The 60948-nt window shown below is 37.9% G+C and overlaps 1 protein-coding gene across 1 annotated transcript; it reads left to right on the forward strand.

The window, feature by feature from the left end:
• Positions 1-38583: 38583 nt before the first annotated feature.
• b3galt2 (UDP-Gal:betaGlcNAc beta 1,3-galactosyltransferase, polypeptide 2) lies at positions 38584-56484 on the forward strand. Its single transcript, XM_007233231.4, has 2 exons — positions 38584-39561; positions 54219-56484. Exon 2 carries the CDS (start codon positions 54478-54480, stop codon positions 55771-55773), a length of 1296 nt encoding a protein of 431 aa, XP_007233293.2. The 5' UTR covers positions 38584-39561; positions 54219-54477; the 3' UTR covers positions 55774-56484.
• Positions 56485-60948: the final 4464 nt, after the last annotated feature.

Genomic DNA, 60948 nt, shown 5'->3' on the forward strand with positions numbered 1-60948 from the left:
GTAACAAAAAAAGAAAGAATGCCCAAAGCTGCATTGCCAATACTGAGCAGTTTTACTCAGCAAGTATCACAGTTTGTATCGGCTTTTTATAGCCAGCTAAGAGGCAAAAGCTTTCTAGTTCTTCTAGGTGTCAGGCCTTCATGCAGCCATACACTCATTTTTTGAGGTACATCCACAGATGTTTAGGTCTGGGTACTGTAGGATCCTAAGCAAAAATCTCTACAGTGGATTTTGATGTGTGTTTAGGATCATTATCACTAATGCACTGGCTGCATGACCATCTACTCACTTTTACCTTCACTTTAACAGACAGTTATGCATGCCACTGTATTTGTTAATAAGTGTTGTCTGAAGGTACAGGCATAATAAAGTAAAAGAAAAAGTTAATAAAGAAGAAAAACATTTTTTATGTTGTATTTATGATGAGCACAGCAAACAACAAGAACTGACTTTCTTTGCACGGTAATAAAAGATTGTGAGCCAGCTTTAAAACCACAAAGTAAGCCGAAAAGACATGGAAGCAATATAGTGTTCAGGATTTGGGATTGAGGAATGCTTGTGAAATTGCTCTCTCAGTGAATTTTAAGTGTTGACTTTGCTGCTCCACACTCTGCTTTATGTGCATGTTCCTCGAGGGAATTAAATATGATGGAATTTGAAAGATAGCTGCATGGTGTGCATCAGACTTGCCTAACATCTGACATCCGGGAACATTGTGTTCTATTATGAGCATCTTAACAAAAAGCAGGCCTGTTAAAATGAGGCATGTCATGATAACTATTTTTTGATGATATATTCTTCCTGATACAGTTGTGATAAACAGCATTATTGTCATTTTAAGTCAATAAAAACACTGGTGAATGAAGGGACTGTATAGAAAAAAGAAATAGAAAAAAATAAACTACAGCATATTAAATAACAATAAACTTTTTAACCATTAAGATTTTGTTAGACACTGGAGTTCAAATAGGAACAAATTAAAAACTCAAAATGAATGAAACATAAATAGTCGACATACTGGTTTTAGTGGCGCAACTGTCTAACTGCCTTAGACAATAGATTAGGCCTGTAATTTTTTTTTGCAACAAATTACTATTTTATTTTACGGTAGCCTGATTTTTTTGTGTACATAAAATAGCATTTTAAAACACTGGGGAAAGTTATTGCAGGTTGCCAGGTTGAATAAATTGAACCTTAATGAACAAGCACAAAAATGTTTTAATTTGCCAGTCATATTCTAGGGTTAATTGGTTTATTTATACATTTGCAAAATTTTTACATAATGTTTATCCTTCTGCTAAGTCTGTTATCCAGAGATTTAAAAAAAAAAAAAAAAGCCCACTGCTCTGCAAATACAACAAAAATGCTGCTGTGTTTGACTGCTACAGTTTTCCATCCTTGGCAACCTGGGGTGTGAAACTAGGACTTGTGAATGGGAAGTGAGCAGGATCAGATAATAAACCACAAACAGATTTCTGCTCCAAACCAGCCGAATCAAAGCACAGCATACTGGCTGTCCAGAGCTGTCAGTGCTCCAACCAAACATTTTCCCTTAATATCTGATGACACTGATCATTTTATGAGGTAGAACAGAATAACACAATCATTAATGGCCCTTAAAAATGTGAAATTATGCATCCAACACAAAAAGAAAGCAGCTCTACGTGTTTAAATATTCTGTCTGAATCTTTGTCCGTAACAGGCTATAAATAAGTAACAGTACTGGGGCTGTTTTAAATGCAGAGTGAGGGACATTAGCAGAACTGGACAGAGGAGCAGCCAGAACATTTACTCATTATCAGACACAGCTGCTGATGACAGTAAACACAACGAGAGGCCAGCAGTGCAGGAGCAGGGCAGAGTCTCACACACACACACACACGCGCAAAACGACAAACACTGATATGCTGGTTTTTCTAGCTGGATGCACACCAAAGACCCCAACACTGCATATCTGCAGTGCAAAGTGAATACCACCAAGTAAATATAATAAATGGGATTTTAAATTAGAAAACAGTCAAATTCTTTAAAACAGCATACTAATTCATCATGTATAACATATGAAATAATTACAATGAAAATAATACATTTCTGCAGTGTTTATAGTTCCTTAGAGGTCAATTTGTATTCTGCTCAACATAATTAATTACATTGTCATATTACTGTACATTGCTATATGATTACATAAAACAACACTATGTTGCAGGTTTAGGTTAAAATATCTTAAAAACATATTTTAAATCGTTGCTACACTGCACTCTATAACTCTGGTAAAAAGGATAAGACAAGTATCCAGGTAATACTACTCTACCAGGTCATGCCCACATGATTCTGCTTTCAGCTGCTGGTTCTGTAACACTCAGAAGATCAGAAATGCATGGAAGTGTGTCTGTCCAATCTGAGATATTGTGAGATATTGCTTAAACTCCTCTTCTTAACTGTAGTGGGAGACCTGGAGCAAAAAAAAAAAAAAAAACTCACATACTGCTGCTTTAATGAAATGCATTTACATAAGGTTTATAATGTGTACAGGTTAAAGTGTGCACTATTATAGATACCGTAAATTGGAACTGTGTGTCACTGTCCAGATTAAGAACCTGCAACTAATATAAATTCTCTAACCATTGAAGAGTTCTTTGTTCTGATCCAACTCTGTTACAATCGTAGATCGGTACCACTTTTAAATAAGGGCATTTTCACACCAACACTATTTGGTCCAGTTAAAACTGATTCTGGTTGGTTTGTACCCTTGGTGTGGTTTGATTAAGCAGGTGTAAAAACAGTAATCACACTCGGGTGTAGATCGAAAAAAATGAACCCAGAGCTGCTAGAGTAGGTGGTCTCAAACGAACTCTGAAGCGGTTTGCCTGTAATAAAAAATGTGTTCCGGTCTCAACCCGACCCAGCTATCAAAAATACTCTCTTTTATTTGAGCTAAACTGCTGATAAGGCACAGTTTAATCTGATATATTAGACAGATAATGCTAATTACTACAGCTATGAACAAACTCTGTCTCTGCTGCTTCATGCTGTTAGCATGCGCTGTGTGTGCTGGATTCACTGCTCCCAGCCGCACAGCTCTGTTAACTACATGTACATCTGCACGTTCAATTGAAAACAGTGCGTTTGAAAGTGCAGATTCACATGCTGGAGCAAAGAATCTTCTCACTATATTTACTTTCTTGCTACTGCACCAGGCAGCTCTGACCAAGAGGAGGAGGAGACAATGAGCTTGTCTGGTTTATTGGTGTGTAGTTTGGTGCGTTTAGGTTTATGCCAGTGTGAAACCAAACCAAACAGAGAAAGAAAACACTCCAATAAAGAACTTATCAACTAATACAGACCTTATAAATAAACTACAGGTGAGAAAACGCCCTATGTCTCGTTGATAAAGGCTTTATAAATATAAAATGAATAAAAAGGAATGTATTAGTGTTATTAATTAGCTTGCAAATACTTTAAAATCCATTGAAAGTGTAATTTCACCATAAATCATTTAGTACTTGCTCTTTTTGAAATGCATGCTGCATGTGAAACTGTTCTTTAACCCCCATTGCCTGCATTAGCCAATAAAAGAAAACAGACAGAAAACACAAGCGAATCAGGAAAAGCCCTTGGACTGATGTCAATCTGTAAACCTGTAAACTAGGATTCATAGGATTCATTCTTGCCTACCTCGGCTTCCGACCACCCACTGCAAAACCGTGGAGGGAGTGTCACTGTGCTGTTAGCCAATCAGAGGCTGAGACATTTCGCAAAATATTCATACTAAAAATCACCAGAAAATGTATGGAAAAATATGAAATGAGATCATTAATACGCAGTTACAACACATAAATAGAAAGGCCAACATTGATCTGTTGTTTGCCAAATAGTGATTCAACATGAATTAATACTGTCAAACTATTACTACTGTAAGCATCCAAAAAGATCTGACAGTATTGACAGTATAAATGACTGAGAAATCATTATGATTTATTTATAAACTCTTTATAAAGAAGCCTTATTTTAAAGTGCCACCCATTGATCTTTACAGACTCAAAAGTAGATCTTCTATGCTTTTGCTCAAATAACTTTTTGAAGAAGCTTTATTTTTTAGAGTGCAGCTGAAAGATTCCAGTTTCATAAAAGGAAAAAGGGGAAGAAGGAAGTGTGACAATGTTTATCTCCGAAGAAACTCGCAGAGCCAGAATTGAAGCCATTCAAAAGCATCAGCTGTGTGAAAGTAAACCTTAGACTTCAGAAAGCCACAGACATCGTCGTGAGTATGGAGCTCGCGGCAAAGAAAACCCAGCATCTCAGCAATGCAGGTAAAATGCTATGCAAGACAAAATAGTGACTGAAGCTCACAGGACTCGCACATTATTGTTGTGGAAAAAGCAGGACTTCACACAGGCGTGTGGAGCTCAGTATGCAGGAAGAAAGGCTGTGGGAAGAAAGCCACATTGAGTAGGCCTTTAAAGAGGAGGCAAAACACAGTAGAAAAAAATAGCAAAGCGTCTGATGTATCAAAGTAAAAAAGACTTGTACGTGCTGTGCATTCAAATGAGATCAGAAATATTACTTAATAGTGATACTTTGAATAATAGCTCTTTTTTTATGTTCATATTGTCGCTGTCCACTGTGTCACTTTTCCAAAACAGCAACTTTACAGGAGAGAGAAAAAACCTTGTAAACTTTCAATGGAAGTCAATGTAAAAAAAGAAATTAAGAGTTTCTACTGGTCCGTTCATCAAGAAATTGTGACACAGTGTAAGGAACAGTTGGTCTGTTCAAATTATGTATTAAACTAAAAATCGACTAAAATGAAGATAAGTGTTTTTCATTGGAAAGTGACGATATGGTGTTTCTGTAACTCTTAGAATTTTCAAAAATCCCTGTTAGCAAATCTATCCAAATTGAGTAAATTGAGTCGCTTAAAGCACAAATTACACTTCAAAACTGTATTCTTACCTTTTTGTAATAGTGATACATCTACAAAGGAAACGCCCCTGCAGATTGTTGCTCCCCAGAATGATTCAGAGGAGGGCTACTGGGTTACATTTGTCCCAGAAGGACAGTCAGAATTGAGACTGACACTGGAGCTGCTGTTTCAATTGCAGCTTCCTGAAACATGTGCCCTTACAACCTGCCAACATTGTGTTCCAACATGCACAGAGGAACCTGTTGACATTAGAAGTGTCACTGAGGTAGAAGTGTAGTTAAATAGTCAATCTGCAAAGCTGCCACTCCACACGGTTGAGGGGCATTTACCTAGGATGTACCCAGGGATGTTCATCGTTAGATAAGAACATGTAGAATGGGCCCTAGTGCAAAGTGTGTCATTGGTCTCCCTGTAGTTTAACCCTTAGAACCCTATGGACGGATTTTACGTCCAAAATCGCACCTTGTGTTCCCGGCTTAATTACTCAGGAATCCCTTCACACATCAACATAAATCGTGTATGGTTAGAAAAGGCAGAACTTACTCTTTCTAATTCTTTCATGTGGTGAAGCATCTGCTAGAAATCTTTTGAGAAAAACACCTAAAATTCAGATCTCCTTCAAAGTTCCTTGTTTTATTCTTCCATTATAACTCTATTTATTTGCTCAATACACAGAATCAGCTGTATTTACATTCACTCTCAGGTCACTGAGTAAATCACATGATGTCATCATCGCCACTGATTCCTCAAAGTGTAAAAAATAAAACGTGCAATTTGCTTTTCCCCAGCCAATATTATTTACTTTTAGTGCTTTAAACATATTTATATGATATTTCAAACCAATTAATATCAGTAAATGACTCAAAAGTGTCCACAGACAAACTTCCACAGTGTGAAACTACCTGCGCTCAAACTAAAGCTAGGTATAGTTTTTATTTTACTTGCACATTTTTGCTAAGTAGTTATTTTGCACTAAACATTTTTATTTATTTAGACTAAAAAGTTTTAGTCTAATATTGTTGTATATAGTTTTCTTTGTGTGTCCTAAATAAAAGTGTTTTTTCTCGCCATTTTGTGGAATAACTCTTTATTATAATATTTGTTGTTATTAAAAGCAGCTGAAAATAAATATCTAGTATAGTAAATCAGTTTTGATATTAGTTGAAAAATAAATATCTAGTATAGTAAATCAGTTTTGATATTAGTTGAAATATTAGCCATATTGGTCCTGACCAAAATACTGAAAGGTATGGGCTGCTCTGACAGTCAGGTTTTTAATAATCTACATGTATCCTAGAGGTGTGATTATCAAGAAAAATAACTCTGGCTGACGCCTTTCATTTATTTGGTCACCTAATAAGTCATGTAATGAACTGATCAATCAATATTCTTATGCTTTCAACTCATAAACACTTGTGTCTAACCATTTTTGAAAAGATATCTTAAGTGTGAATATATTTAAAGTCTATACATTCAAAAACAAGTTTAAAAAAAAACAGGCGCTTGGTAAAATTTTGACCAAAACATGGCCAGTTCCAGGAAAATATACCAATTCTGCTTCCTTTTACATTTTAAATGATTATATTTTTGAACAGCTGTATGTCTTCTGGAGTAAAATAGCTCATGGCCCATGTGTCTGTCTGATATAATTACTGTGTTATAGGACCTGAAGGAGGAACTGACAAAAATGGAGAAAAAAACACACCAAAAAAGGCTAGGGTTCAAAGGGTTAAACCAGGTATTCTGACATGTACAAAGATGAGTTGGAGATGGACACTATGAAAGAAATTGAAACAGTGAAACTTGAAAACCAAAAACTGACCGTGGGATTCTAAAGACTTGCTCTTTACAATTGGCTATTAAAGCAGCATTAGGTAGGATTTCCTTGATTTTTGATCTTTTTAAAGGAGTAAAATTACAGCTTGAAACTCACTGCAGCGCTCCATTGAGGTGTAATAGGAGGAATAGCGGTGCTCTCGTGTCTGTGCCGGAGCTCCTCTGAGCTCAAACCAGACTGTAAGTTTTCCGAGGCGGCCGCAGCCAACGCTCGCGAGAACTGCGACCTGCTTTCCGACCTTTAGTTCTAACTACTGGTTCGTTCTTTACAAACTAACATACTGACACTCTGGCAGAAGCTGGAACGAGAACGAATATGTCTGTGAAAGCCAGAAAACGAGATAGAGAAACTAATCTGCCTAAAACATTTATTACACTCTACAACTGTAGGGGGAGCCCACGAGCACAAAATCTCAATCCTACCTAGTGGAGCTTTAAGCCAGGAGTTTATTAACACCTAGTATTAACATATGCTTTTGGAGATCAGATCACCTTCAAATTTCACTTGTCCACATTAAAACTATTTATAAACACTTGTGCAGCAGAGTTTCTTCACCTGTGGTTTTAATAGATAGGGATAGAGCTGTAATTGGAAGGTGAGAACCATCTATTGTTCCATTGCACTGCAGTCCCCTGGATCAGCGCAGTGTTGAGGAGAAATTAATTATCTACAGAAATTAAAACAGAAAAATATATTCTGTGCTTTTTACACCTGATTATGATGGGAATAAGTTTCAAAGACAAGTGTAAACAGAACCCTTTTTAAAGTATATCCACATACTATTCAGGTGTGAACAAAACCCACACTGTAAATATTAAAAAGTTAAGAAAACTCTAGATTTTTAGAGTTTTGAAGCCAACTCACTTAAATGTAAGATTTAAATAAAACCATAGCAAGTTGCTCTTGAAGCCTTATTTTATAACATGTATAAATATATATATATATATATATAATAATCCCAGCAGAAAGCAGTCTGTGGACGATGATTACACCCTTACAGTGCGTGAGAGGGAGAAAGAGAGAGAGAGAGAGGAGGAAATACACACCCAGTGTTCTGTCTGAATTCAGTAAAGGCCTGTTCACAACTGTGTTTTTTGTGACTGGATCATGTTCAGATTTCATTTGTCCACATAAAAAGCCTGGTGTAAATAACTCAAAGACACAACTCCTCTTATGACCCAAGTTTAAAAGGATTGTGCTTTTTTAGTTCTACTATTACTCTGGACTCCGGAAGAACATTTGTTAGTTGAACTATTTAATGTTTTAACATTTTTAACAAAACAATGTACATGTATATTTTAAAAAAGTTACACATAGAAACAGTCTCTTCTAGTATCTTTGAGTCTTTGGCGTAGGCCTCGTCATCGCCCAGGACTTGATACATCTGGGCTCTGCAGATCCTGTCGTACATTGAAGACAGGGCGGAGCCAACCCCCCGGCAACCAAACAAGACCAACCTGGAGGCGGTGGGGAAGGAGGAGGGTAAGAACGACCATCAGCGTCTGAAAGGCAGCAAGGAACTGAATGAGTGATTGTTATTTAAAGGCAGAAGGGAACAGCTGATTGGATAGGTAATTAGGCGACGTAGCATTGGGTTCTTTTGTAGAACTTTCATATCAGTTTTTGTCAGGCACATTAAAGTACATATGTCAAAAAACATTAATATACAGTGCCTTGCAAAGTATTCGGGCCCCTTGAACTTTTCAAACTTTAGCCACATTTCAGGCTTTAAACATAAATATATGAAATTGTAATTTTATGTGCAGAATCAACAACAAGTGGGACACAATCGTGAAGTGGAACGAAATTTATTGGATATTTTAAACCCTTTTTATAAATAAAAAACTGAAACATGGGGTGTGCAATATTATTCAGCCCCTTTACTTTCAGTGGAGCAAACTCACTCCAGAAGTTCAGAAAATCTTTGAATGATTCAATGTTGACCTAAATGACTGATGATGATGATACATATAATCAACCTGTGTTTAATCAAGTCTCCATATAAATGCACCTGCTCTGTGATAGTCTCAGAGTTCTGTTTAAAGCGCAGAGAGCATCATAAAGACCAAGGAACACACCAGGCAGGTCCAAGATACTGAGATTTCCCAAGTTTTAAACATCTCAAGGAGCACTGTGAAAGCGATCATGTTGAAATGAAAGAAGTAGCAGACCACTGCAAATCTACCAAGACCCGGACGTCCCTCTACACTTTCAGCTCAAACAAGGAGAAGACTGATCAGAGATGCAGCCAAGAGGCCCATCATCACTCTGGATGAACTGCAGAGATCTACAGCTAAGGTGGAAGACTCTGTCCATAGGACAACATGGAAGAGTGGCAAAAAGAAAGCCACTGTTGAAAGAAAGACATAGGAAGTGCTGTTAGCATGCTGAGACGTTAAGATTTCCTTTCACTGAAACTAAGTGAGCCAAGCCCAATTTCTGGAAAACAATCCCACACCATAATCCCCCCTCCACCAAACTTTACACTTGGTACAATGCAGTCAGACAAGTACTGCTCTCCTAGTGACCACCAAATCCAGACTTGTCTAGAGGATTGCCAGACGTAAAACCATGATTTGCCAGTTCAGAGAACAGTTTTTGCACCAGTGCTTACTGGTAGACAAAAGTAGCAGGGGCTCTTCCCTTTGCAGTTTAATGTTTAGATGGTCTGGCACATTTTCTCATAGAGCCATTTTTAAAAATGCGAGAGCCATCTATTGTGGCATACATTGTAGAACCTCCACCATTACTCCAAAAAGGTCCGATTTTCTTGGATCAGATACAATCCAGACACAAAGCACAGTGTAAACAGGCACTAACTAAGTGAGACTAACTAAGATCTGGAGATGTCAGAGAGTGATGTCAGTATTTGAGTCCCATCATGCCTAAAAGACAAGAGAGTTAGACAACTAATATCCTCTACCCCACACCTACAACCTCTGTGCTGGCCCAGCAGGAGGCCATGTTTTCAGCAAAATCGATCTCTCCCATGTTTATGTGCAGAGGTAAGCAGATGTTCTAACAAGCTGCTCACAATCAGGTCACAGAAGGGCCTTTTCCAATACAAGTGTTTACCTTTTGGGGTCATGTCAGTTCTGTCATTATTTCAAAGAGCGTTGGACCAGATCCTCAGTGCCCTGCCAGGTGTTCAGTGCTACTTATGCAATATCCTTGTAACTGGGGACAACCGGTGTTCTTTCTTGGTTCATTTAGGGTGCTTCACGTCCCTCCTGCCTTTCAACAACATGGATGGAAAACAGGGGCAACACCAGCCCTTTTAACCATAGAACGCTAACACCAGGTGATTTTCACCCACACAATTTTTCATGTAGTTTTTTTATTGTGTTGCTGCTGTCTGAGTTGCATGAGACTTTTGGTAGAACCAGGGCTCATTGATGTCATTAATGTTATGGTTAATTCCCTCATTCCATCTATGTTTTTTTTTTCAAAAGGCATGCGTTCGGGTGATTTTCATCCGACATTAGTGATGGAGAGTAACATATTTTATGGGTGTAATTTACCTGATGTTAGTTGTGTTTGTGTGTTTAAATCAGGTGCTCACATGTCTCAGGAATAGGTGAACCAAAGACCAAGTTCCCAGCAGCATTATTTTTTTTTGTTAAGGATTACCTGATTTTCCACTCATTTTTCTGCTTTTTTATAGGGTCATCCATGATATCTTTTTTTATATTATGTGATGTTGTATGTTGTACAATTAAAGAAGGGTTCCAAAACGTGTCACACGGTGCATACCCAAAGTTAGTGAAGAGTAACTAATTTTAACGTTAGTATTCTAGAGTTAAGGGGGCTTAAGCTACCTTAAAATGAGTCCCAGCACCCCATAATGTGAAAGCGTAAAAAGTTATGCTTTTGTTTTTCATTAAATGGAAGCGAGATGGAAACTGGAATGAGAGAGGAGATAGCTGTGAAGTTGTTGTTCAGTCTGTGTGTTTATATTAAAGCGGAGGTGCTAGACTAGTACTGTCTGTATGTGTATCAGATAATTAATATATTATTAATTGACAGAATAATAGAAGATATGATGAGACAGGTGATTTCCCGCTCCTGATATGCCTTGTTTGTGTTTATGTCAGATAGGTTCACGGGCAGGTTCACATTCAAGTTCAGGTACAGGTGAGAGAAAAAAATAATAATTATGGAATTTCATCTAGTGTCTAGTGTGAGTAGATGCCCCGAAAAAAAAAAAACTTTTGAGTAGATTGAGTTTTGAGTAGCTTTTAGCTTTTTAAATTAGAACAGAAAAGGAAAATGCAGCTGTGGGATGGATGTTTGATAAAAATATGTAAAAAATAAAAGTTTAAGTTTAAAATGAAAGTAACACACCTGTCTCTAGTGCATAATACTGTAGTTTGTGTGTCTTTTTTTAAAACAAGGCCAGTGGGACTGCAGCACCCCTAAACCTCTGAATCTAGTTTTAATCTGGCCTGATGGTAGGTGAATTTGCCATGCTCTTTTGCCCATATGTCTGAGTGTGTGTTCATGAATGATTGTATGTGTGGTGTATCCTACCTTACACCCAATAATTCCATTAAAGCTCCAAACACTTGCAGTTCTAACCAGGAGGATGCAGCAAAGAAGATGCAACATTAAAGCATCTTGAGGGCTAAGGACCAGGAGTTGCCAAAAACAGATGTGCTTCTTTCAAAAAGTGGAAAACTGTTGGAAACTTGAGGCACGTTTTCAATGCCACGGGCTTTCACAAAGCACTCTGCAAGATAATGGCCGCTGTAAAAGCCCCTGCACCACAGAACGTCAGTCAGCTCTGCTCATTCTTGCTTGGCTCATGAATTGCTAGTGGAAAACCACTACACCAGCTGCTCTGCCAGAAGCAGCAGTGGGGGTGGACGGAACAATGCAATGAGGCAATTGTAAAAGCTAAATAAGCACTCCTAGAGTGAGAGGTATTGACCCATTTTGACCAAGAGTCGTCAATACAGCTTGTCTGCTACACGTCAAGGTGTGGCAGTCGTCGTTTCCCACATAATGGGAAGTAGGTGAGGAACGGTGAAATTACATTTGCATCATGCACTTTAAATAATAGTGAATGCGCTCGGACTGAACCTTTTGAGGCATTGAGAATTTGTGCTTGGGTTCCAAAAGTTCCCGCAGTGCCGTCTGTCTGGGAGCGATTCACACTGCTGACCAATCACAGACCCTACTGGCGACTCTCTTCAGGCCTCACAGGCATAGCTTCTTAAGCCACCAGCCAAATGCAAAGACAGGCTCAGCCGTTATCAGCCCTCACATATGGTATCAAGTATCGTAAATCAGAGGTGCACAACCACACTGATTGAATTTAAAGGTCGCCTTTGCCGCCAACTTGTCCTGAGAGCAGTCAGTAAAGCATTATCTATTTCAGGCTAGGAGGATCCACTGGACTGCAGCACAGGTGTGGAAATGCTCAACGCAAAACAACTTACCTCTGCTGGAGGTGAAGAAACAGGAACCTTCTATCCAGGTGTCTTCTCTAGCTCTAAGAAACGACTCTTTGAAGTGAACAATGAGAGCAAGCTCCCGGTTGTGAGCCAGATTGGCATCTGGATTCTGCTTTTACCTTATGTTTTGCACATTTTGATTCCTACTTTGTTGAGTGATGTTTTGTTGATCTTTGCAAATAATGTAGACAAACAAAGATCGGAGCTTTTTGTCTAATTTAGATGGGTCTTCTGTTCCATGTTGAGTGCATAAATAAGGCCATATATATATATATTTGGTGAGCTGAGCCAAAAGAACCAGCTCTCTAAAAATAGAGAATTTCCGGAATTTCCATCACTAGTCTTCTCTGGGAAAAACAAGGTTTTATAACACTGTTGTCCATGTGGAATGGTTCAGATGAAAGGCAGCAAGTAGCTATCTCTGGCACCACAGTCTGGATTGGGTATGGATTGGAGAAACCCATAAAAGTCATGGTCCTTATGCCATAAAATCAGAAATCTACCTCAGTTTTCACCTTTACACTTGAAGGACTGGTCAGAAATCCTGTGGCAGTGCATAGATTCTATAAAGCAATCATTTTTCTGTCACCCCACAGCTGCACTGATTCACTAAATTTTGTCAAATCTTCTGCATATTTTGTTTACACAACCTGTTCACACCCACTTCACATCTCTGTCTCTCTCTGATTATTTATTTATATTGTGATGAAAATTGGACGCAGAGTTGTGATGAAAATTTCATGACGCGAGCCACCCCATCATTGTAAGAAAAAACAAGTTCATTGAAAAGTATAAAGGAAAAAGACACATACATAGGGCCCTATTTTAGCAATCTATAACGCACCAGTCAATCGTGCATGGTGCAGCTTGATTTAAGGCATGTGGGTGTGTCTTTGGTATGGTAAGGGCGCAAATTCTCTTAATTATTAATCATCATGGGTGTGTTTTGGGTGTAACATGCAATAAACCAGTCAATGAGTGTGCCAGTCATCATTCCATTTTAAGAGGCAGGTGCACTCTGACTTTGGCGCAGCTCATTTTAGGGAACAGCAATGATATTTTATTCTTTATACTGTTTATTGTTAAGGTAAAAGTTGGGTTTGCCCATGCAGTACGTGTGTTTAACAAACGGGGGTGTACACACACACCTTCATGGCTAAGAAAGAATTGGATGGCTGGCTGTTAACTGTTGTCAGGGTTTTAATCAGTCAGTGGCGCATCAGTCAGTGTTTGTTACCTGAAAACACCTCACTTCCAGACTTATATATATATTCCTAAACTTTGATGGTATTTTGTAATGGCGCGGAAGCAAGGCGTGAAAATAGAATGCTGACTGGTTGTAAGATATCAGTAAGCATCGCGACACGCCTTGTGCAGGGTGTAAAATAGGGCCCATAAAGTGTTATACAGAGGATGGGAGATAAAAGCGTACCTTACAAACGTCTTCATACCTCCCTCTAGGTGGGGCAGAGCATTCTAGAATAATCCAAATACAGTATCATGCACTTAATTCTTCTTATTCATAAACAACACGTGACAAAAAGATGAGGTGATCTCCTAGTCTAGGATTAACAGAGTTTAAAGACACTTAGAATACTTCAAGCTTCAGCACTTTTCATGTCTTATTCTTCCCTTGCGAAGATCGAGGAACTGAAACTTGCAGGCATAAGGAAGATGTAATAAATATATATCTGGAACAGAGAAGCACATTGTGTGATCACCCAGGATTCTGCAGTTAGAAGAAGCATCTAAAAATCCTCATGCGGTTGCCAGGCAGACACACACTGAGTTCGAACACTGTAGTCTGAAACCTTCCTAATAACTTAATTATGGATGAGGGAAGTCACATTTCGTCAGGAAATTCAGTTTTTGATCTTCTATTGGACTTTTGCAATTAGAGATTTCTTTTGGAAAGATTTGTATTTTTTAAATTATTATTGAACATGAGTCATGATTTCAGCAAAGCATTAATTATCTTGTAGGGTAATTTACCACAGCATGACTTAGATAAAACTCGGATGTGAGAAATCTCAGAACATGAAATGATGACCAATGAGTCAGAGCTTAGAATTTAAAATATATTAAAGTTTACTTGAAAAATAGCTTCAGCATTACAGATATATAAAAGGAACAAAAATTAATAGATATATATTAGAAAAGAGTAAAAGTACATCAACGAATACAATCAACACATTCGCAACCCAGAGAGAGAGAGAAAGAGAGAGAAAGAGAAAGAGAGAGAGAAAGAGAGAGAGAAAGAAAGAAAGAGAAAGAAACTAAAGCCAGTCGAGGGACAGAGAGAACTCCTCAGACTTCATCCAAGCAGTTATACATTTTGCAAATGACATGTGATTGGACAGAACTTATCATATGATTACGTCAGCAGAGTCCAGTAAACAGTTTGTTGTCCAGTTCCAATGACGTGATCCGCTCCAGCCTGTCTGAGCAACAGGTTCTTATCATGATGTTGTTCAGCACTGTGTCCTTCATGAACACAGCAGACAGTCCTTAAGTGTCCTAAAGTCTGTGAGAAGAGGAAACAGAGGAAAAGAGTGGATGCAAAGATCTTCTGGCCTGTGTACGACTTTACGCCGTGTAGAACAGGCATGCGCTGGCTAACTGAGGAGAGGTTCCCAGCACTTCACTCAGAGAGCTTGTTGTCTCCTAGTTCATATGCACTGGTCCCAGAACAGCAGAAAAGCAGTGAAGCTTCTCTGCCACTCAGGGTCACGTTCTCCTCACAGCTCTCATTGTTGATGAAAACACTCTGACCTTCCTGATTCCTGAAAAAGTAAAAACAACCTCCAAAGCCTTGTCATAGTGACAGTTAAAAAGAGAGCAGAGATCATAAGGTTATTAAGTGAATTATAATGTGAACAGTAAAAATAATAACTGTATATATAAATGTATAAAACATTTAAGAATAAGAGTGTGAAGGTGTGGTTATCTCCAATCACACCCTTCAATCTGATTAGAGCATGGGGTTTAGTTACTAAGTAGCTCATAATAGCAACATAATAACATAATAAGTCTGAACCAGGCAGTTTGTTTTTGTGAAATAGGGGCATGCTGCCTTTTCTGCGATTTCTGCATTTCTGAATTTCCGTATTGGGAAAATACTTAATTAAATTATAATTTTATAAAAAATAAATAAATAAATAAAAGTGTGGAGTGCTTTGGCTACAATAGTCTAGGTGGCATTAATAAGATAACTTGGAAATAAGTTATAATCAGGTTGTGTAAAAATAATAATAAGAAGTAGAATAGAGTGATTGACTATTGGAATCATTTTAAAGCTGATGTTAATAATTAAGGGGATTTAGGGCCCTATCTGATGAGAATGGGTAATTGCTCTGAGCATGCGAAAGAATCATTTTAAACTGGATTGGGTGTGATGCGGTCTCCATTCAGAGTGGATGAATCCGATTCCAGGTTATGTTCAGTCAGAGAAAGAGAGAGAGAGCGCACTCAGTCAGAAACTAAACTTCGTTTCTTTGTTTTTACTATGAGTGAATGAGCTTCTGAGCTCTGAGTTTCCCCTTCTGAAGTCCCCAATGCACCACCAGCCGCTCGTGTTCAGTAAAAATTAGCCAGATCCTCTTTTAGAGGTTGTACATGTGGCGTAAGTACGTAAAGACACGGCCTGAAAAACTCCAGGGAAAAACAACCGACACCCCAGTTTTTAGGATTATTATATTAGGCTTAGCAGGAATGGTGGTTCCAGCACACTGGTACCATTAACCACAATGTTTTATCCCTTCTCCACTCAAAAATGCTTCGAAACAAAATAATTAAAAATAATACAGACTGCCGCTTTATGTAAAGAGTAAAAAAAAAAGCACTGTAATTCTTAGTATTAAAAAAATATTTTTTTAAATCAGCCCAGAGTCTAGCCGAAACACTGTGTAGAATATTGACGAGTGGACTGTTCATCCAGACACTCTCCTCGTGAGGTATCTCACATGGCTATAAGGCAAAAGGGCATTCACGCGAGGGACGAGAAAGCTATAGCATTACAGTTATCTGTGAAGCCTTTTAAGCTCCTCAATTCTTAATGAAAATCAATGCTCATTTGTGTTAAAGCTGCAAATAGATGAAACATGAACCAAGAACGATATAAAACGAGGACGCTAAAACTACTCAAGAACCGTGCATTCTAGGATTACCTAGCATTATATTGACCAACATACATTCCACTGTAAAATATGACCTTGGACTCTTTCCATCCACAGCACAGCTACTTTATCACTCGAGCTCTTATTCTGCTTATTATTTCTCTGTTTTTTTATTGGTAATAGCAAGTGCAGTTGAGAACTGAATGGAATAATTAGAACAAGATATAGATTGCAATTGTCGTCCATTAAAATGACAAGAACACTAAACCTTATTTGACCATATTTCAATAAAGCCTTTGAGCAACTGTTTTTATGCGCTAAACTCATCTCAGCACTTGCTTTTAGCTTTAATGCTGGATGTTTTATCCTGTTTCCTTAATGTCTAACAGTAAGTGGTTCACATACTCATCTGCATTTTAGTCACTATTAGATATTTGAGTTTCAATTACTACAAAAAAAAAGATTTTAAAAGGAAATTAGTTGCCCGTTGGACCACTAAATCAATACGTTCTTCACTGACATGCCGAAGAATGTCTTCCGACTGATCACAGAAACCTTTTGCTGTGTGAACTTTTGATTCTCCCTGTACTTTGTTCTTATCATCAGCAGTGTGGTTCTCAACATGCTAGAGAGGAATATAACCACTGATTACTCATTTACTGTTTTATATGATGCATCTTTGCACAAAAACAGGGACAGTTTGGAGAGAAATTAGCTTGCTGAATTAGCGTCTGTGCTAACCATCTACACTAATACACAAACTTGGGGGACATGAGAGATTTGTCACCTGCCACTGTGAAGCAGGGCAAATTTCTTATAGCTGAAATCAGACAAATAAAAAAAAATACCTTTGGATATTCTTTAAATGCTGGATATCCTTTAATCTAAAATTAACTGTTGACCAAACTGAGATTTGTTTGAATGGTTGTCAGTGAATTTGGTCTAAAAGTCCAACTAGTCCGTCTTAAAAAGTGATTGTATACTGAAAATGAACCAGACTATGGTTTGGCCGAGAGCATTTATCTCTTTAGATCAGATTTTGGTCCTTTGCTCTGGATTGTGGTTTGTGTGCTAGTTTCATATCGTCGCTGTCTAACGAAAAACTTTCAAATCTCTTAAATGGCAGCTTTACAGGAGAGGGAAAAAACAAGTTTGTTTCAGGTCATTTTGTAGAATTTCTTTTGGTCCATTTATCAATAACTTTTCACACAGTATAAGGGACAGTTTGTCTGTTCAAATTATGTAGAAAACTAAAAATCCACTATTTGTCCAGATTGTTCGTATATTTGTTTTCATTGGACAGCGACGTTTTTTAGTATTCATATTTGCTCTTATGAAAATTCTGAAAGTCTGGTCTAAACAAATTAAGCAAAAAAAATGCTTTTATCTTTTATCTTAGTCTGCCTTTAATTTTTACAGTGTTGTATAAGATAAAAGAGAAGAGCTTCCCTTATCCAGCTGCAAGTCCTAGTTCCTTTCCATGACTAGCCATTTAAAATGCTGTATAACAGATTAGTTTACAATAATACGTTTTAAATTTCTATTTATTTATTTACAGTTTCTGCACACCATTTGCCATGTTGCTTCCAGTCAAGCTCCTCTCCTCAGCTTCTTTCCTTCTGTTTTCCAACACGTAATTTATTCTATTACCGTTTCTTTTGAGACGGTCTCTGAGGACAGGCTTCTATCCTTTGATAGCATTACAGTGATCACAGAATCACCACCGTCGGTTTGAAAAAGATTGGTCTTCAGCACTGGTGCAGTCAGTCCTCACTGACCTCAGCCAGAATGAAAGGGAAAGCGAGAGTGAGCCCTCACTGCTTGTAAGAGTTCCAATTAAGAGAATATGCCTTTGGTTAAAAAATAAAAAAGAGAGAGAGCGAGAGAGACAGAGAGAGAGAAAGAGAGAGAGAGAGAAAAAGAGAGAGAGATGGGTTCTTTTTTCATCTTTAATTCATTAATGTGAAGCATGTGGCAGCTTCAGAGCTTTTTCCCTTTCAAGCCCTCACCAATTATAGATCTCTTTGCTGTCTGCCATTTCAGAGGTGACTGTGAGGCGAGGAGAGTTCTTTTTTCTCCCCCGTGCTCCTCTCTCCTCGCTATGCTAACGCTTCCATAAAGTCGCCATTAACCACATGACATTACAACCCGGCAAGCCGATCACAGAGCACGCTAAAGGACTCGGAAACATTTATGGGTCTGACTCTGACCTCGCCTCGCTTCACTCGACGGACCAAGCAAAGACTCCACAAAACATCCAGAGACAAGTACTTCAGGATTCCAGCCTTTAAGAAGCCTTTAAGTGCCACTTTACGTTATAGCCTGTAAGTGCAGTACGCAAATGTGATGGTGTTCTTTTTTTTTTAATTGTCCTTGTAATTTGCATACAGTAAGGTTGTGTGCTGTTGTTTGTGCAGTAGTTGGATATATTTATAGAGACAAAACTGCATTTTAAGACATTTAAGGTTGGGCCAAAAGATCAGTTTTTGTACAGATTTTGTTTAACAAGCCTATGTACAACTTGCAGGCACATATATATTTTTACAGTGACACAATCTTCATGATTTGGACTCTGCATTAAAACACACTCGATTTAAAATAAAACAAATAAGATGACTTTTAGGTCTGAACAAAAATTTGCCATAAAGCTTTTAGGAATTACAACCATTTTTATATAAAGCTTCCTCATTTCAGGGGCTCAAAAGTAATTGGAAAATTAACTTTAAGAAAGCAAAGTCTTTAAGTGGCACTTTATGTTATAGGCTGTAAGTGCAGTACACAAATATGATATAGTGTTAAAGAGCCACTAAACCCGAAACCATATTTTTTTCAATTAATAGCTGAAATGTGTTTGTCTGAAGTAATCGAAAATACCAGTTCTGCTAAAAAGTTTATAAACCTTTCCTAATCTTAAAAAAACGCTTTTATTTTGGTAATTTCCGCCTCTGCAGCGCCCTCTCAGGTTCAACTGTGCTATAGGCGAGGATGATGTGTCCGTGTACTTTGGTACGCAGATCCATCACAATATGCAGATCAGAAAATGAATAATACTCCCCTCTGCTGAGGTCCAACCATCAGCTCAGCCAATTAGCTCTCTCTCCTGTCCAGCCTCTAAACCCATACATCACCCAGTGCCCATTCCAAACTACCCCTACCATTTATTAGCATTTTTTTTTTTATTTGAGCTGAGGGTGGAGTCAGCTAAAATCAGGAGTTTAGTTTCCCTTGAATTTTTAACTGTGCTTGTTATTTGCATACAATATTGTGTGTTGAATAATAATAAGGAGAGAAAATTGCATTTTAGGACTACTTTACATGTTAAGACTTTAACAAGCCTATATATAACTTGCAGAACATACATAAACTACATGAATTGAAATAAAACACAATTTTCCTCTCTGATATTTAGCTCCAGTTTGGTTTAGCTGCATCAGTCCAGTTGGATTTCGAGTGAGGAGATGTTAAAGAGATAATAAAAACCTACCATTAGCTTATAGCCTAGCAACATTTAGCCAAATTTACTTTATTGGATTTCGCTCTATCAAATGCCAAGTGTGAGCTTATTTTCTGTGGAAACAGAGACAGAAAAAGCTATAGTAACTATGGTAACAAGTCCTATACCCATAGCTAGTGAGGAAATTCTGGTGGTGATGTGCTGCTCATAGAAATTTCCTAAGCAAATCTTCGATAAAATTGCCTTAAAACTGCCAGGAACTACCAGGAATTTAATTGTATGTAATATCCAATCAAATACTAAGAACAAGATGATGAGAACAAGTTGTTCCCTCATTTTTCCACTTTCAGAAAAATCTTTTAAAAGGTCTTCACTAAATTACTACAGAATTCAAAAGACCTTTAGTTGCTACAAAAGTGTTTTATGAATGAATTAACTGAGAATGATGTGTTCAAAGTCTAATTATAGACAACTATACAGGCTGTGTTAAATTATTCACAATAAAAAAATAATAACGTGCAATTTTGCCAAGGGTGCAAAAACTTTTGCATAAATCTGTATAATGTGATATTAGCGCTCCGGGAGCTGCTTTATTAGCTTGCAAATTACATTTGATTCTGCGCTCCTGCGCTTTGTGTAGGTCAAATATCAGTGCTTTGACATTGTGATATCTTTGACAGGAGCATAAGTGCTTTAATAAGCAGTGTGTAATTCATCATGTCATATAACTTTATAATTACATCATTATAATTATTATTATCAGTGTGATTTCTGCAATGAAGCCACGTGTTTGCATCAGGAAATTTACACTGAATGTATTTAATTTAGCTGTCTGTGATTCTGCAGGTCATTAAGTACATAGTCTTCGTTAAGACAAATTACATGAGTAAATCAGTCATCGGTAAATCAGCTGGTGTGGATACTCAAATACTTTATTAATATTCATGAGAAAGAGAATACATTCACTGAAGATGCAAATAAAAGGCAAAGATAAACACTGAGTGTAATATAATAAAGTGTAATATTCCTTTCCTATATTCCAGTTTAGCTGTGATGCAACTCATTCAGATCCTCCTAAAAGTCAAGGTGCTACAAAGGCTTCTTTAAGAAAAAGCAGAGCCGAGAAGAATGTTGGTTCCATTTTTGTAAAGAACCTCTAAATAGGTAAAGAACATTTACATCAACTTTAAATCTCCAAAAGGGTCTTCTTTTTCGCTGTCCAATCAAAAACATGTATCTCCAAAAAGGTCTAACTTTGAATCTGAGTCAATGCAAAATAAAAGAATATCTAAGTATTTTTAGACCATTTCTATTGGCCAGTTTATCCAGAATTATGGATACACTTTAATGCAGCTTCACCAATCAGTTCTCCCGCTCTCCTGTCTTGCCTCTAAACCCATACATCACCCTATCACCCAGTGCCCCAAACAATCTGAGTCAATGCAAAATAAAAGATTATCTAAGTATTTTTAGAGCATTTCTATTGGCCAGTTCATCCAGAATTATGGACACACTCTACTGCAGCTCCGCCAATCAGTTCTCCTTCCCTCCTGTCCTGTCCTAAACCCATACATCACCCAATCGCCCAGTGCCCCAATCAATCTGAGTCAATGCAAAATAAAAGTTTATCTAAGTATTTTAGAGCATTTCTACTGGCCAGTTTATTCAGAATTATGGATACACATTAATGCAGCTCCGCCAATCAGTTCTTCCTCTCTCCTGTCCTGTCTCTAAACCCATACATCACCCAGTGCCCCAATCAATCCGAGTCAATGCAAAATAAAAGATTATCTAAGTATTTTTAGAGCATTTCTATTGGCCAGTTCATCCAGAATTATGGACACACTCTACTGCAGCTCCGCCAATCAGTTCTCCTTCCCTCCTGTCCTGTCTCTAAACCCATACATCACCCAATCACCCAGTGCCCCAATCAATCTGAGTCAATGGAAAATAAAAGTTTATCTAAGTATTTTAGAGCATTTCTACTGGCCAGTTTATTCAGAATTATGAATACACATTAATGCAGCTCCGCCAATCAGTTCTTCCTCTTTCCTGTCCTGCCTCTAAACCCATACATCACCCAGTGCCCCAATCAATCCGAGTCAATGCAAAATAAAAGATTATCTAAGTATTTTTAGAGCATTTCTATTGGCCAGTTCATCCAGAATTATGGACACACTCTACTGCAGCTCTGCCAATCAGTTCTCCTTCCCTCCTGTCCTGTCTCTAAACCCATACATCACCCAATCACCCAGTGCCCCAATCAATCTGAGTCAATGCAAAATAAAAGTTTATTCAAGTATTTTTAGAAGATTCTGTTGGCCAGTTCATCCAGAATTATGTACAGTATATAATGTACAGAGCATATATAGGGTTCAAATGATTAATAAAAACTAAAAATGGAATCACGCAGCTGGATTTAGAGCGTGTCTGTGTGTCTTTGTTATTGTGAGGGTGAAAAAAAAATGTATGATATTTAATTAATATTTTTCTATAGTAACTGCCTCAAAAAATATCACAGTTTTAAAGTATATAATATCAAAGTATACAGTATTTTGCAATTCTTCCTCTTCTTGTTTCTGTTTTATTTCTTCTTCCTCCTCGTTATTTTTATTATTATACACTGACATTTAAATACATTTTAACATTTTTTTTTTGCTTTGCTTGAGTTTAGGTTTAAAGCAATGTAATAATGGACATACATATAAAATTTCTACAGTTGAAGCATTTTTGTATAAATTGTTCTATATTTCTACATTACATTTGACCAATACCCTCATCTGACTTTCACAACAGTTTTAAAAGAAGATACAATATATAATATTGGATGACTTTCATTGATAAATAAATGATATAATCTACAAGTTTACAAGATTCTCTATTTGTACAAGTTTTTGTTACATTTTGTGTGAGATTTTGCAGACATGTACAGCTCTGGAAAAAAGAGACCACTTCAGTTTCTGAATCTGTTTCTCTGATTTTGCTATTTATAGGTATATGTTTGAGTAAAATGAACATTGTTGTTTTATTCTATAAACTACAAACAACATTTCTCCAGTCAGTGCTTCATGCATCTTGGCAAGGTCTCCTCCGCCAGTCTTACACACTGCTTTTGGATAACTTTATGCCACTCCTGGTGCAGAAATTTGATCATCCATCTTCCTCCTGATTATATTCCAGAGGTTTTCAATTTGGTAAAATCTCTTTATTTCTCTTTATGTTTAAGGGTTCTCTTATTTTTTTCTAGAGCTGTAGAAAATACTTAAGGATTTTAAATGTGTAAGTAGGAAATCATAAAGATAGAAATTATGAATTATTGTCAATATGGATTAATCTGCTGAGAAATAAATAGTTGATTGACTGGTTGGTTTTTTTTCCTTTAACTTTGAGAATATAGAATATTTAACACATTTCTCTGTTCGGAATTCTCTTTTCGGTTCCATTTTATCCAGTACTGGCATTAAGCAAATGTAGTACATCAAGTATATGATATGATCATCATTAATTTTAATATGACAGTATGCATAACAGTATATCAGTGTACGAAAGCAACCGTCCCTATTTTTGTCTTCTCTCTTGTTTCATATTTGGACTGGTTTATGGATTCCGGCTCAGTCTGGGGCATTTTATTCTCCAATAATGCATCCGTCATATTGCAGGAAAAAAGACAGAGAAGTCAATAGATGTGTATCAGCTTGCTCAGCCTTGTAGAAACTAAATGGGGTTAATCTCACCAAAGGGAATGAATGAATTCTCCTTGTCCTGTGAGACACGGAAAGGGGTGTCAGGCCGGCTGAAGCCCGGTATAAATCTGCGGGCGCCGCGTGCGCAGATAACAGATGTTTTGGTGTGCTGCTCATGAAGAAAAGAAAATAAAATCGAAATTCACCCCATAATGTCACGGCAGGACTGCAGAGAACAGGCACTGGGCCAGTGTTTGCATTGTGGCTGCAACAGTTCTCTGTGAGAGCACAGCTGGTGAATATGCTGTCTGTGCTGGTTTGAGTTTTGTCCCAGATACCTCTGCAAACAGCGGAGGCATGCACAGCGCTTTTGCTGCTGCTGCTTCTGCTGCTAAGATGAAGCCAGGCTAAAGGATAGAGACACAGGGGGACAACCCTTTCATCACATAAACACATTTGATGTTCATTATTACTGATTTATCTCCTTGGGCAATTGAGCTATCCGTGCTCTTCCCGCAAATGCATGCTTTTATAGCCACCGCTGCGAGGTTGGACAGGCTTTACAGAACACTGCTATAGATCTCATTCAGCGAAATGAGTTTATCTTTGAATTCAGATTCCCTACGTAAGGTTTAGTGTTGATTTTATGTCTCAGAACCCTGCAAAGGTTTGGATTCCTGCGCAAACAGCTTAGTCAGTAAAAGACATAATGATCTCCAGAAGATATAAAGTTAAAACATGATGAGACATTCTTTTCAAGGATATTTCATCTTGCTTCATCTTTATGTCTTTTGGAGATCATTACATCCTATACTCACTAAAATAAACACTCAGCATTATGTAGCGGTGTCAGAATGGTGCAGGCAGGACGACGTGGAGGCGGACGTAAAAGCAGGTAAATTAAAATTTGTTAAATAAATGAACAAATAAACAAACAAATAACAAAGAAACAAACCAAATGAGGGGTAACGATAACAAACAAAGGAATACACAAGAATATAAACAAGAAGATAAACACTAAACTAGGATAAGGGCTATGAAAAACGACGAAACGTAGAGAGACAAAACAAAATGGGAAAGTGCAAAGACCGACAAGCAAACACTGACACAGGAGGACTATTTAACACACACAGGAAGTGGAAACACCTAGGGCTAGGGGGCGGAGCTACAAATTAACACAGGTGGAAAAGTACTGAGACAGAACACAGGAGCACAGGTCACGTGGGGAACACACAGGCACGAGGACAGACAGGAAAAGGGCCAGGACATGACAAGCGGATCTGAATGAGATCTATATCAGTGTTCTGTAAAGCCTCTCCAGCCTTGCAGTGTTGTAAGAAATATTAGTGTATTATTTTCATTTTAGAGAGTAAAATAATAAAAGCAGCTTTGACCGAAATGCACAGTTTCAGATATCCAGGCAGGCCTCTCAAAAGAAATGCACTGCCTACTGCTTTGTCCTGCCCTTGTTTATTTGTTTTATTATAGTCATCCCCATTAACTCCCATTCATTTTCACACATGCCCAAGACATAGGGGCTCTGTTGCGACAGCCAGCAAAATATATGTATATGTACTGCATAGCCACATGTAAATAAAATAAAATATCACCTGCATAAATATGGTCTTAATGTTATTAAAAATGAAAGAGCCAATCAGAAAAAACCTTCCCTGCATCTTCACCACAAAACTTAACCTCAAAAGTTCCCAAAGGACATCTGGACAAGACTAAAAAAAGTAAATGTATGTTTGGTGGCGAGGGTGTAGAACTCTTTGCAACTATACAGTTCTGTAAAAAAAATAAGAGACTACTTAATGATTATGTTTTTCCTAGATTTTACCAAATTAAAAACCTCTGGAATATAAGCAAGAGGAAGATACATGATCACAAGCCATCAAACCAAGCTGAACTGCTGGAATTTTTGCACCATGCGTGGCATAAAGTTATCCAAAAGCAGTGTGTAAGACTGGTGGAGGAGAACAGGCCAAGATGCATGAAAACATAATTAATGTAATTAATTCTGCAAAATAAATGTGCTAAATGGCAATATTTTTTTTATTTGGAATTTGGGAGAAATGTTGTCTGTATTTTATAGGATAAAACAACAATCTTTATTTTAGTCAAACACATATACACAAACACAATAGCAAAATCAGAGAAACTGATTCAGAAACTGAAGTGGTCTCTTAATTTTTTTTTCAGGGCAGTATATTGCTTACGCTTTGGGATTGCTTTGCAGCCGTTGGCACAAGGAACATTTCACTGGTAGCCCCGGGGGGAATGACTACACACGGATGGTGAGTGTCAGAAACAGGAGGACACACCCAAAATACAAATACTTTGTTCCAACAGACTAAATTCAGTTAGTGTAAGTCGACTCAAATGTTCATATAATTTATAATAGTTGAGTAATTTTTGGAAATGTCCAACTGTACATAACGCAAGACGCAATTCGTTTGAGTTCAAACTCATTGTGAGTTTGCAGTGTAGTTAGATCCCACAAGATCAGTGCAGAACTACGGCCCAAGAATCTCACAGAACTAGAACCAGCCTTTGCTACTGATGTCCAGTTCCAGTGAAAAACACAAATCTACAAATGTACAGCCCTTCAAAGCAGTTGTCAGTTCTGATATCGCTTTTAAAAAGGCTGGACTAGCATGTCTGCGGAGTGAAAATGAAAGAATGTGATGGTGGTTTCTTCAATGACCTACAACTAATAAAAAATACATGACCCCCCTCTGCTCGCTGCTCTTCAAAGAAATACAAACACCACGCTCACACCATGTGCTCATCATGTGCAGCCTGCTCAGCTTCCTTGTGTGTTCTTCAAGCCGTGCTTGAAAATATCTGAATAATAATAAATAATAAAGACATACAGTACCAGTCAAAAGTGTTCTGCATTATATATTAATACTAAAGTCATCAAAACTATGAGGAAAAACATATTAGAATTATTTAGCCAATAAAAAAGTGTTAAACAAACCAGAATATGTTTTATATCATTTTTAGATACTTCTTTTGCTTAGTCAGTCCTCAGTCAGGTTGATTTATGAGGTAGAGTCACCTTCCAGAACGGCTTTCAGTTAACAGCTGTGCTTAACTCGTCAAGAGTTAATCACTTGAATTTCTTGCTCTCTTAATGTGTTTGAGAGCATCAGTTGTAAAGTTGTGAAGAGGTAGAGTTACAGGTTGTCATAGTGGGGACAGGACTCAGACACTTGCAGATACAGATTTGAGTATTTATTAAAGGAATGAGTGATAAAGGAGTAGTCAAAAACAGAAACAGTAAATAACTGGAAAACAGTAGCCACGTAGACAAAACCATACCATAAACATGAACAGTCCAGAGAATCATACACGGGAAGGCCAGTAGCAGAAGTAGACAAAAAGGCAAAAATTAAAAACAGTCCAGGTAAAACACGGTAAATCCAAACAAAAGGGAGCAGGCAAAATCGGCGTCGAAAAAACAAAGAAGAAGGTCAAACACGAGAAAACAGAGATAGAGAACAGTAACGCTTTGTAATGAGGATAAACCAACAATACTCGGCATACGTGGGAAGCTCTTTTATAGTGCCAGTGATTAATACTCAGGACTTCTGGGAGGAAACATGTGATGCGTCATGTGATCGTGTGTGTGTGTGTGACGTCAGCGGCTGGTGCGCTCTGGGTAGTGTAGTTGTTAGGCTGAGAACCTTCGTTAGAGCTGAGTGTTGGAGAAACTGGAGCGCTTTCAGCACCAGACGTGACACAGGTATACAGTGAATGGCTTTATTTGAGTAATGTTCTAATCCATATTGTGGCAAGAACTACTCAACTAAGTAAAGAAAAAAATAAATAAAGGTCAATCATTCCGATGGAAAAAGACCATTAAAAACATTATAACGAAACCGGGTCTCATCAGGACCGCCCCAGGAAAGGAAGACCAAGAGTTACCCCTGTTACACAGGATAAGTTCATCAAAGTTACCAGCCTCAGAAATCGCAAATTAACAGTATCCCTGATAAGTGCCACCTAATTGCTTATTCACAGAGCATTTTATTTTGTTTAACTGTTTTAAGAGTTTTTATTTTTTTTTTTACTACATCATTCCTTATGTGTTTCTTCATTCTCATAAAAATGAATGAGAAGGTGTGTTCGAACCTTTGACTGGTTCTGTAGATATAGAATAGCAGGAGAAATAAGGCATTAATATGTATTTTGAGGGTGCAGGGACCAGATCATACATTATGACATACAGTATGTGACAATATTTGAGGAGATAATATCAGATTCATATCAGAGTGGATTGTGGTTTAATTATCTCTTTGGCATCTGTTTGCTGGAGTTATTTGAACGTTTATAAACAACAACACGTACAGATTAATACACAGAAATTAATAAACCCTCTGAATTCATATTTGTGTGCTAGGGTTTCTCATTACTAGATTTTTTATTCCTAGCATTCTGTTAAGCTTGTGTCTCCTCACAGCAGCGGTTAGTGCTTTAATCCTTTATATTTATATAAAAAAAAAAAAGATAACACAGCAGCACAGTAGCGTCAGAATGAAACATAAAGAATGAGCCTTTATGGTTTAATTCAGCCTGAGAATCTGGAATAAATAGAGCCAAAGCACTGTGGACACAGATTTTTCTCTTAAAATATAAATTTCTTTTATATATTTATTTATCTTTATTCCAATAATCCCAGATGATTTGAGAGGATGCGAAGAAGCTAACGGCTGAGTCAATAAACCCAAATTCAGGGGATAGAGTTTACTCCATTTTAGCTGATTAGCATGGCGAGTTAGATTTAGTCTTTTTTTTTTCAGGGAATTAACTGGGGAGAGAGAGAAAGAGAGGGAAAAAAAAACTCTTTCCATTTGCCAGCGGAACACTTAGAGAGATGAAAAAAGGCCCGCTAACAGCCGTGTTACCTGCCTATGTTAATGTCTTTGCAGATTACACACTGCACGGGTGCAGCAGAGGTCAACACTGCAAGCGGCTGCAACAAGCAGCTTTGAGGCCGGCCTCCGCTCGGCTAACGCTCCAGACTACAGAACAACCGCCGGCTCTGGCAATTTAATAAAGCGCCGGAGACCAGACGTCTGCTTTCCCCCCCTCAACCCCCTCGAAGCCTGTGTTTACACAACCCATGCACTCGCATCTTCTACCGCAATAAGCAACGGGATTGGAGAAAACAAGAACCCTATATGGACAGGTGAACCCCGGGGTGCAGCGAGGGATTGACAAGCGAGGAGAAGAGGATGCCACCCATCGCCTGCTCTCGCCTAAGGCCTCATGTTTTCACTGCAGCTATTGAAGTGTTTCCCATTTGCGCCAAACAGGAATAACTAATTGTACATTTCAAATGCAAAGCATTCCCACTGGGGGAGTTTTGAAGGACTGCGTGAAACAGGATTTGTGTCTGTTCCCAGAGGCTGCCAATACATCAGCATGCCAAACACAGTCTCTGCTCCAACAGCAAAAACAAAACAGTAAAAAAGAATGCATTGTGCGGCTCCTTCAAAAGGCTTCCTCAATCTGATAATTGCCTGCTACCGTCTACAAAAAAGCTTCCAGTGGAGGGAAGTTGACCCTCGCCAAATAACTGAAAATTCAACTTTCGCTGTTAAGTAGAGTTAAACAGTTGTAGAGCATGTGGCTGAAATATTCATTCACCCACACGACTCATTCATAAACACAAGCGCCAGCGTCATATGCCATTCCATTCAGAGGCAGGCTTTATTGTCCATAATATTATTTCATTTGGGAAACTGAGCAACACTAATCGCATTTCTAAATGCCTTGAAGATTAACAGACTATATAAATATTCCACGCCTCTCTTTCACACAATGCTTCATAATTTCTCTATAAAAATATTGTTTCTATTTTAAAACAGTCATCAAATATTGTAGTCGCAACAGCCCAAACAAAACAGTAAAAAAAGATTGTATTGTGCAGCTCTATTAAAAGGGTTCATCAATCTGATAGTTGCCTGTTATTGTCTTCAATAAAGGGTCCAGTGGACAAAAGTTGAACCTCGCCAAAAAAAAAAAAATGAAAATTCAACTTTCTCTGTAGTTTTGGAGTTTAACAGTTATGGAGTTGAAGAGTTGTAAATCTGAACAGTTGAAGAGTTGAACAGTTGTAGGATTGAACAGTTATAGATTTGCTGAGTTTACCAGTTGTAGAGTTGAACAATTGTAGAGTTGTAGAGTTGAACAGTTGTGGAGTTAAACAGTTTAACAGTTGTAGAGTTGAACAGTTGTAGAGTTGAACAATTGTAGAGTTGAAGAGTTGTATAGTTGAACAGTTGTAGAGTTGAACAGTTGTAGAGTTGAACAATTGTAGAGTTGAAGAGTTGTATAGTTGAACAGTTGTAGAGTTGAACAGTTGTGGAGTTAAACAGTTGAACAGTTGTAGAGTTGAACAGTTGTAGAGTTGTAGATTTGTGGAGTTGTTAAACGTGCGATTGAATATTCATTCACCCACATGACTCATTCATAAACCTAAGCAGCAGCATGATATGCCATTCCATTCAGAGGATGTCTTTATCATCCGTGATATTATTTCAGTTGGGAAATTGAGCAACACTAATCGTATTTTAAAATGCCTCAAAGATTAACAGACTATATAAATATTCCACGCCTCTCTTTCACACAATGCTTCATAATTTCCGCATCTAAACATTTGTTTCTATATTAAAACAGTCATCAAATACTGTAGCAGCAACAGCCAAACAAATTAATGCTTCACAAAATTAAACTATTGAGGGAAGCTAATCAAGAAAAAAAAAACGCTCAAAAAAAGCCAAAACAAAAAGGAACCAATTTCGGGTTTGTTTATACAGCTTAGGTAGACTGATGTTAAGAAAATAGGGCCTATTCCTCAAAAGGCTGATTAATTTTCTCTTAGGGTCTTTAAATCCACTGCTAGGGAATTAACGCCACCATCCCCAACTTCAAAGCCATTAAAAACGGATGAATGTATTCTATTTGAGGACACCTATTAGAAACATTCAGGCCCAGATTTGCTTTCAGACACATGCTGGCACTGATTAGTCTTCTTTTTTTTGTTTGGAGCTGGCTGAGTAAACAGAGCAGGGGACTGTCTTGTTACATTTAATAAATCTCCTTTCCTGCATTAACAAGCAAAATAATGAGGTTTAAGATCTTTTTTTAAGACTTTTTTAAGACCTTTTCACAAATGAAAATGACTGAAATTTGGAAGGAAGAACATGTCTAAAGCTTAATATTCTCCCATCTAAAGTTCATTCTTTATAAATTATAAAGTCTGTACAGTATCTATAACTTTGTACGGTATCAGATCACCTTTGATCTTTGGTCTTACTACAGGCACTTTTATAGACTGCAACCCGTGCTCCACCTTTACTAAATGCTTTTCCACATACTGCTGCCTCATCTCATTTACTGTTGCTGGTAATATTTATCTTCCTTCCAAATAGCATTGCAATCCTACACGTACGCCAGGTTCACACTACACGATTTTAGCCCAGTTTTTCGTTGAGCGGCGGCAAAAACTCTGCTCGGAAGGAAATCTGGGATCTCTCTACGCTCGCACTGTCATGTAGTGTGAACAACTGAAAGACGCTCGCCGAGCCATCGCTGACTGATCTCCGACCAGTTGCAGACGCCTGGCAAATATTTAATTTAATAAAATGTTTAATATCTGGCTGGATGTCAGAAGCAGCCAATGGAATCACAGAAAGAGAGAAGCACGGGACCAAAACACATCTCCTGCTTTAACAGTGCTGTTTATGGATCATCGGACCACTTTATGACCTCCCATTTATGAAATGACCGTGAAACTCTATAGGGAGCTTGCAAATGAGTCCTCTATGAATTGGGTGAATGGAGGTAAAAGCTAAAAACTTTCAATTAAAAATAATTCTATAATTACTATGTGTTCTGAGTATTTTTTTATTTTATTTTATAAAATAGAATAATGTATTTTTTTAAAAAGCATTTTTTTAGATCAGTTTATCTACAGTAAACAGGCATTACACTGTAAAGCACTAGAATTACTGCTACTGTGAGCTGATTGGATGGCGAGCTGATCTATGAAAAATGATGTCTGTGGTACTGAAACATTTAATATTGTTTCGTGTTGAGGACACAAGTACATATTTCAATATAAACTGATCAGACATTTATAAACTCTGATTTTGTTCAGTTTCTTCATATGAACTCATTCATGATAAACTTACTGTAAGTGTGAATTATTCTCCTCTATAGAGATACTCTGTCATGGCATCACTAGTTCTCTTTTGTTTAGTTCTGGTGTGTTCCCGTTATTAACGTGTTTTTAAAGAGCTGCCAGATGAGTTGGCGATTTCCCAGAATTGTGTAATTTGTGACCCTGTGTTGCTGATCAGTCAAGTAGTTCGAAAGTCTCGAAAACTAAAGGACTTCCGATTACAGCACAACCAGTTGTGTAGTGTAAACAGCACTGTGGTCCTGCAACCAATGGCCCTTTCTTTTCTGAGCAAATATGCCAGTGCCCTCTTCCAACAGGACAATGCTCAAACACATACTGCTGCCTCGTCTCATTTATGAAAGCGTAGTGTAAGTTCTGCTATAGACTCCAATGCTACGTTACCGAATTACTTATCAGCTGTTCCCTTCTGCCTTTAAATAACGATCACTCATTCAGTACCTCGCTGCCTTCCAGACGTTGATGGTGATTCTTCCCCACCTCGTTCCCCACCGCCTCTAGGTTGGTCCCGTTTGGTTGCTTGCCCGGGGGTTGGCTCCGCCCTGACTTCAATGTACGACAGGATCTGCAGAGCCCAGATGTATCAAGTCCTGGGCCGATGACGAGGGCTACGCCAAAGACTCTACTAGAGGAGACTGTTTCTATGTATATTTTCTTCAAAATATACATGTACATTGTTTTAAAAAATGTGTAAACATTAAATAGTTCAACTAACCAAATTGCTTTTGGAGTCGTAATAGTAGAAATTTGTTCCTGGTAATATTTATCTTCCTTCTGAATATCATCGCAATCCTACACATACACATACTATACGTCTTCAAAGATTAGCGTAAATTCTACAGTTTTATGCAGTGTTTTTTGGTTTAAACACACATTTCTAAAGCTTATTATTCTTCCCAAAGTTTAATCTCTATAAATTCACTCTCAATACATTGTCTACAAATTCATACAGATTACCACTGGGTTTTAATTGGCTGTACATGAGACGTAAAGACGTGTGACGTGGCCAAAAGAACTCTCGCGAAAAGCGACCCGACACCCCAGTTTTTAGAATGAATATATTAGGCTTAGCAGTGCCCTATTCCAACAGGACAATGCTCGTCCACATACTGCTGCCCTGTCCACTGTTGCTGGTAACCTTTATCTTCCTTAGGCAATCTGACACTTCCTCCTGAATACAACTATTTTTGCAACCCTTTCTTTAATGGTTAGTGTAAATTATTTCTATAAACAATGCTTGTCCACATATTGCTACCATGTTCTTTGTTGTTTTTGATAAACTTCATAATCCTTCTGAATAGCATTACAATCTAAAACTTCCTTCTGCAACCATTACATTGATGATTATTGTGTAATGATACAGTCTTCTGCAGTGTTTTTAGGTTTGAACACACATAGCTAAAGCTTGATATACTTTTACTATATATAAGTTCTCCACATTGTCTACAATTTCTTTGACAGCTTAACTATATGTTAACGAGGTCTTGAAACCAGTGGTTCCACCTTTTCTGAGCAAACATGCACTATTACAACGGGACAATGTTCGTCCAAATACTGCTGCTGTTTAAGTTATTGTTCCTGGTAACCTTTACTTAAAGGAGAACTCCGGTGTAAAATTGACTTTGGGTGTATTAAAACATGATACAAAGTACCTACCTTTGTTAAATAGTCCACCACCGCTGTCCTACAGCTTTCTGAGATACAGTAATTTTGTGTTTTTTGCCCAGCACTCTGTACAATGGCCGTTTTGGGGCATATTTTGACCCAATAAATCATTTCCAGGCTCAAAGTAGCTCCACACCATCTTGGTAGAATTTGGAGAGCCATGACATTTAAAACGAGGCATTAATAACTTAAAAAGTGCACAAGAATCTTATTAAAAACCACAGTTTACATCCCGTGCCACTAGCTTTCAGCTCTGTGCATCGCCATCATTGTAGTGATAATGACAGACATATATACATAGACTACGCATGGCCAGTCTCCTGGTGTACCAGCTGGTGCCAGGAGTGCTGCACAAAAAGCACAAAATTACTGGATCTCAGAAAGCTGTTGGAGAGCAGATGAGGGTTACTCAACAAAGGTAAGTACTTTTTATCATGTTTTACTATACCAAAAGTCAATTTTACACCAGAGTTCTCCTTTAATTCTCAAGAGCAATGGAATCTGACACTTTTTTCTGTGTGACACTATCTTTCTTTTATGATTTCCGTCTTTATTGTAAACAAAAGATCCTTTTCTAATTTCTAACCACTTCTATGGTTTTAATCAGCTGTTTCTAAAAACACACAGCAGTAACCTGGGTGAATTCTTTAGGTATGAGTAGCGCTGTATTTACAAACTCCTGCTTTTGCTGTGAGCTTTTCAAGCTAAGACAATATCAAACAGCAGCGCACCAAGGGTGCATCAATGCTTGAGGGCATAACCCAAGCGGAGATTATGCACGGCTGCGCATCGGACATTTCTCAAGTAGTTTAAGGTTCGACCTGAACACACACTGAGAGCGTTGCCAGATTGTTTTGAAGACTTCACCTATAACCACCAGTGTTTAACTGTCTAACACAGCACACAGCGTATCGCAGGGGTGTGGAGATGTGTCTTTATTTCTATCTAAAAGATGTTAGATGAAAAACGAACAGCTCATGATTAAACGAACAGCTCATGCTAAATATGAACAAAGAACACTGCTCATGCTACACAGTGACCACTTTCATCAGAGACAGAATCGCTGAATCTGCAGTTCTGACACAGAAAATTCATAAAATTAAACTGAATTGAACTATAACAGAAAGATAAAAAACTCTCTTTGAATTTGCTGCTTCCCAAACTAAAACCCTGCAAAGTTTTAGAGACATCATAAATGTTTTATTAACAAAGCGCCAACACTTTCTATAGAATATAAAACATGCATGCTGACCTCAGTATGGTCCTACCTTGTTCATAATGATTTTCGTAGAAACACTGACTAAAGTACAGGATAGATACTGCAGAGAGTGTACAGCTTACTCCTGCAGAGATACAGCATGTCTTATTTAACAGTTATTTGAATTTATAAGTTAGTTAGTTAGTTGCCTTGATTCTGCCATTTGTTTGTTATCTTGATATCCAGAACATTATATTTTGGTTTATAGATAAGTATTGATATTTTGTTTTTAGTGGTGATAATTATTTAAAAAGACTAATATTTTAATACTGGATATCTAAAAATGTAAAAAAAAAATTAATAAGCGTCAGATATATTATATATTATATATGTTTCTTGGTGTCAGACATTACCACAATAACATTCTGTGATTTTTGTATTTTTTAAATGCTTGTGCTTTCCTGTAATTATAGGATGGTGACTTTTTTTACTTAATATGTAATATTTCAGGGAGGTGTTAATGCATTTAAAATTAGAACATTTTAATTGAGATACTGAGTTTGAATTGATAAAGTTTTCATTGATGAAGTGAATGCTAGTTTAGCTTCCACCTTCCAACTTGGAAAGTGTGTGTGTGTGTGTGTGTTTGCGCATGTAAGAGAGTGAGAGAGAAAGAGAGTATACCCTTCAATATACAGTAAATAATAATTAGCAATAAAATAGTAAATAAATAGTAATGATGCTGTGTTATGTCGCTAAATAAAACCAGCAAAATGTCACCAGGCTCTGCAAACTTAACATGTCAGTAATTAATTTTGCGTGTTAACACATTACTGTATCGATTTTCTTAAACACAGTATGAATTAGTCATTGATGTCAGACATTAGTAGTTAGTGCTGTATTTACTGTTTTATTTAAACCCAGACCGCTAGACAGGAGAGTTGTATTTCAGATCTTATTGTTCTGATTGGGTAAAAAAAATTAACCCTTAATTTACTGAGATTTTATGAATATAATAGTGTGTATTTCATACTATAATATTGTATAATACAATGCATTGCTATGCTAATACAGTATACTGAAATATAATAAATCATAACCCCTGTATTGTGATATATATCATATTGCCAAGTTCTTGCCAATACACAGCCCCATTCCACAAAAGCACACAGATAACTGTAGACATAATTATGCTTCTAGTGCTATATTTAGAATAAAACCACTAAATTCACATTTAGATATGGGCCTTGTCCCTTAATCAAGCCTTCGAGCAGTTAGGAAGGCTCATTTCTAATAGATGTCACATGATATTAATGTGCAAGTCCCACTTCTGAACCAGCGGCTCAAGGGAAAATCAATCATCCCCATGAATACTAACTCGCCGCTGACAAATGTGCCCGGGCCGGCCAGGTGCCTTAGCAAATGCCCCCCAAAGTATTTCTGACAATGAGAGGGCTCTTATTAATTATTCAGTCACAGCATATTCTAAAACCGCAGAGATACCTTACAATATTTACAACCAGCCACTGACACCACTGACAGAGTACAAGTCAGCTTTTAATGGCTTTGTCTCTGGAGGGGTTCATTTTTTCACTGAGGCAAATTACATGTAGGCCTGCTTATGCTACCATACATTCTGCTTTTGGTGGCAAATGAGCTTTAATTCTTAGGTGAGCTCAGTTTCTTGCACAACGTTCATGGTAAGATCATTTTAAATGAATGCATTAATGAAATGTAGAGTGATTTAGCTTCCATTACCACTTCCTGCACTTCCCACGCTTCAATACATTCTATAGCAAGGGTCACAAACTACAGGCCCAGGGGCTACATCCAGCACATGAGACTACACAAGCTTATGGTTCCTCACATGTTCTAAACGTATCCTGAAGCTCAGCCTGCAAACCCAGCTTTTAGTTTCTGCATATTGGATTTAGCATTAACGTAACGGCCTAGTTTTCTGTTTTTACTAATTGCAGGCCTGTGACTGGGCAACAAATCATCATAAATTTATCTACGGCAAATTAGCCTAAGTGCAGTACATCTACAGAACATCTGGATCTGCACGTGTGCGAGATTGCTACTGACGGCAAATGCTGACCAGTCAATAACTAAAAGCTATTTATTTAAGTTATGCCATGGTTTAACAGAAATCTCACTGATTGTTCTGCAGAACTTACTCATTATGATTTAAGCAAAAAAATATTGCAGGGAGGTTTGAGCTGAAGCTCACCATTCGTAAGCAACTTAGTGAGTCAGCATTGGTCACAGACGTCTGAACAAGAGTTTAATGCGTTAAAAGCTCCCCTATTCACGTATTTCACCATGCAAACTTTCAAGTGTTTGTTTCTTCTGTCTTTGCATTAGAATATCCTGTGATTTCATATTGTTTAAAATAATCTACAGCTGTGGACTAGCTACGCTAATGCACCATTCAAAAAGGCTATTTAACCTTATTTAGAGCTACTGAGAGAAAAGCTACTGTAACTAGCTTTCAAACATTTGGGTGGATGTTTAGTAGTTTAAATTTAGTGCCTTTAACCACAGACGCAGCTCCTCTTCTTAGGAAGGTGGTGGATACAGGTTACATGGTGCTCCACAGCACTCTGATCTTCTCCTGTTTTGTTCGTAACTATTGTACTATCATTCAAGCATTAATTTTCCTCTCCTTTCAATTACTAACACCCTCTAACTAGGCATATTACATTACTTATTTAGTATGTTTATTATCAATGTAGCTGTAATTTTAGGTATATTAGTGGAATCCTTGATTTTGTAAAAAAATATATATTTTTCTTATAGCAATCTTGTAATAGAGGTGAAAGGAATTTTTTGGTAGACTCAAAGCTTGGTTTGATTTTCACATGTAAAATTAAAAACATGCAAAATGGTTGGATTTGAAACGTACCAGCATTATTTGGTATGGAAAAAAATGGACTCTGGTTTGTTTGTACCCTTGGAGCCGTTCATTTTAGCCTGTGTGAAAACAACATTAACACTGTACCAAGACCCACGAGAGGAGGTGTTCTTGGTCTGGTTCCAAATGAGCTTCAGAGAGGTTCATTTATGATGAAAAGTTGATTCAGTCTGAATCCGACCCAACTATCAAATACACTCTTGCTGTTCAGTTGCAGCTTAACCTGATTTATCACCCAGATAATTGTGATAGCTTTGAACAAACAGTGTTTTCATACTGAAAGTAGTATGTGGAGCACTCCAAGTAAACTTAGTAACTGATTCAGACCAGAGAAAAGAACTACAGGTGTAAAAACACTCTTACTGAGTCAGAATTGGTCATAAAGATTAAGACAGAGCACAGACAAGAAAATGAAAGCACAAAACGCTTGTCCGGAGCAATTTGCCAAATTGGCAACAAATGTGCAACTTTTTGAGAGTATGCTTTTGCTTGAACCAGAAACTGACTAAACCGACTTCACAAATTACTTTTTTTTTTACATCTCAGCGACAGGATTATTGAGAATTTTGAAATAAATTCAATGTGCCCTACTTGCTAGAAGACCACCTTGCCCTGTAGGTGAAATCCATGCTTTCCTCTTGCTGTACCTCTTCCTTGATCTTTAATGAGCATGCTACCTACTTTTTTACCCAACTCCCTCCACATATAATCATGTCATTTTAAGGGTAGGAAAAAATGGTGTTAAAAGACTCAAAGCTCAGAGCTCGGGTTGATTTTCACACGTGAGATGAGCTGCAACTCTGAGGAGAGCCACACTGGGGCTGGTTTTTCATGTGCTGTGCCAAAAAAGAGACTTCACCTCCTTCACTCACTCTTTCTTTCCATTCACTGCGCACAGGGTGAGTTAACCCCCCCTCTTCCTTCCACATTCCCCCCATCTCTCTCTCTCTCCACCACCACCACCACCCACCTCTCTCTCTCCTGTTTCGAGAGGGGCTAGGGTTGGGGGGGGGGAGTGGAGTGGGGGGGGGGGCTGGGAATCTAAATGGTCACGTGGGATCCTCTGCTAAGTAGATGGTGACGTCGGAGGGGCTCAGTCAGTGAATCCGCGGCAGACTGGAGCAGCTGCTGACCCCCCCTCTCTCCCTCCCTCTCTCTCTCTCTTTTTCTCTCTCTCTCTCTCTTCAAAAACCCTCCCCAACAACCCAGCCCTATCCTGCCCAATCGTGCCTCTTCCACACACACACACACGCTTCCACACAGAGCAAGAGGAGGAGGGAGGGAGCACAGAGGAGCAGAAAGGAAAGGAGGGAAGAGGAGGACAGGAGAAGACGCTTCCCCCGTGCCTATGGATCATGTTTCGCGGCGGTGGGCTCGGGAGGAGGTAGCATAGGGAGAAGAGGAGGGCTTTATTAATCCTTTAGCGCTACTGTTATTCTCTGCCTGCCCGTTTAGCCGTAGCCTCCCTGCAGCTCCTCCGCTGCCGCCGCCGCTGATGCTGATGTTCTAACGCCGCTCTCAGATCAGTCTCAGCTTCGGCTTCAGCCTGCCTCCATCGATTTTTTTTAGCTCGATCCGAGTAAACGCTGCTCGTACAGAAGAATAAAAGGACGTTGGAAGTTTCTTCAGACCCCTGCTTAGGAATCTCAGGCATGGGAATAATGCTGAGCTGAGAAGAGGAGAGGAAAAAGAAGAAAAAGATAGAGAAGTGCAAGAGGAGAAGCATAAACCCAAGCAAATCAAATACAAAGCAAAAAAAAGACATAACGCGAGAGGAGAGGAAAGCGTGAAGAGCAAAAAACCCTGAAATGAAGAAACCTCAGCTCACAGCAGCTCAAGAAAGAAGGTTTCTCCAAATCCTCCACAAACGCAGCCTATACTAAAACAGAGAAATGAACCCTAAGTGACTGGAAACACCCTAAGTGACGGTGCCAAGAGAAGAGGAGGGGGGTGTATTATATCCTCGGGTTCGGAGCTTCTGGAGCTTCTCTTGAGTAGAGTGATGGCGTGCAAACACCATCTACAGGACCGACTACAGATACAGACACTAACAGCACCAACTAACAGCCTCCATTCTCTCTCGGTCTGCCAGCGACAGCGGTAGGTCTCTCCAGCTGTAGCTGCTCATACTCTTTCAAACACTGTCGTACACTCGTGTTGTCTTCCTTTATTTTGCTTCTGTTGTGGTGTCCATTTTTAAAACCCTCTAATAATGACCGTTAATTATTGAGTTGTGGTGGAGGTGTGAGTCCTGACAGAGGTGAAGAGGTTAGCCAGAGTGCAGCAGCAGGAGGACTAGGTTAGCTAACCTCCTAGGTTTTAGCTAGTCTTCTCGAAGTGGGAGGAAAGATATTTATTAGAAGATTAGTTTCCTCTATGCTAAGCCTGTAGGAAATGCAGTCAATTATCTATATAGATAGCTAGTTAGCTAACAATAGCTAACGCTAACTAACACAAACAGCACATCTTCTTCTTCTTGTGTGCTGTGTGCTTTTTTTAGTTCAATTGGGTATTCAGCTTTTAGGTATTCATCTTTATACACATGCTAAGCTGTGTAGCACTATCTTTTTCTCTCTAGCCTATTATGTCTACTACAAATTAAGCTGTAGTTAAAAAATACAAATACTCTCTAATTTCTAATTTACTCACCCTAACAAAACGTCACCTTCTTAACAAAACAAAACCAAAACAGCATGGACTTAATTTAAAGTCTCTTCAGTCAAGGTGCACTCAGGTTTAGACTGAAACATCTGTGTAACAATCTCTATAGTCAGTTTTTTCAGGTCTAAATGACTAGAATATTAGAAAACAAACACAGCTTTGGCAGGTTACCCTTAAATAAAAAATGTCGTACATAGCCTACTTACGAATTTACAATTTACTCCCCCTAGTCAACAGTCTAACAAAACAAAAATACAAGAACTTAATTTTAGGATTTCCCAGTCAAGGCATGTGCAGGTTTTAGACATAAACAGCTATACAAGAAATTCCATAGCCTAATATTTTTTGTAATTATTTATTGTTTTGGTCAAAATAGGCAGAAAACAAACACTGCTTTGGCGGGTAAAGACATAGTTACAAAGATAAATATACACTGCCTACTAATTTACGATTTGCTTAGCCTAGTCAAAAAACCTAACAAAACAAAAATAAGATTATTCCAGGTTACTCCAGTCAAAGCATAATCAAATTGTAGGTATCAGCAGTATTATTTCTGGTTCAAGTGGCTAGAAATTAAGAAAACAAACACAGATTTGGCAGGTTACTCTTTGATAAATACCCATGGTTAAAAAACAAATACACATAGCCTACTCACTAATTTCACGATTTACTTCCCCTAGTCAACAGCCTAACAAAAAAAAAATACAAAGAGTTTATTCCAGGTTGCTCCAGTCACAAATTGTAAGCATTAACAGCGTTGGAACACTTTCCATAGCCTGTCATTTCTGCTTCAAGTGACTAGAAAGCTAGAAAACAAACACAAATTTGGCAGGTTACCCTGAGATGAATACCCATGGTTAAAAAATAAGTATACAAAGCCTGCTTACTAATTTATGATTTACTTTACTCACCCAAGTCAACAGCCTAACAAAACAATTTTCCAGTCAAGGCATACACAGGTTTTAGACACAAACAGCTTTGTAACAGTTTCCGTTTCCGCCTATTATTTCTGGTCCAAAAAAAAAAAAAACACAAAAACTTTGGCAGGTTACCATGAGATGAATACCCATTCTTAAAAAAGAAATACACATAGCCTAGTCATTTATTTATGATGCACTTGCACTTGTCAACAGCCTAACAAAAATACAAGGAGTTTATTTCAGGTTAACCCAGTCAAAGCACAATCAAATGCATCAACAGCTTTGTACCACTATCCATGGTCTGTTATTTCTGGTCCAATTAACTAGAAAACAAACACAGCTTTGGCGGGTTACCCTGATATTTACAGAAAGACATTGTTAAAAAATAAATATACACAGCCTACTCACTAATTTACGATTTACTTGCTCAGTCAACAGCCTAACAAAAGGCATAAACAGCTTTTAACACTTTCCATGGCCTGTTATTTCTGGTTCAAATGACTAGAAAACAAACACAGCTTTGACAGGTTACCCTTAGATGAATACCTATGGTTAGAAAAAAAATATTTATACATAGCCTACTCACTAATTGACTATTTACTCACCCTGGTCAACAGCCTAACAAAACGAAACCACTAGGACTTTATTTCAAGATTTTCCATTCAAAACACAATCAAATTTTAGGCATCAACAGCGTTGTAACACTTTTCACAGCCTGTATCTCTGGTACAAATGTCTTGAAACCAAATATAGCTTTGTCAGTTTAACCCAAGGTGAAAGCCATGGTTAAAAATATACTGAGTACTGAGTAAATCACTGACTACAGATTTACTCTCTCTAGTCAGCCCTCTAACAAAATAAAAACACAGGGAGTTATTTTTTCATGTTTCATGTGCAAGACTGTAAAGTGTTGAATGGGTTTCCGGGAATTTGATCCAGATCCGGGCAAACCTTGAGCAACAATGCGTGGAAACACCCTGGTCTTCTACGTTCCAGGCCGACTCACTCTCACACATTGCTGGCCTCCACCCAGCGTAAGCAGGCCACAGTGTGGGAGAAAGAACGGCTCGGATCAGCGTCTCCTGGCTCTGCTCATGCCGAGCGCTCGTCTTCAATTAGCTGCTGTATTCAATTACCCCGGCTATTAAAATTCAAGCAGGAAATCGAGGATTCAGCTCGGCGAAAAATGGGCATATTCACATCTCATATGCATTACAGTCAAGCGCCAAGGCACCGGTATTATACACTAAGGACATTTTGAGCATGCCAAGGGTGGCATTTTGATTTATAACTCATCAGGCTGGTGTCACTGCATATTAAAAACAAACAAAACAGATGCATAAGCCAAATGATGTTCCTTGAGACAACCTTAAGTCATGTGTTTATTTTGTTGGTTGTTTTTCTTTTTCTGTCTAGGTCTTCACTCTTTAGTCCTTAGGGTGTATGTGTCTTATTTGTTCAACACAGCAAAGAAAATTAATTTGGAAAGCGTACATTTGAAATCTAAAATGTAGCTTTAGGCTTTATATGAGTGTCACATCTTTCACACACAACACTTAATCGGTGTCTTGTTTTTGTTAGGCTGCTTTTAATCAAGTGTAGCCATGAAGAATTCACAAATCTGTCTTATGTTGTGGGATATTGACACATGACTTGAGGCACGTGAGGAAAATGGCCTATAGCATTGGCATGCTGAAAATAGCAGTCATTAAAGCAAACAAGCAATCATGTATGACTATAGAATTGCTAGTGTTATATTTTACTCTAGTTACATTTATACTAAAGCTATTGCAGTGGGCATATATCACCGAATCTCCATTTTTGTTGTTTTTCTTTTTTGATACGTAGCCTGGTAACACTTTATCCATCATTTTATCCATCTTAAATATCAGAATTATACCTGAATAAGACCACGTCACATAAAAATGTGCAAAGTGTAAACACACTCTAGATACATTTAAACCAGATACAAATCCGATCATTCAAACCACTTAAGAATATGGTCTAAGATGCATTTAATCCACGATATATCAGTGTAAACGCATCCTTCTGTCTCTCCAAGAGAAATTCAACATCGAACAACTTCCAGTTCAACTGAAAACCAATAAAGATTGTTGTGCTGTAAGCAAATTTGCATATACCATCTGACAAAAAAAACAATGATTAAGATATAATCCAGATACAAATACAAATTAAGCCAACACTTGGCAAATGATATGCAAATGCAATAAACTAGAAAGTAGTCAGTGGCATCCACTATGATCTAATACTGTTGATATAATGGACTAGCAATTAGCAACAGAACTAATAGTGTTTAATGTGATTAAATTATTAATATTTTAATAGAATTAATAGAGTTAATGTAACCGTGTTGCATACCAAATATCTAAAATAATATGACACAAATGCATCGCAAATATTTAGGTTAAGCGTTTTTTGTGTTATGCTTTGATGCTATTTTAAGTAACTGAGTTACGCTCGGTATGCCACAACTGTTAGGCCTGTTTATTTCTGGATATGAGTGTGGCATCACTGCTATTTAACTGATAAACATGATAACCATGCCAACAACAGCATAATAATAAGATAATTTGATTTTACAGCAATCCTACTGTGCATACAGTGCAGTCTTCAGAAGCTAAACAGATTTCAGGTGTAGATTTAAATAGCCTGGTGGATTAATAGGTCATATACATAAAGCTGAAATGAAAACAAAAACAAGACAATAATATATGCAGTGCTACTTTCAAGCTAAAAAGATCCTAACACTGCTTTATTTCTGGGTGAATAAGTGAGGGCATTTACAGCCTGAGTCTGCTGGTGCCCTTGGTTAATTTTCTTGCTGTCTTCGAGTCTTCTTCTTGAATTCACATATAGAGGAAAAGTGCAGTGGCCTGTTTTTTTATCACGGAACTGTTGTTGTGATCTGTTATTTTTTTCCCTGTTGGAACTGCAGAAATCTGCTTTCCAATTCAAAGCACAGATTAGCTGTTTTATGCTTGGCTCCCTTATCACTTCTGAAGCTCACAGGCCTATTCACGCTGTTAGTTGAACTCAGCAAATCATGTGAGTATCGGTCGAAACTTCAGCCGCCATGTGCGTGGATTAAATTTGTTTTTCTTATCCGGCTCAGTCGCATTCATGGTCAGTCAAACAGGTCAAAAGCAAATTTGAGCAAGATGCAGAAAGCATAAGTACACATACACTCATTGTCAAAGAAATAGTTGAAAAAATGTTTAAACCAAGAAGGCTGCAGTGCTATGGAACAATAAGACTGCTATAGGCATCTCTGATCATATTTATTGAGCTACACCTACAGAATTACACAAAATGCCATATATCTTGGCATGAAGTTGTAGAGGTTCCTAATGGCGTCTTGCAATAGTACATCTTATGCAGCTTGAATACTATTGTACGTAATTCAATAGCATGGCCAATTGCTCCCTACTGAGTTTCAGTCGGGGATAGGCCTGGCCGTGACAAAGTACAGGGTTTCCCCCAGGATTTCCTTGAAGGTGCGGTGGCAGGACCCCCCGGTTGGGAACCGATAATTTATATCACGTTAATGATATCACGATATAACACAATTACACATGTTTCCAGTTATTTTCTTTATTTCCAACTGTCACTGAAAAATGCCCACTTAAAACAAAAAGTTGCAAAAAGTAGGTTTCTTTAAAATAAATCCTTATTGTTCTTTTTTCAGATACGGTAAACGTAAAAGTGTGCAACACAAAATGTTAAATTATACATATCAATATCTTTAATCTTTAATTTAATTACAATAAAATGTTTACTGGACCGTGAAAACAAATGCATCACAGAGCTGTTCTAGGGTGCCTCTATTCTAGGGCCCTACATCCTTGCTTTATGACAGCTCCAGAAACAGAAACATAGCGTGATTTTCACTCCACCAGGTGAGTGAGCCTGAGTGGACACCTGCGTAAGTTGAAGCTGTTTAATCACTGTTTAATTCATCTCTCTCTCGCGCGCGCGCATTATGTTTCAGTCTCTCTCTCTCTCTCTCTCGCATTATGTTTCAGTCTCTCTCTCTCGCTATTTACAGGCGCGCTCTCGCTCTCTCTCGCTCTCTCGCGTTATGTTTCAGTCTCTCTCTCTCGCTGTGTCCTATACTCACACTCTCTCTCTCGCGCGCGCGTTATGTTGGCACTGCATGACTAACTACCGATTTCCACCCCCGAAGTTCAACACATGGCTGACGGAATTATTCCCCCCTAAATTTAGCTCCGGCAAATTTAAGACATTTTGGTTGAAATTTTAAGACAAAATAAGACTTTTCAAGGCCTTATTTGACAAAAATGAAATTTAATACCATTTAAGACTTTTTAAGGACCCGCGGCCACCCTGCTACATGTGCAGGACTGGAACACAGCTGTGCGTTTAGGAATTACGGCTAGAGAAGCCCTCACCTGTAGCCTCCCGAAATAGATGCAACATGCGAAACCAGCCGTGTTGTGTAGGCTACGTCTAACAACATATTACCGATATAACCCTTGAACAATGTTCAACAACTTGTTCACAAATATAAAAAAACATAATTTCAGCGCCACATACCTCGGATTCAGTTGTCCAGTTTGACAGCCGGTGTCCTGTCGAGATGATCAAATTCCAGTGTCAGAAACGAGAGAGGGCGGGGCAACGCTGATCAAGCGCGGGAAAAACGCCGGGCTCCGAATTTTCACGAAGGGTGGCGGGGAAGAACGAAGGCGTGGCGGACCGCCGCACTGAAATGAACGTGGCGGAAACCCTGAAGTATCAAGACTTTGACTTGAGACAGCAGCAGTATGTGGACAAGCATTTTACTGTTGGAATAGTGCACCCGAGTGTACATTTAGAAATAGGCCACTGGTGGCAGGACCTCATTAATGTAATGTTGGGTTGTCAAAATACCTGTAATGAAGACCAAAGTTGATCTGGCATCATGCAAAACTGTTCTCCACACTATAACACCAGGCCTTCTGGATCTGTGGGCTGAGACAACAAGGAATCAATTTTGGCACTGACCACAGTGTGTCCACACACTGATGCCCCCATTCTGTGATAGTCTGCCACTATGTTTTGTTCATGTCAGTTGATTCTTTTAAGGTGCAACTTAATGTCTCTTCTCTCTAAAATGTAAAGTCTTCTTAAGTTATCTCCTCACTTTACGTTATTTTTTTCTAGTTTAAAGAAAGTGTAGTTACTCAGCACCCAGGAATGGACTGGCCATAGGGAGTATCAGAACAATTCCTAGTGCTTCACTCTGTGAGTGGGCTGCTAAAAGAGATAAAAATGGAACCTAAGTACCAGTATTTTAATATTGAATTGTGCATTGGTTCGCAAAACCCACAATGCATCGCCAATAGACAATTACAGAAATGCCGCCTCCACAACATACAACATAATGTAATCACAAAAACTGATTACAAACCTGACTGTCGGAGTGAGGAACAGCATGGCCAAAATATAGAAAAAAGTATCCGTGTTTAGAGGAAGTTTTGCTTTTTTGCATCGTTAGCTTGCTGCTAGGTTTGTTTCCAGTTTGTTTAGTGTGCCAGCGGGTAGAGACTGGCAACCCTGTCTCAACTGAAACATATTCCCTACTTAGTGCGCTTTAAATAAGTAACAACATTTAAAAAATAGAGAGTGAAATTGTAAATAATGAGTTATGTAAACTATTCCTAAGTGTAAATGGCTTTGGAACAGATGTATTATACATTGTTTAAGTGGAGCTTGTGCAATTGCATGTCTGACTATATGTCTGCGCCACTGTGGATGGAAAAAGTAATTTGAGACTGTGCCGTTAGTTTAAAAAAAGTTGTTGTGATGTGAATATCTAGCAGGGCTGATTTATCTTTGGACTTGCTGTGTGTTTGGAATTTTGGAAGTCCAGGGCTGAAATTAGTTTCCAGTCCACCTCTGTCAGCACCTGATAAGATATGTTGGTGGCATTAAATACAATTTTCCATCTTTGCTAATGCATTGCAATATTTTCCTGGCTGGCCTACTGTCACAAATCATGCGGCAGAACTGTGCCACAGACACAACTAAATTTAGCAAGCAGCCTTTATTAAAACAACCTTGAGGTGGCTAGATGGGTTTTAACTGATTTATATTACTGTTATTAATAAGAGGAGTAAAAAAAAAGTGTTACAGACCAGAAACAGTTAGACAACCTTTCTGGCATGATCCTCTACCCTTACAAAAATAGCATTATACAACCTCTCTATCACTTTATCACACTCGCCAGTTCTCATCTGTACCAAATCAACATTTCCTCAAGACTGCACAGATTTCCTGGGAGTATTGGCCTCGACTCGGGAATATAGTTCTTGCGCTGCTCATGTCCTAAATTCCTCTGCTCCTGCTGCTAACCCCGTGTCCTCAAGCCCAACAATCCTCCTTCCAAACAACAGCACTCTTGTTTAGCTTCGGACTGCTTTGCCTGGCCCTGGCTTTTAACAGCTTAATGTTGGGTAGCTTGATCATCTCAGGGTGAAATCTGTAACTGTCACTGTAGCTGTAATTTTATCTTGCCTGACTAAGCAAATCTTGTTGTTTTTGCTTTCAAGTTTGGACGATTTACCAGGCTGATGTATCTTAAAATTATACAGTGCCATTCTCAAACTGAAGGCCATTTAACGCAAGCAGCAAAGGAACAGCATCCAAAAACAGCCTCTGCACACACAGTTCCTTACCCAGCAGGTGGAAAATCATGGCATAACGTCCCTTAGCTGGCCCAGATACAGTCCTTATGCCTCAGAGTAACAACTTACTGTCACATGTACTGTCACTCTGGCAGGAGGCATGGTAGGCCTCCAAGCTGTGATGTAGACATATCACCAGCACAAGAAATGTCCCATCCATGATGTAGAGTAACTGAGGATCTGGGAAGCATTTCAGCCAGACTGCTCTGCCGCGATGTAGACTTACACTGGAGGCAGGCTTGGGAAAACTTGTAAGCTCTAATGTAGAATAACACCAGTGGCAGGTTGGAAAAACATCCATGCCTTAGTGTAGAGCCACACTGGCAGTAGATTTGGGAAAACATCCAAGTTGTAGTATAGAGCTGTACTGGCGGCAGATTTGGGAAAACATCCAAGCCATAGTGTAAAGCAACACCGGTGGCCGGTTTGGGAAAAAACAAGCCATAGTTTAGAGCTGCACTGGTGGCAAGTTTAGAAAAAAAATTCAGCCAAAGTGTATAGATACACAGTTTGGGAAAACATCCAAGCCATAGTGTAGAGCCACACAGTTTGGGAAAATATCCAAGCCATAATGTAGAGCCATACCAGTGGCAGGTTTGGGAAAACCTCCAAGCCATAATGTAGAGCAGCTGGTTTGGGAAAACATCCAAGCCGCACTGGACGAAACTTTTAGACGTTATAGAATTGTTTGGCTTCCTGTACATTTATCTCCAGGAAGCCTCGCAGAATAAATGTAGAAGACACATACAGGAAATTTCAGAGACATGCAAAAAAAAGTCATTTTCAGGCTAATGGGAAGCGAACAAAATAAAAAAATACAAAAATAAAACAATCAAGACAAGACAAAATCAGTGGCAGACAGTATGCTCCAGCATACTTGACATACTAAACATGTACACTCACATCCTGTATTAGATGTACTGAATACAGTTACTGAATACTGCTGAAAAAGTACACTCTGTAATTTGTGAACTCAACAAAAAATAATATTTTAAAAAAGAGACCAAGCTAAATTTTCAGCCATTAATTAATGGGTTCATCAGTAGACAGTATGCAAAACTGTTTTAGAATACACAATGTGTATCAGTATTTGAAAACAGACAAAAAGGGCTTAAAATTATTTTTTTTGCATTTTATCCAGTAAAGTCAAAGTCAAGTCAAAGTCAAAGTGGTTTTTATTGTCATTTCAGCTATATACAGAGTACACAGTGAAACGAAACAACGTTCCTCCAGGGACCATGGTGCACATAAACACAGTGTAGACAGAACAATAGTGCAACAGTACAAAAGTGCAGACAGACAATACAACACAATACAGACAAAGAATAATAAATAACAAGACAGTGTGCAAATTATTCATAAAAATAGTATTTTTATGAATATCTCTATGTAATTAATAGTAAGCGTCGAACTGTACTATATGACAATATCCCTGATAAAGGCTAACAGTATGATAAATAGTTAATAATATTGCTTTGTTTGTATGTGAGCACATTTTGCTGTATTTATATCCTCCATTCTTAAAGAACTGTGCCCAAATGCATTTTTTATTATATGTTACCCTATCTATAACTGCACTATTAAACATATCATTGTATATATTAATTTATACAACAGTTAGTTCCGACCTCACAATCCTACCGTTACCATCTTCGCTTATTCCCCATTTTGATTTCAGGCTGTCTTTCGTGGTGTTAGTCTGTATGAACCATACACTGTTTTGTAGTTAAGTTCCAGTTCTGTTACAATTTTTGTGGAACTACTTTTTGGCGGAAGGCTCAGTCCATATTAAAGCATATTCACATTGAATTTCTTAAAGTTCTTTGATTTATTTTCTTAATTCGTTTTGTAAAAAAAAAAAAAACTGTTGTATAAAAGCAATAGAACACTTGAGGTTGTGTGTTATCACGAATAACATCACGGCTGTGATGATCTAAAACCGAATCACAGCCGTGAAGTTATTTGTGATAACACACTCCCTCTCGTGTTCTATTGCTTAAATGTAGAATACAGGCTATTTAATATTCACTATATAGACAAAATTACTGGCACACAAAATCAGACGTATTAAAAAGAGTTTATCCTTCTTTTTTTTTTGGTGTAACTATCTACTGTGGAGTGATAGCTTTCTACTAGATTCTGAAACATTGCTGTGAGAATTTGATTGCATTTATGGTGCATTTAAGTGCATCAGTGAGCTCGGAATTTTAGATGATAACCACCACATCTTAACCTCAACTTCCCAACTCATTCCAAAAGTACCAGATAGGACATCATCATCATATCAAGAGAACACAGTTTATTCCACCACTCCACAGTTCAGTGCCTCTAACCCCCTCCTAGCATTTGGCATGGTGCCAATAATAGGTTCATATGTGTCTGCTGCAGAGAGTTCTATTCTATTTGGGTTTTTTTTTTTTATCTCCACAGATATTAGACAAACTTTGTGTGTGTGAGTGTGTGCGAGCATTTGCACATCTGTGTCAGCAATGGGTGCAACTTACAGTAGCTGTAACTTTCATTAGAAGGAGCATGTACAAACGTTTGAACATATAGTGTGTATATATATAAATATATGTGTACATATAAACAGTTATACATAACAAGAAACTCTTTTTACCAGAGAAATCAGTGATTGCAGAGTACAGATATTATTATAGACTGTTGAATGCTGAATTTCCTGTCATCTTTTAATTGCAGGTGTCTCCTCTTACTCATCTAATGGTTTCGTGTAGCTCGTCTAATTGCTGACCGCTGTGACACTATGAGACTCTTAATTTGACTCTTTAACTGTATCAAATGCTTCCTGGATTAGACAGTTTATGCAACACTCAGATTTTGCTTAGTTTTTAAACAACACCTAAGATGTGTTTAAAAAACTATGTTTTGATTAAAACCAACTTTCATTTAAATGATTAGAGATCGATTCATATAAACCCATGAACAGTATTTGAATTTGTGTGACAACATCCTCATGAAGAGAAAAACAAGCAGGTTCAGCTCTCAGGACAAGACATGCTGTAGTTTTAGAGAAGCTAACGTTAACAACAAGTTTCATTTCTTTATTTAATGTTACAACAGCCTTCTAGACTAGCTAAACAAGATGTGTCTCATTGTTAGTCAAACAGCTTTTCTGTGAATGTTACATACATTGTTGTTGTTGTGTTATGGGAACATAAAATAATAATAGGTAATATGGTAGTAATAATGGTAGGTTAAGTGTTTCTTATACATTTACAACATTAATTCTCTAAAAATGTCTTTCATATCTGAACACAACCTGTTATATCAGTCATGATTTTATAAACACAGACAGATGAAGCGAATAATGTTGATTATCTGTAACCATCTCAGAATTTTGTCAGTCGAATCAAATCTGACCGTTCAATATGAATATTTGACTATTTTGTCAGTTTTTTTTTCCCTTATATAATTATCTGGCAATCAGGAAATCACAGTGCTTGAGTTTTACTGCTGATTACCATCAGATGACAAGAAAGTCAGCAGAAAGTCACTGGAACTTATTTTTTTAAGCATTCAAAAGCTGTAAATAAGACACATCGTATGATTAATGATCTCAATTGCAGCCTAATTTAATTACGGAACATAATTTTTGGCTGTCATATGGATTTGCAGAATAGTGAGATGGATAGCATGCACATATTTATGTGTAAAAGATTTATTGTACATTAAACATCAAATTTAAATATTGAGACAGTTTAAAATAAATGTACAGTGCTGCCCAATGCAAATAACTGTTTCTTCTTTAACAGGATGAGTCTATAAATAAAATTAACTATAACTATAATAACTATAAATAAAATTAACAAATAGCATTTAGATTAAAAGAAAAATGGTAGACCTGATTTTTTTTGCGGTTATTAGGCGACTGTAGTTATCTTTAAATATGAATAAATCTTAGCCGTAAACGAATAAAATAAAAAAACAGCTGTGATTTAGGTTCTACAATATAAAAATATCAAAATAACTTTTTAAACAATCAGCTCATGTGTCTTAAATTAAAGCTTACATAAGGGTTCCCCGCTATTATAAAAAAAAAACATTAAATATATTTCTTATTATTCATAAATCTAATTATTTATTAAAATATCATCTTTGTGCATCTTGCCTCTGTTTAATAAAAACGAAACTGCTCTTGACTGATTGACTTAAAGAATCTCAGTCTACTAAAGATAATTATAAGTCTCTGAATCATGATTCAACTTACTGACTTGAGGGCACAGTCCTAATTATTTCATTACAATAGCACCTGTTCAGGTGTGGGACATACTGCACATAGGTTTGCATCACTTTGGCATGCCAAATATTCCAATAGCCAGAACATCTACAAAACATCAAGCAGGTCTTGTGGTATGTTTTCCAAATAAAAAGAAACAATATATTACACTATCGTTATTTTTTGCCCCACCCCTGTATCATTATACGTATTGTATTGCCAAGTTAAAGCCAAGACGCAATCCTACTAATGTCATGGTACCAGGTGACACAGGACATGTTGACAGGTCTTGTCGTGTTTATGCCTCAAAGCATTTGGGGAATCCTACAGTATTACATGTGGTCGTAATGTAATGCAGTGTATTGGCTGTGCATAACAAAATATGTAATATGTAATGTTTGGAGTGTAGTCCAGGGCATTGTGCTAGTCTAATTATTGAATCTCATGGATGACAAAAGAAACCTTTGGAGTGTTTCATTTGCTCTGTTCTGAAGTGTGTTAACCTTTAAAGCAAAGCCAGACTCAGCCCGATTCCACTTGGCAGTAATTGCTTGCACAGCGTTAGCACATTTGGTTGAAAAGGTTAGTATGCTCTGATCCAGTTGTCACGAGAAATGGACAAAGTCTTCAGAGATTAACATTTAGAGGGGCAAGGGGAAAGTGCATTCACGCTCCTATTTCCTACTGAACTCGTGAGCATGTCAACACAACAGTAATGAAACACTCCGAACAGAAGGATTTTGTTTCTTAAAAGTAATTCAAGACCCATTATGAGCACTCAGAAAGAAGAAATTGAATTCTGTTCTGTGAATTAGATTTGGTGTAACATTTTAATGACAGCATTTTTTAGGATTGACTTTACCTTATGCTGATGATGTTGTGAATATTGTTGCTGTCCAAATGCAAAATTAAAGCATGCATCTCTAAATTGGTGATGTTACAGGAAAAGGCTAAAATGTTCATCTTAACATTAAATGGCAGTCAGTATAATATTAGTGATATCATTTTGATTATGGTGGTCTGTTGTTCATCCAGAATTATTTGCAGTTCTGTACAGAGAAAGCTACACTATTCAAACGATGGAAAATACTAAAAAACAAAACATTTATTTATTTTTTTACATTTTGCTGTGTGAATCTGCAATTCATCATTTTCATGGTGTCAAATTTCATTATAAATGTTTCAATAATAGATATGCTACAAAATGCCCTGGGGAAAATAATGCTTTACATTGTCTTCTATTGAAGATAAAGAAGTGTTTTTTTTTCTCCTTCTCATGTAGGATACGTTCGCCTCTTTGCAGATCCAAGGTTTTTGTATGACCCCAACAATATCCTCACATTTTCAGTATAAGATGTTAGCCACAATGATGAATTATTGAACCTTCTGAAACATAACAAAAATATTGCGCAAACAGAAAAGCTGCACTCATACCACATACATTTCTGCATTTCTGTTTCATTTCCCTCTCTTTCTCTCTCTTTTCTGCTATACATTTACCTTTGCTTTTTTTCCATCATGATTATTGAGAGAAGGTTCTAGAATCCAATAACCCCCCGCTTGCAAGGCAGCGGCAGTTAAGGCTGGAAATTGCAGGCAGGGAGGGCTCACCCCCTGGCATGGTGTTGATAAGTTTAAGGTGGAAGGTGAATAAGGGGTGAGGGCTGTTATCACTGGCTGCTGCTGGCTGCGGATCCCAGCAACACTGCTTGCTGGAGCCTGAAAATTCATTTTGACGGATGCTGCTACTTCCTGGCTGCTGGAGTGCAGCAGGAGGGCGGGTGGGGGGGACTTAGCAGCGGCCTTTGCAGTGGCGGTGCTCTGACTGAATGTCATGTTGTGAAAACCTGCCATTTAAACTTTCACACGGGGCACTGGGTTCGCCCTATGATATGTAGAGCGCCCCCTTATAGCCGCGCTCCCCGCGGAGTTGCCGCATGCGGAGATACGGTGATTGCGAATGCAATCGCGGCTTGTTTCTGGGAGCGTGGCTAATGAGTGGGGAGCAGGGCGTACTGTATCAACGTATCAACGTTAACAAAGGTCTGCTCTAAAAAGGTGGCTGAGGAGACAGTTAATGAATGGGGATTAAGGCTCCTCTGCTCACTGTGTGGATAACATCAAATCTCTTTCCATAGCGGTGAGAGATTAGCGATGTATTACACTGCTTAATTCATAGCTGTCCAGCCTTATTCATTCAGTGGCTCTCTCTCTCTCTCCTATTCTCCTTAGATAACGGAGTCTCTGGTCTGAGGAAGCAGCCGTCCTTCAGAAGGGAACTGCCCTGAAGCAAGACCGCCTGTCACTGGAGAGAGTCAGAGCAGCGTGTCCCAGCAATCCTCATGGGCAGTATGTCATCCCCCTTCTAGCTCCACCAGGGGCCTGAACACACCCATCTGCCAGCTCAGATAACCCTTGGGCTGCTCACAACACATGTTTGACTTGATTGGATGTGACCGCCGCGCTTTCCCGAGCAGCCTCTATCTGCATCATGCAGTGGCGACGGCGACACTGCTGCCCCATCAAGATGACCTGGAATGTCAAGCGGTCACTCTTCCGCACGCACGTCGTGGGCCTACTGTCGCTGGCCTTGCTCTTCACCATCTTCCTCTTCTTCAGCCACCAAGACTGGCTGTCCAGCCGGCCGGGATTCAGAGAGAACCCTGTAGCCTACACGATACGGGGCTTGCGTCCCCTCAAGGAACGCACCGAGGGCAACCAAAGCTCCCTGCGAAGCCTCTTGAGGGAGCCTGTTTTCTTTTCTCACAAACCCTCCATGAACTTCAGCTCTCACCAAGCTGAGACTGCTGCCCAAGGAATGGTAGGACTGGAGATCTCTCTAAGCACCAACAACACGAACACCAACAGCTTGCACCAGGAAATGGGGGTGGGAGGGCAGCTGGTTGCTCAGCCGTACCGCTATAAGCTCAATGAGCCTTACAAATGTAGAGACAGCAGCCCTTTTCTAATTCTGCTTATTGCAGCAGAGCCGGGGCAGGTAGAGGCCAGGAACGCCATTAGGCAAACATGGGGGAACGAGAGCGTGGCCATGGGCTTGGGCTTCGTGCGGCTTTTTCTGCTTGGCATGGGGAGCAGCACTAACAGCTACCCTCAGAGCGCCATTGAAGAGGAAAGCCTCCAGAACCACGACATCATACAGCAGGAGTACATGGACACCTACTACAACCTGACCATCAAGACCCTGATGGGCATGAACTGGGTCGCCGAGCACTGCCCGCACGCAAACTACGTCATGAAGACAGACAGCGACATGTTTGTCAACACCGTGTATTTAATCCAAAAGCTGCTGAAGCCAGAGTTGCCACCTCGACACAACTACTTCACAGGCTACCTAATGCGAGGGTACGCTCCCAATCGCAACAAAGACAGCAAGTGGTACATGCCTCCCGAGCTCTACTCAAGCGAGAGGTACCCCATCTTCTGCTCGGGGACGGGCTACGTGTTCTCGGGAGACATGGCGGCAAAGATATACCAGGCTTCGTTGAGTATACGCCGTTTACACCTGGAGGACGTCTACGTGGGGATCTGCTTGGCCAAACTGCGCATTGATCCGGCGCCGCCACCAAACGAGTTCCTCTTCAACCACTGGAGAGTGTCCTACTCCAGCTGCAAATACAGTCACCTGATCACTTCACACCAGTTCCAGCCAAGCGAACTTATAAAGTACTGGAACCACTTGCAGAGCAACAAGCACAACGCTTGCATTAACACGGAAAAGGGCGGCAGGCTGCGTCACAGGAAGCTGCACTGGGAAAGACTTCGATGATGACTGCAAAGCCAGGGCTCAGGGTGCAGAAGTATATTAGAAGCATGTGTGAAACTCAGCACTACACTGATTATAGGTAACTGCACAATGTTTTTTTGGTATTGTGTACAGTTAATTAAAACTATTTTTTTAATTTGAGAGATGTTCTGTATTGTAAAATCTGTCCAACTCTTTTTAAAAAGGGAACTAAGCTACATGTTTATGTGCAATATATAGCATGCACAAAAAGACAAGTTTCAGGTGCCAATAAAAATATACGGTGACAGGTCGTCACTTTCTCCAAATCATACACAGAATGTTATCATTACGGGGCCAATTTGATCATACTGTTTCTACAGTAGCCATGAAAACAAACGATTAAGATATATGAAGGTATATTCTTAATTTGACACCTTTATTTCTTTCTATATGCTGTCATTAACAAAGATACTGTATACACCCCAACTTACTTTAAAGATACCAAATGATCTTTATTATTTCAATTTACCTAGACCTCCAAGTTGTTTACAAGAAGAAAAAAAACAACCAAATCACATACTATGTGTAGAATCAAAAGAGAATATATATATATATATATATACAAAGTATAAGTACCATCAGTACTGTTACAGATTATTAAGATTGTATTTTTCAAAGCTTTACATTGACTTATTATAGGTCTGCCCTTCGTGTGGGCAGAAAGAAACTTATTTATTAAATGTATTTCCTTCTCTTGGTCTCTTTCTTGTGTGTTTTTTTCTATTTTACAATGCGTACTTGTAAATGTGTAATTACTGATTTATAAAGTGGTTATTTGTATATGGTACGATTTGATTGGACACTTAAATTTAGTGTTTTTCATTTTGTGAATGTTCTGTTCTGTAGATTAATAGTTAACTATGAAAAAAACGTGACAGAATATGACAGAATATGTTTTATATTTTAGATTCTTCACAGTAGCTTCTCTTGCTTAGATGACAGCTTTGCAAACAATGGCTGGATTTTTTCAGTCAGCTTTATGAGGTAGAGTCACAGTTAACAGCTGTGCTGAACTTATCAAGAGTTAATTACTTTAATTTCTTGTCTCTTAATGTGTTTAAAAGCATTGGTTGTAAAGTTGTAATGAGGTGGAGGTGGTATGCAGTGAATAGTTTTATTATGTATTTGAGTAATGTTCTAATCCATATTATGGCAAGAACTACTCAACTAAGTAAAGAAAAAATACTTTAAGAAATTATGGTTCAATTACTCGATTTAAAAAATATGAAAACCCATTTGCAAAGACCATCAAAAACATTATGATGAAACTGGCTCTCATCAGGACCTCCCCTGAAAAGAAAGAACAAGAGTAACCTAAGGATAAGTTCAACAGAAGGGCAGGTTTTCTACAAAACAACCACATTCACAACATATTATGGGTAAAGTGTATATCATTTGATGGTTTTTAATTCCAGTGTCTGAGTTATAAGAAGTCAGTATGTTCAAAGATACACTCAAACGCAAACTCAAAATTTCTTACAAGCTTACATAAACAGTAAACTACCAAAAAAGAAAGGAAAATGTAAGACAGAAAAAAACATTGAATAACCTTGTAAGTAGTATATTATTGTGAAAAGTTATTTTTGCAATAACATCTAAACAGCATGAGGAAAAAAAGCATAGTTGAGCAACAGCTGAAGCAGCTGCATTGCAAGAGCCTTTTCAGAGGGACCTTCAGATTCCACAAGTGTTTCACAAGAGAGAACTTTTCAATATTATATCTGCACAAGACATATAATCAACTCAGGATTGATAACTGCATTGAACATTCAGGTTTTTAATCAGTCAGTTAATTAAGGGAAGCTGCATTGATTGAAAGAAGCTGTTTGGAGGCCATGTGTTACATGCTAACATTCATAATGAGATCATTTATGTACATAAATTAAGGCATGAATTTATAAAAAAAAAAATAGTAGCATCAACTGATAAAACGTTATAACAACTACATTTCTAAATACTTGTGATTGTGATCTTGTGATTGAGTGCTAAGGTGAAAATCTTTCAGACAGTGTATTGTTAGCATGAATGGACCCTATGATGAACTTACAATTTTTAACTAACATTTTATTTTTTGTTACAAAAATACAACTATAAATATTTAACAATATGGCATTTTAAAATATTTCTAATAAAGTTTTAACAGGTTTACCCAGTGTTATTTATATTATGGTTTATTTAGTTTGATGGAGAATATTATAGGAAACAAGACTAGGGTCATCATTTTTCAGATTTTACAGTAACGGCGAAAGTTAAAAACTGTTGAGTAAGTGTAAGGTGGGTATTTGACAGTGTTGTTTTATTTTATTTAAATAAAAAATATATAGTTTTATAGATTTATAAATTAGTATTATTAATTTTATTATTACTAGAAACTAGAAAAGTGCATTTCCTTAAGGTATGGAGTATAGTTTCAAAGCTGAATGGGAGGAACGAGGGATAAAAAAATGAAAAAAACAAAAGTGTGGGTCAACATGGATATAGATTTGAATTTAGGAATCTGCCCTGAAGAATGAATACATGCAGTTTGGTGGCTCTAAGGCAAATGAAAAAAAAATGATGCAAAAAAAAACAAATAAATGAGCGATCAAACAACTTTATACATCCCAAAATCAGGCAGAATAAATTGACGAATGCAACAGAAAAAGAAAAGAAATCACACCAACAACAAGATCACAGATCAGTTAACAAGAAATTTGGATGTTACAACCATAATGGGCAGCACTGGTCTGAAGTTTAAAACTGATATTTAAAATGGAAAAAAGAGACCAATTAAAAATTATGAGTTTCTTTGATTTGACCAAATTGAAAACCTCTGGAATGTAATCAAGAAGAAGATGCATGATCACAAGCCATCAAATCAAGCTGAACTGCTTGTATTTTTGCACCAGGAGTGGCATAAAGTTTTCTAAAAGCAGTGTGTAAGACTGGTGGAGGAGAACATGCCAAGATGCATGAAAACTGTGATTAAAAACCAGGGTTATTCCACCAAATATTGATTTCTGAACTCTTAAAACTTTATGAATATGATTTTTTTTTTTTTTTTTTTTTTGCATTATTTGATGTCTGCATTATTTGAATGTTATTTCAGCCATTTCTCATTTTCTGCAAATAAATGCTCCAAATTACAACATTTTTATTTGGAATTTGGGAGAAATGTTGTTTGTAGTTTAAACTAGTAGATTAAACTAATTCATTTTACTTAAACATATAAATATAAATGGCATAATCAGAGAAACTGATTCAGAAACTAAAGTGGTCTCTTATTTTTTTCCAGAGCTGTATATTGTACTGCAGAAGAGGAGACTCTTTAGGCGATGCTGGGATCCTGTGATAAACTGTACTTAATTACATTTCAAGAAACATTTTATCTGTAATGCTAGTCCAGGTGGAGTTAGTCCCAATTTCTATGTAAATGTTTTTGCATAAACATCAGCATGAGCAGACATGTGCAGGAAACAGATTGGCTATTGGCATTGGTCCACAGTTCACATATTGGTATGTCAACATAAAATGAGTGAATATACATCTGTGAAATCTGTAAAAACCCACAGCAGCTTACAGAACCATTTGGATGCTTAGACTGTTCTTTTCCTGTTTTATGAAATGTTTTTTTTCAGATACAAAAACATCTTTGTTGTTTGATGTAGTGCAAAAAGACATTAAAATTCCAAACATTCCATCTATATATTTTTAAAGAATATATACTTACTGCCATTGGCTGTTTGCCTCACTTCAGTAAAACTATCTATTTCAACACGTTATAGATGGCATAATCATATCTTCCCTAGTTTAAGTACACATTTACTTTACCTGCTCTTTCAGCTCCAGACGCGCTTGTTCAGACAGGTCCACTTATTTGTAACCTAACATTCAGAAAAATATAGGTCAGAAAAACACTGAGGAAAATGGTGCGATGAACTCACTCAGATCAGATCATTATCACCTTTTACAGGGAACAGAATGCAGCGTCAAAGACGTTAAAGCAGATTTAAGCTTATCTCCATGTTAACAGGTTATTTACAATATTACATATTACATAAAACATTAGGATATTATTTACATTGTTTTAAATTTAGTTAACTAATTAAAGATTTTAAGGCAAATTATTTACATTAAATAATTTACAGTGTAGAAATGTTGGCTATTCTTCATACCTGCTCTTCTATGAATAAAATCACATCATTAATCTTCAATCTACAGCTCCGGAAAAAAAAAAAGAGACCACTTAAAAATTATGAGTGTCTTTGATTCCAACGAAACCTTAAAAACCTCTGGAATATAATCAGGAGGAAGCTGGATGATCACAAGACATCAAACAAAGCTAAACTGCTTGAATGTTCTGCACCAGGAGTGGCATAAAGTTATCCAAAAGCAGTGTGTAAGACTGGTGGAGGAGAACATGCCAAAAAGCACTAAAACAGGGTTATTCCACCAAATATTGATTTCTGAACTTATAAAACTTTATGAATTTGAACTTGTTTCCTTTGCATTATTGGAGGTCTGGAAACTCTGCATCTTTTATATATTTTTTTTTTTTTTTTGATTTTGGGAGAAATGTTGTCCATATTTTATAGAATGAATCAACAATGTTCATTTTACTCAAACATATACGTATAAATAGATAGATCAGATCAGAGAAACTGATTCAGAAACTGAAGTGATCTTTTCTAAAGCTGTATTTCAGTGTTAATACCGACAACATCAGGTCTAGGCCTTTAGAAACAAAGTTGAGGATTAATCCATCATAATGTTCACATTATGAAAATAACAGTTGCTTAAATGTTCCAGCTTCTCTCTGCTGTTGGTCCCAGGAGAAGGCAAACGCTCTGCTGATGAAAGCAGATAGTGTTGCTAAGGATCAAAACACATAATTAGTCGAAGTCTCACGTCATATTAAGCAGAAGGTAATCTAATTAAATTTATGCAGGCCACATTTGAAGAGTTTATTTATCTCTTTCATTACACATCTGTCAGTCGCAGTTTAATTAAACATATATTTGAGCGACCTCAATAACAGCGTTTAGAGGTTACAGAGCACTTAAATCAGACTCCCCTGAAGAGGTTTTCATGACTCCTCGTCAAGAGCGCACACCACAAACAATCTAAATGAGACTCAAAATCGAGTGAGTGAGATGGTACATGGGCGGAGGGATCATA

This window comes from Astyanax mexicanus, chromosome 16, assembly GCF_023375975.1.
Source record: "Astyanax mexicanus isolate ESR-SI-001 chromosome 16, AstMex3_surface, whole genome shotgun sequence".
Classification (NCBI taxonomy): Eukaryota; Metazoa; Chordata; class Actinopteri; order Characiformes; family Acestrorhamphidae; genus Astyanax; species Astyanax mexicanus.

Excerpts from the sequence above, each read along its gene's own strand:
- b3galt2 (XM_007233231.4), top strand. The coding sequence starts at position 54,478 with ATGCAGTGGCGACGGCGACACTGCTGCCCCATCAAGATGACCTGGAAT.